This window comes from Scardinius erythrophthalmus (assembly GCF_964197995.2).
Source record: "Scardinius erythrophthalmus genome assembly, chromosome: 15".
Taxonomy (NCBI): Eukaryota; Metazoa; Chordata; class Actinopteri; order Cypriniformes; family Leuciscidae; genus Scardinius; species Scardinius erythrophthalmus.
Window position 1 is genome coordinate 26,586,949 of NC_138235.1, and position 60,948 is coordinate 26,647,896.

Below are 60,948 nucleotides of genomic sequence, written 5' to 3' on the forward strand. Positions count from 1 at the left end.
TCGAGGGTGAGTGAATGACCTAATTTTCATTTTTGGGTGAATTGCCCCTTTAAAACAATTCAAAAGCATTAGAGGTGTAATTGATTAAAAACACTGTCCAGCACTGACAGCATTTAATTCACTTTTTCTAAATCAATATCAAAATGAATCATTAACAAAATTATTAATAATGATTAAATTCATATAATTGTATTAGGGAAAGTGTATAACTAGCATAGTTGAGTAAACTAGGCTAACTGTTTTACAACTAACAGTCTGTCAGTTAATAAGCGACATGTAAAATAATAAAATAAATAATACAACAGATAATTTATCTATACATATGTGACCCTGGATCACAAAACCAGTCTTATGTTGCGCGGGTATATTTGTGGCAATAGCCAAAAAAACATTGTATGGGTCAAAATTATAGATTTTTCTTTTATGCCAAAAATCATTAGGATATTAAGTAAAGATCATGTTCCATGAAGATATTTTGTAAATTTCCCACCTTAAATATATAAAACATTTATTTTTGTGAATGGATGCAGCACTATCGCCAATAGAAATGAACAACTTTAAAGGCGATTTTCTCAATATTTCGATTTTTCTGTACCCTCAGATTCCAGATTTTCAAATAGTTGTATCTCGCCAAATATTGTCCTATCCTAACAAACCATACATCAATGGAAAGATTATGTATTCAGCTTTCAGATGATGTATAAATCTCAATTTAAAAAAAATACACATAAGACTGGTTTTGTGGTCCAGGGCCACATATTTACTCAAAATTCGAAATGTCCTTTTTTTTAAAAAAAAATTGAATATGTAATTTACACCTGTGGCCTGCCACGTTAATAAAGTCTGAGTGACACACAAATGCCAGTTAATGAATACATAAACCAACCTTAATCCACATCAGCACATTCTGCAGATGTAAAACTTTTGGTTTGTTCACCAAGAGGCTTTTGCCCATGTGAGGTAATGATCTAATGTAGTTATCTACACCTTCCTGCTCTGATCATTGAGGTGCATGTGAGAAAGGGCCATAACTTTACAGATTATTCTTTATAGAGGCCATGCCTTAGTTAACAGAAACACGGAGATGTACGCTGTGATAAGGAATTTAATGGTGACTCAGATAAGATTTGTTCATTGTGAGTCATTCCTGTACTCTGATTGTCATTACTCGGGTTAATAGCCTGAGAAGTGAAGTCATCTTGTATACAGAAATAAGGAAGACTAATAAGTATTTCTGATCCATAGGCTAAAAACATGCAGTTCTTGTTCAAATTTGTTACATTTATTTTGAGATGTAAGCTTAACATCATGTCAGAGCTTTAGGTAAAGCATCAAAGCAAGCAACCACTGCACAGCCTTGTCAAATTTGCTAACATACATTTCTTCTTATGAATTTATATGTAATTATTTTAGATTCTTTAATATCTTTATGAATATGCAAGTGGCTAATGTCCCTGAAATATATTCAAACTAGTTGTAAGTTTAGGTGTTTTCCAGCCTGTTTAAAACCAGCTCAGCGTATTTAGTGGGTCAGGTGGGATGTGCTATTTTCTGATAATAAACAATGTCAGGGCTGTTTTAGCAAGCTCAGCATAAAACACATAACCCCACATTCTCACTAAATTTCATGCAGTGGAGTAATTTAATTTAAATATAAAAAAAAACACAAAACACTACTGTGCCACACTATTTAGAGTAATGACGAATCTTAAACAAACTTGCATTCATTTACACCCAAAAATATATAGAATTATTAGTATTTTTTTTTACCTCATTGGCATTTTTTTTGTTTTAAGAATAAACCTCATAAAACTTTTATCTATTCTTAAAACCAGAACTCCTGTTTTCCAATAGAGTGGAAAAAAGTTAACTCTGACAGTATGTTCGCTATAGCTTTTCTCCAGGCAGGTGGACATGAGGTCTGAACTGAAGAACGATGACCCATGGCTTGTCATGTAGCTTTCTACGCTACACATGCCTCTGTTTGCATTGGCCCTGATACTTATGTACTTGAAGTTGGTATTTGCGCAACTGTAACATCAAACTTTCCTGTTTGAGTAACAAATAGTTTTATCCTCTCTAAGAAGGGTTAGGACAACATAGACTGCAACATAGATGATCACCTCAGTTTTTTCCTTATCTCATGGTGATTTGGTCACTGTTGTGTCAGAATCTTTGCAGAATAATGCAGAATAAAACTTTTAAATAAAGTTTACGTCTAGAATGACAATGTGTGGAGACGATATCTTGTGTCACCAAACCTTAAAAAAAGATTGAAATTTGAAAAGGAAAATAATAAAATAATATGTAATGTAAAATGGGACAATAAACCTGTTTATTGGTTAACTGGGAGTTACCTTACCACATACACTCTCAGAAAAAAAGGTACAAAAGCTGTCACTGGGATAGTACCCTTCAAAAGGGTTCTAATATGTACCATTTCTAATATGTATCTAATATGTTCCAATATGTACACGTTTGGTATCAATATGTACCTTTGAGGGACTTATATGCACTCTTTGGGTACAAAGGTGTACCTTTTGAAAAGGTACCGCCACAGTGACAGCTTTTGTACCTTTTTTTCTGAGAGTGTACCCTCAAAAATGATTTGATATTAAATAGGACAATACATGCAATTGTACTGTAAGCATGAATTGCCATATAATTTACAGTCAAAATAAATACATGAATAAATAAAAATATATTTATTATCTAACTATTGACTAGATATTTTAACATTTAGTAGGTATATTAATAATAATAAAAGGTGATTATAAGTGATAATACAATGATTGTGGGTGAGTTTATTTATTTGTGAATGTACAATAAATAGCCACCAAAATGCATGAAACTGTAATGCATTAAACATTAATATCACCACATTTTTGTTTAACCATTTCTTCTGGCAACCACAGCTGCCATTGTTTTACTGCAAATTTACCAAGTTATTTTTCACAATACCAAATGCTAGTTTGCATAGTTTGATGCAACTGGAACTGAGTTGTGCATCACGTGCACATTTAGAATGTTCAACAGAACAATGAGCTCTTTTACATAAAGGCCGCAATTTTTACTCGGTGCGAGTTATAGCTGTTGTTTATTGTGCTAGAATTAACAGAGATTTAGCAAACACGTAATTTGCTCGTTGAAATGTGGACCATTACTCTCAATCTTATACATTTGAGTTGAATGTGAGTGATCTTTTCGTACTGTCTAAAATGTGTCAAGAACTATAGAAAGTAAAGTGCTGAGACTGGCTATTTTGTCTAGTAATGAATTTGAGACAACTGAGACAAAAAATAAGACAGTAAAACCCCCTGTTTGTCTCCGTCTCTGAAAAAAAACAACAACTCTGATTTAGCACTTCAATCATTAACACAAGGGCCATCCCACTACAGAGCGGGGCCGTGCTCTGGGAGGAGGCCCGGACTGTCAATCACAGCAAGCCTCATCTTTGCCCTTGAGGACATGGCCCCTGTCACTCAGAGGTGTCTACCCCTCCGAGAGGAGGGGCTTGGCCTATGAGGGGGTGTCCAAATGCTGTAGAGAGGACAAGTCTTTCCCCCAGCATCAGGTAGTTGAGAATGCGTTTGTCCAAACCACTAGTAGACATGGAGATGGCAGACTATAGCGAGGCCTTGGATCCAGCCTACACCACCCTGGAGTTTGAGAACATGCAAGTGCTTGCGATGAGCACAGGTGAGTCATCTGCTCAGACCCTGCAGTGAACTTTGAGACCTTTAGTGACTTAGACTACTTTATAGTATATGGTCAAGCGTGGGAGGCAGATGTTTAACAGGGTTGATAGGGTTATAGTTAAGTGCCAATTGGTAAGTTTGTAACCTTTTGCACAGAACACCCAATACTGATTATAAAAGCCCATTCGAAATGCATTTTTCAGGAGAAGATACGAAGCACAACATGCTCTGTCCTGCAGACATGGTACTCTATAAGGAGAAGAGGTTCATTCATCTCCTCTTGCTTGTTCTCATACAGTTGGCTTGGGATAAAATGACTTGTTTGGATAGTATTTCAAGAAGAAGTTTGACACCAGGATGAATGATTACTGAGCAAAGGGGGTGTCATGTAAATGTTTTGCAGCGAAGTCTCCCATGTCTAGGTTTTGTGCAACAAATTGATATTCAACCACTGTCAACATGACCTGACAAAGTAATCTAATATCTATGGTAAAGTTATATCTAAAGTTTTAATGAAGTAGTAAGTGTCTAATTTATAAAATGTTTACATTTTGAGTAGGTAGGATATTTTTTGACTGTTACATTGGCATTTATTGTTGAGGTTATTTATTCAATAGAGTATATCAAATTATTTGAATTATTATTAAAATGTTTTTTAAAATAATGAAATATAGCCATTTTTTCCATCACACATTATACATTTTTTATTGTAACATTTTTAATCCCATTTATTTTTAAGCAGTTCACAAATTTTGTTTTCCATTTAGATAATCATCACATAATCACTCACACTGATGAGTCATTTAACCACATTTTGCCTTTGATCACTGCTGGGGTTTTAATGTAATTATCTCTGATTACCTCTAACCTAAAAATGAACACTTAACAACTCACACATCTTTTACATCAATCATTTTCTTCATAATCATTTTTTAAGCTATATTTTTCGCCTTTTATAGGATAGTGTAAATGAGACAGTAATGGGGAGAAGAGAGAGGGGAATATATATATAAAATGTGTTTTCTAGAATTTCTGTTCAATTGACATTTTCTGTTGAATTTGTTGTAGGTCATCAAGAACACTAATAAGAGTTTATATAATATAACATGATCTTGTTGTAGCTTTTGTACAGGTTTAGTCCTAATCACTTCTGGATTACTTAGCAAACAGTCCTTTCCAGCACATGTTCTTGATGATGATTCACTGCCTATTGGTTTAACTGTAAAAATGTCTTTTTGGGAGTGCTTTTCACCCCATGACCTTTTCCCTATTTACTTTAACTTTGATTGGTCTGGAATCAGGAGTCTGACTGGTTCAATCTGTAACCCAGATATTTAAGCCCCATTCAGAAAAAGAAATATTTCATATATTTTATTTATTTTGAGTCTGGGGTTTTCAGCAGCTCTGCTTTCTCACACTGTTTTTGTTGCATGATTTGAAAAAAAAAAAAAAAAGCATACTTGTGACACTAAATTCAATATCCCCTATGATTTCAGACTCCTCACCAGCTGAGAGTGCCAGCATGAATGCTGCCAACCACTTAGGGGTGGGCACCCTATGTGCCATCTGTGGGGACCGGGCCACAGGAAAGCACTACGGAGCCTCCAGCTGTGACGGATGCAAGGGTTTTTTCAGACGCAGTGTACGCAAAAACCACATGTACTCCTGCAGGTTAGAAAAAAACAACCTCCTTGACTAAATTTTGCATATATAATTTTCCATCCAATGTGTCAAATGACTTTTTATGCTTCTGTACAGGTTCAACAGACAGTGCATAGTGGACAAAGACAAGAGAAATCAGTGCCGGTACTGCAGACTAAAGAAATGTTTTCGAGCTGGGATGAAGAAGGAAGGTACTTGCTCATGCTGTGAGATTACATTCACATAATGCTACCAAAGAAATAAAAAAACAGATTAAACGTGACTGCCCTGTTTGTAAGGTTAGGGAATGAGGTGGCGCAAATGGGAGATGTTGCAACAGCAGGGAGAGAGTTAGCGAGAGACATTTTGTTAATGTTCACTCAAAAATGCACTGAGGTCTATGTCTGGTTTATGCTGAACAAACAGTTTAGAGCCATCATAACCGCACACTGATAAAAAAGCGCAACCTTGAGGACTCCCCCCTCTCACAAAGTCAGCTAATATCCCTCATCTCTGCTATCTCGATTGGTTGTCGGAACTGGGTGGCATTCACTGCAACTGATAACCAAAGAGTATGTTTCAGTGGTTTACCAAGAGCTGTTTTTGTCTGTATAACATCCATATTGGTAAAATAAACCTTCTCTGTGTTTTTTTTTTTTTTAATGAATGCAACTTTAATTTGCTGATTGAAAGTGTTCCTTTCAGCTGTGCAGAATGAAAGAGACAGGATTAGCACCAGAAGATCCAGCTATGAAGACAGCAGCTTACCCTCCATAAACGCACTCATTCAGGCCGATGTCCTTTCTAGACAGGTACGTAGTGTAATTCAAATTGAAATACTCTATTAGCAAATGTTGAGAAATATTAAAGGTTAATTGTGTAAAATATGTTCTCTTAACCCAGTTTAATATGCAGAGACTAGGAATGAGACATCTGCAGGTTGATTCTTCTGAAAAGTGTAAATCAGCCCAATTGCTATGCTAAACCCCCCCACCCCCCCAGAATCACGGCCAAAACCCTGATAAAAATTGGATTCTGGCGGGTAAAAATCACATTCCAAAGGGTAAAAATAAAAAAACAACCAGCAGCAACAGTGTAAAAGTGTCCCAATTTCGTGGGAAAACCACGCATTTGGCATCACTGACTGTGCGGCACAACATTGCTCTATTTGTTTGAGCATCCCAATCAGAACCGCATAGCAACACTGGCTCAACCAATGGTATAAGTTTGGGGACTATCTGACCAATAGTAGACCAGGGGATTGTTTAGGAAACCTGTTCAGAAACAGTCAATATTACTGGGTGTTGCTATTATATATTTTGTATTTATAATGGGATTTATATTTAAAACATAATTATACATATAAATGATTACTATATGTAGTATTGTATTTAATAAACATAAATAATAATTGTATAAATTAATAATTAAAAACTATTATGTAGATCTCATCACCAGGTCCTATCATGAACGGTGACATCAGAACGAAGAAGGTAGCCACTATAACTGATGTGTGCGAGTCAATGAAACAGCAGCTGCTGGTGCTGGTGGAATGGGCCAAATACATCCCTGCATTCTGTGACCTCCCCCTGGATGATCAGGTAGGATAGACACCTCTTATTTAGCTAAAAATATGCTCCCACGATATATATTTCATGGATAATGGTGTGAATTGATTCAAATTTTTGTCTTAGTTGGAAAAAAAGTTCAGAGATCTTTATTGTTGGTGGTTAATGTATTCAGATGGCTCAGGTTAGAATATGATGAGCTGGTTTGAAAGTTACATCTCTTCTTGAGACATTTAGAATCATTAACATGCTGAGCACTGAGGCATGGTAAAGGATCAGTGTTTTAGCTGTGGGTGAGACCGTCTCAAACTGCATCTTCTCACACTAACACGCACGTGAAAACACACATGTATTTATGGTCACGAAGACCTTATTTTACCCCAGATGCGTTAAATCTCAAGTGAAAATAATGTTATTATGGTCATAAAAAGGACTCTAACCAAACAAATGCATGTTCATTTGTCTCAGGTGGCTTTACTGCGAGCTCACGCTGGTGAGCATCTCTTACTAGGAGCTGCCAAACGCTCCATGCTGTATAAGGATATTTTACTATTAGGTAAGTAAAAAAGCAAAACACAATTGTAGTGTGGATATGACTGCTGTCTTCTGGAGGGCAGAATTTTACCTCGCAAGTTTCCTTGTTTCTCGCAGGTAATGATTATATAGTTCCTCGAAACTGCCCAGAATTGGAGGTGAGCCGTGTGGCTATAAGGATCCTTGACGAATTAGTCCTTCCCTTCCAAGATCTCCAGATCGATGACAATGAATATGCCTGCTTGAAGGCCATTGTATTTTTTGATCCAGGTATACAACAAATTGTCCTAAAAAGAGACAAAGCACAACAGATTGTCAAGTGAGTTTTCAAACACATCTAATGTGATGGTCTCTCTCTAATCATGTAGATGCCAAAGGTTTAAGCGACCCAAGCAAGATCAAACGTATGCGATATCAAGTGCAAGTTAGTTTGGAGGACTACATCAATGATCGTCAGTATGACTCACGGGGACGGTTCGGCGAGCTGCTTCTCCTGTTGCCGACGCTACAGAGTATCACCTGGCAAATGATCGAGCAAATCCAGTTTGTTAAATTGTTTGGGATGGCGAAGATAGACAACCTGCTACAAGAGATGCTTCTAGGAGGTAACTGATCTCTGTTAATGAAAAGAAAGAAGTTGTAGAAGTGAAAATTCATGGTTATCGGACAACTGTGGCACTGCACTTTTGTTCTGTAAATGACCTTTAACTTTGCACTATCTGGGATGCCTCATGAAACATCTGGGAACAACAAGAACAGCTTGTTATAATCTTGAAAACTGAGATAAAAAAAGGCAGCATATACATACTGGATTCTTAACATGTAGACCTTTTGACTGAAAAAACAAGTTCTTTGATTCAGACTTGAAAATTATCTTCCCAATCCGAGATTTAATGACCCTCTTTTCCTGTCAGGTTCAGCTAATGAAGCTCCTCATTCCCATCACTCTTTACACCCACATCTGGTGCAGGAGCACCTCAGTAGCAATGTCATAGTTACCACCAACATGGCCACTTCGATTCACAATGGCCAGATGTGTAAGTAACTGTATCTTCTTGAAGTGAATTAATGAACATTTGTTATGAATAAAGATCTAACAGAGAATACAGGTCCTTAAAATGTGAGAATCAGGTATGGACAAACAGGCTTGTTGGAGTAATCCCTGCCAGAATCGTAGAAACTAATCTGGCTTATTTTGTCAAAGAAGGCTACTGTAATTCTTTCCAACCCTAATGCCTTCAGAAATTTCATAAGCGTGCTTATTTCGTGTCAACCAGTGGTTTCTTTTTTTCACATGTTATCATGCTGTGCAAATTATGTCTATTTAAGGTTCCATAATACCCCCATACGGACCCCTGAGCTAATGTATCCTCTTGCTCTTTTTCCAAACAGCCACTCCGGAAACTCCAATCCCATCTCCCCCCACAGCCTCAGGTTCTGATCTCTACAAAATGGCACCTGGGGTTATAGCCACAGTTCCCAAGCAGCCAAGCTCTATCCCTCAATCTACCATCACTAAACAAGAGGCCATCTGAGTGCTCTAGAGAAACAAAGCTTTTTTTTAAAAAAAAAAACATGGTACTTTTAGTAGGCTGTACTAAGCGTGACAATTCATTCTCATAAACATTTGGACACAGTAAAACTGATTTATATTCACAAGCTGTTAAATTTAAGGTTTTTAGTAAAGACACTGAAATGTTTCAGATTTTCCCATTTTAAGAACTTTAAACCAAAATAATTGAGTTTGACGGTGTGCAACAATCACACTTTAAATGTATGTGTTAATCCCATCTCATCTGTTTGCTGTATGTATGTTTAAAACAAACTAGTGGTGCATATTTATACAACCCAAGGGGTCACAACAACATTCGAAGAGTCAGAAAGGACCATATAATACAAAGGCTATGCAAGTTTTCTTCTCCTTTCAATGAGTTTGAGTTCCATAAATGTTACAGCAGGCCTAAATGTGATCAGAGTTTGTTTTATTGTACAGTATTTTAACATCTTGCTACAAATGACTGGCTCTTATAGTACTTTTACAGTAGCCTGATAGAATACATAACATATTGTGCCTTGGAAATATTGTTATTTACCAAAATGCTGGTAATTATTTTATGTATGCTAAGAGTATGTGCATTTCATATTTTTCTGTATGTGCCATACTTAAATTGTAAATATAATGATTTCCTTTTTTCATAAATGGATTTAGTCTATTCTAAGTCATGATTTTAGGATTTTAAAAAAACAAAAACATTTTTGTCTCCTGAACAACCCCTTAACTGTGACTAGTTAGTGATGTGTATGTACTGTATGCATACAGTACATTTCAGGAGAAAATGTCACACTCATTTGTTGTTTTAAAAATTGGTCATTTACTGCCAATTTACAATTACTGCCTTCAGTGAGAAGGGTAATTACAAACTTTTAATGTGAACAGATAATAAATGTCAAGGCTATATTTTTACATAAAAGTGTGCTGCTGTTCATTTTTGCTCTTATCTTTAGGTCACAGAAGCTGCTATAATAACGTACATGGATAAACAGCATACCATAATTTCAGAGGGTGGTCTGAAAAAACATTTCAATAAGCTTTTTTATTCGCAAGACATATTTTGATATAGCCTTCTGGAAAAAACAACTTAAACCATTCTAAAATGGTTTGCTTGCCTGGATTTATAGACCAGCTGGTTGACCAGCAAAATCAGTAGACTTGTTTAAGGTTTTTTTTTTTTTTTTCAGCAGGCAGTTGAATTGTGATCATGCATGTCCATCTCTTTCCAAATGACAAACCATATTTAATAGCAAAAGATTTCCAGAGGAACTTTTAAGGCTCATAATCATCTCCAGCTGTAAAACCTGCTTCAAAACAAGATGATAAAAGTGAGTGTACGTGGCAGAGCATGGTCAAGGATTTTTAGTGCTGGGGGTGTGTGCTGCTCAACACTGATAAAAGACAATAAAACAATTCATAAAGCAGACGCCTTTACTGATAATTTCTCTTAAGAAATCTCTGTCAGGGAAAGATATAACCAGATGTGCCAATTACTGAATGGACCACGTTAATCACATCTATAATTCAATAAACCTGGTATCAAGTAGTGTTTAAGATATAATTCAAAAATCTTTTTCGTAACTGTTTCAAACACCAAGGCTACTAAAATGTGACAGATTGTAACAAAATGTAGCCTACTGTATATGAAAGATATAAAAAGTACATGTTTTATAACAAAGAGCAAGTCATAATTGCAATTATGCCACCTAACTAGGAAAGAGTGAATTGTTGTCAATTTAGCTTTTTGCAAAAAACGCGCCCGAACGCCGAAAAACTCGCTCTGTCTGCTGTCATTGGCCAAAAAAATCCATAGTCCCGCCCCCAGTCTCACGCCATTGGGTGAGCCGGTGTAGTGACGTCTCCTCAAACTAGAACAAACCGAGCAATGCTTTGATAGCGATAGAGTCACATTGTTTACATGTTGGGTTGACTCAGACTGCTGATTTCTTACCTATAATCTGAATATTAAACTGATATATCTCAATGTTTTACATCGAATAAATGACACACTTCGGCTTTAATGGGGAAAGGGCGTCGTGCATCACATGATAGAGCGTGACCAATGGTAGAACGGCTTTTTCCTCTACACGGAACTGAATGCGGATATATTTGGCAGGTTGGTAATGTTCACTGTTTTGATTTCTGTTCTGTTTGTGAAGAGCATCACCTCTTCAACGCTTAAAAACATGAAACTATCACGTCAAATTTCCCCTTTCAGAATTTTAAAGTATTATTCCTGGCTTTCATATATTTAATTGCAGTGCTTCATGAGCGTTAGAAAGAATCTCATTGTGTTTAGCTATGGGTCTGTTATTTATTTATTTTTCTTGTGCATATGATAGTACAGTTATGTTTAAACATATAAATCCAACTACAGCTGTTTCTCATAAAAGGACTTGCTATGTATTGGAAATAATACCATGATTACTTTTTTAATGGTCACCCAAAAAAGAAAGATTGATCTTTACACTAGATGTATATATTATATTATATTGAAATATAATAGGGAATAGAAAATAGTTCTTAAATAGCTTTACATCTAATGTAGTTTCAAATACAATGCAATACAAATATAGAATACATTTGGTGAAGGATAAGATAAACGTCCGCCTCATACAAACCTGAATTTGCACTACTTCTAAAGAATGACCCATATATAGTGCTTGATTGTATTTTCTAAATGAAAACTTATCCATAAACTGCTCTATGTCTGTCATTTACATGTGTCCATATTTAATAGTCCATGGCAGACCAAAATGGTCACATTGATCTCGGCCCTCCAAGGGAAACGGTGGCAGGTGTAGGCTTCCCAGCTCCTCCTCCACCCATCTATGCCTGCACCCTTACTCCTGAGCTGGTGGCCAAGGCTCGGGAAGAGCTCCAGGAGAAGCCTGAATGGAGGCTCCGGGATGTCCAGGCATTGCGAGATATGGTACTAAAAGACCACCCTAATCTGAGGACACGGTTAGACGATGCATTTCTGCTGCGCTTCCTCAGGGCCAGAAAGTTTGATTATGACCGGGCCCTTCAGCTTCTCATGAATTATCATGCCAACCGGAAAGCCTGGCCTGAGGTGTTTCAGGACCTGAAGCCCTCTACAGTCAAGCACGTCCTAGATCTGGGTTTTCTCACTGTCCTTCCCAGACCAGACCCTCATGGACGCTACATACTGTGTTTACGGCCAGGTAATAATTTAACTGATGAAGGCTTCTGCTTATACAGCCATGGCCAAAAGTATTATGTGACTAAGTTTGTGTTTGCTGCTTCAGTATTTGTTTGTTGATTCTTTTTTCACATGTTTCTGTGGTATACTAGCCTGGCTAACGTCAGACCTCGTCTCATTGAGACGTGCTCTGGGAACCACATGTTAATTTTCTCGTATTTGAGGCGTGGTTTACGAATGCCCAGAGCCGTTTATTGGGCGCTACGAATGTCTATCAAATGCGCCTGTACGTAGCTCATAGCCAATCGTTTCAATTATACCAGATGACGTATGTAGAGCGACAGAAATTCGACGAGGAAGAAGACGAAATAAACTTGCATTCTAAACTACTTAGAACACTATCTAAGGCTGCATCGAAAGGTAACTTCGCGTCTGATGCCATGTTGGATCCATAGATATAAACAAACTGCTTCGGTGTGTCGCATTGACGTCGTCATCGTCTTGCTGCTCCCTCCCCGTTCTGTGATTGGTTCCCTTTTTGAGGGGAAACTCTGGTCCATAGTGTCCAGGCTGCCTAGCAGCGTGAAAATCGCGCTGCGCAAGGCAGCATGTGGATACCCAGGCTAGTGGTATACTGGAAAACAATTATAAGTATTTCATAAGTTTTAAAGACTTTTATTTGCAAAAACATTCAATATATGCAAAGAGTCAATATTTACAGTGCTGACCCTTCTTCATAATCTCTGCAATTTGCTAGGGCATGCTGGATATCAGCTTCTGGTCCAAATCCTAACTGATGGCGATGCATTCTTGCCTTATTAGTGCTCAGAGTTGATCCAATTTGTGGACTTCTGCTTGTCCACTTGCCTTTTGAGGATTGACCACAGGTTCTCTATGGGATCCAGGGAGTTGCCTGGCCACGGATCCAAAATTTCAATGCAATGATCTTCAAGTCACTTCATTATTACTCTTGCCTCATGACATGGTGCTCCATCATGCTGGAAAATGCACAGATCATCACCAAATTGCTCCTGGATCGCTGGGAGAAGTTGCTCTTGCAGTAAGTTTTTATACCATTCTGTATTCATGGTTGTGTTTTGGGGCAGAATTTTGAGAAAGCCCTCTCCCTTGTTTGAAATGATACCCCACTCATGGATGGTCTCAGGATGCTTCACTGTTGGCACGACACAGAACTCATGGTAGCGTTCACCTTTTCTTCTCCGGACAATCGATTTTCTAGATGTCCCAAATAGTCAGAAGGGGACTTCATCAGAGAGGATAACTTTGCACCAGTCTTCTTCTGTCCAATCCTTATACTTCCTCTAGAATTTCAGTCTGTCCTTGATCTTTTTCATGAAGAGAAGTGGCTTCTTTGCTGCCCTTCATGACACCAGGCTGTTGTCCAAAAGTCTTCGCCTCACTGTGTTTGCAGATTTACTCACACCACCTGCTGCCAATATTGAGCAGCTCAATACTAATGGTAACATGATTCCGTAGCTGATTCCTCAGTAAGAGACAGTCCTGGCGCTTGTTGGGTCACTCTGGGACGTCCTGAAGCTGCCTTCAGTGCACTTGAACCTCTCTCCTTGAAGTTCTTGATCTGGTAAATGGTTCTTTCAGGTGCAATATTCTTTGCAGCAATTTCCTTGCATGTGAGGCCATTTTGATGCAAAGTGATGATGGCTGCGCATCAGTCTGCTCTTAAATCCAATCAGAATGACACTGAATTGTACTCATTCACACTTTCTCATGTGCTGATGATATGATTAGTGAAATGATGTTAGCTGGTCATTTTGTGCCAGGGCCAAAAAAAACAGTGAAATTTGGGTTTCTTTTTGGCCAAAGAAGCTTTTTGCAGTTTAAAATGCCTCTGATCACTCTGCTCAATAATCTAGAAACAGTGTGAATCAACACCACAACAACTGAGGCAGCAAACTTTGCTAAACACAAAATGTATGTAAAAAATCAATGTTTTTGGCCATGGCTGTAGTTTTAACAATATAGACAATATATAAGACCATTTTTATTTTTATAGAATATTGCAATGTTTATTATACTTTGTCTTGACTACATAAGTTGTGTGGCCGATACAAAATTCACAATCTGTTTTTAAATATTTTGTCATTTGCCAAAATAGTTTAGATGGACATTAAGCTTTAATTTTGTGCACACCTTGCATTAATACTGTAACTGATATGTTTTATCTTAAATGTTAAGGGATGTTTAATTTTTGTCTTTTCTCTCATTTCCTCTCTGATTTGTGCACCAGTGCTAGATCACAACAATCCATTGATCCAATCAGAAGTCCTGCCCTACTTTTTTTCTTGTTCGAGAAGCCGTTTGTCTAGGATATTTGTTACAATAGAGAGGAAAAGGCTATTACAATGTTCCTTTGATGCTGACTTTGATAAATATGTTGCTGTTAGCAAAAAAAAAAAAGCATTTTTTGTCTTTCACTTTCCTAGGTAAATGGAAGCCTAATGATTACCCATTTGTGGACAACATTCGAGCTATTTATTTGACATTAGAGAAGCTGATTCAGCCTGAGGAAACCCAAGTGAATGGTATTGTTATCCTGGTGGATTATGGGGGAGTTGGCCTCTCTCAAGCCTCTAATCCAGGTCCACTTTTGGCAAAGAAAGTTGTTGGTATCCTTCAAGTAAGACATTGCAAAAGTGATTCATTACGATGAAGTCATTGATTTCGGCATGAGCACTGATCGGCACCTTTTGTGTTTCAGGATGGCTTCCCAATCAGAATAAAGGCTGTAAACATTATAAATGAGCCACGCATCTTCAAGGGTATTTTTGCGATAATTAAGCCATTTCTTAAAGAGAAAATGGCAGAGAGGGTAAGTAACTAGCTACTTATCCTGGTATTTACACACATACATGTCTAGCATAATAATACTAGAAACAAGGGCCTCTCTTTCTCCAACAGTATGTCCTGCATGGCTCAGACTTGGCCTCTCTCCATCGAGTCATTCCTCAATCTGTGCTGCCTCAGGAATATGGAGGAGTAGCTGGAAGACTTGACATGTCTGCCTGGTCCAGAATGCTACTGGAGGCTGAGGAAGAGTTTGTGGTGGAGTTCTGTCAGCCGGATCCTCTGGAGGGAGTCATTCTGCCAGACTCCATGCTGTTTGAGGGAGAGCAAGCTGGCGCACATGGAGAGGACACCTTCAGACATCTGCGTTCCCAGCTTTATTATTGTTACTGACCTCCTGGCAATGTGCAACTGGTTCTTTTGAAACATTTGTTTAGCCATGACCAACTATGTATTCACAGTGTGATGAGGTCACCGCATCAGTCTGACCGTTTAAAAGATCTGGTACAGACAGCCACTTAGATGCTGGATATAGACTCATTGCTTTGGTTTAACCTGGTAACCCTGCATTTTAAAAACTTGATTCAAACATCCAAACAATATCCTTTTGAGAAGGAGCCCTAGGTTTTAATATATAATCAGTCTCTGTATATGTTTTCAGTTATACAGTGAGCACTGAAATGTCTAAAATAGTTGTTTTCAGCCCTATATCATTTCATGTTACATCTCAAATTTTATATTACATCTCAAATAATGCTTGCCTTAATTTACGGTGAAGGGAATATTATTTATATTTATTTAGATTATTTAGTACATTGGAGATAATCGCCCATGTCAATTAAATACAATGAAAAAACAATTTTAAATTTAAAAACCTCTGTACAGAGAATTATTTTATCCTATACTACAGAGAATAAAATAATTATCATGCTTCTTTTTGATTTGTGGATTGAACAGCTCTAAATTTGTTTCTTTTACTTTTCGCAAGTGTGCATCATTGAATTTACTGAATTGACTTTCTGTACAAAATACCTTTGTCCATATAAGTTACATGATAAGCTTTATTAATAAGACATCAGATAGTTGTATGTTTACAACATATTAAGCTGATGTGAGGTTGCTTAGTATACTTCTTTACATCCTGACTACATACCATTTTTAAAGTTGAGTGGCCAATATAAAATTCGCAATGTATGGTTGTATATTGTTATTTGCCAAAATAGTTTAAATGGACATTAATCTTTAATGTTGTGTACCTTGTATGGATATCTGAATAGAAAATGTAATTTATTTTTTTGTCTTACTGAGCACATTAATGCCTAAGTTTCAAGCCTTATGTTTGATGCCAGTATTGTAGCCATATCTTATTATCTAAACACTTTATTATTTATGTTTGTGGAAACAGCCAATAAACATGATAATTTTCGGAGTTTAAGAGTTCATTCTGTTATTTTCGGTTGTCTGGCGAAGTGCTGTGTAGCATGGAGTTTGACAGAAGATGGAGCCATACACCGTTTGACAGAAACTTTTTCCACTGGCACACTTCCCTTTTTCCCCAATAGCTGGCTAGTGGAATATATATTTGTCTTCAGATGCCCAGTAATACTATAAAACCATAATAAGAGTTATTACAGTAAAAACACCCTACAATAACATCTTCTTAAAAGTATATAGCTTTCAGAAGACATTAGCTTAACTTGTTTATTTCGCTGACAGTGGTGGCTGTACGTTACAATCACTGGGGTATGGTATTTTGGCGGAAACTGTGGTTACCATGGTAATTTTGTAAGGGTATTCAACACTCGTAGTCACCTGCTCCAAGCTTGGAAACTTGCTCCTTTTCATAAATCTCTCCAAACATTTTCAAAATGCAAATTATTGAAAGTCACTGTTCAGCGCACAATTTGACCAAGCAAGCAGTTCCGCGTGAAGTCGTGAACAAGAGAAATGCTGTTGGTAAGATAGCACAGGGAGTGTGATTGGCTGTGGGATCCACTCCATTTTGGAAACAGCTGTTTAAAGCCCTATCCCTCTTGCTCCTCATTGTGTTCAATAGACTGTCAGAGGAGCGTTGGATTTGACTTGGAATCGCGGAATAGATCAATAGAAATCCGTTGAATCTGTGTGGAATGAGGGAAGAGTGTTTGGAAAAGAAGGGGAATCCCGACAAAGAGTGAATGTCGTAGTACCAAGTGGAAGAAAGTGAAGCGGATCAAGGTTAGTGCAGCCGACATAGTTTCTGTAGTGAAACAACAGGCGTTGCAATGTAACAAAACGCATTGACGCATTACTTTCTTGATGGATTATGCTAAACATATGTATAAAGATTGTTGTTAAATTGCCGTTTTGCTGTCATTTGTGACGCCTATTGTAGCCTATAGACTTTCAAGTATGGAGGTGTCGTAATGTAAGGACTTATTTTGCTTAGCCTAAATCTAACATTCATAAGTCGACAAAATATTTAAAAGAAATTGAAAAGCTCCTTCGTCCAAATGTATAGTTAATATTGGTTTTATAAAATTGTCTGGGTTCTTTTTTTTCTTTACTTGGCCATTGTTTTCCAGTAGCGTTTCTCAAGTGTTCTTGACAAAATTTGCCAATATATATTCAGTGACCTTAAAGGGACAGTTCACCTTAAAATTAAAATTTACGAAATTAGATTTTTGGCAGTTTTTAAAGGATTGACAACCTCACTCTTCCAGTGACTTTTCCACATAGTGAAAGGCAGTCTGTCTGACAACAGGAAGATTAGTGAGTGATGACAGAATTTATATTTGTAACTCCTTATGCAAAACCAGTTACTTTTTTTTTTTTTTTTAAGCAAAAGCCGTTATATACTATAATACTTGCAAGAAGAGGAAGTATTATCATGACTCATAGGAGGAACACATGCATATATATTAAAGGTTAGTTCAGGGGTGTGCTATCCTGCTCCTGGAGGGCCACCACTGTCATGCAAAGTTTAGCTCTAACCCCAATTAAACACACCTGAACCAGCTAATCAAGGTCTCACTAGGCATACTAGAAACTTTCAGCCAGGTGTGTTGAGGTAAGTTGGGTCTAAACACTCTGTTCAACTCTTATTGTTTCGAGAGAGACTTTCGTTCTTCTTCAGAACTCAAATGAATCTATTTTTATTATTCTCTCATTATTTTATCTGTACATTGAAAGTCCAACCAACGAAAATGTTCATGTTCATCAAGCAAGTGTGTTTGAGCTTCCTTTTGCCATATTTGATGTATATTTGTGTGCATTAATCACTGTTTACATGAGAATAATAGCCTTTATATAAAGCATTCATGCTTTTTCAGAAGGATTAAACCGCTTGATTCATATGGGTTTCTTTTACAGTGTCTATACAAATTGTGCTTGTGTGCAAAAGTATTGAGGGAATATTAAAAATATCTTTTGTTTTGAAGATGAATAAAAGTCTTCTGAATGGTTTGAAACTGAAAATCCAAATTTTTGGGTGAGCTATCCCTTTAAGAGCACTTTGCATGAGTTCAGCAGTAATGTAGTAACAACAAAGAGATCAGCCATACCATTTCAGCGGTTCAATCATATATGGACATTTTTATTATGATGGAGTGCTCTGGCAGCACACTCGTGAAGATGTGCCAAAGACATTATACAAATCGAATGTGATCTATTTTAGTGTGTGTGTGCATGCGGATTACCTGTTTACTTTGATCTGTGTATTTATTATGCAAGATGGTCAGTTTTTAGCTCTTTCAGTTGTGAGGAATCAGTTGTTTAGGTCAGTACATTCATGAGATCCCTTGCCAGAACAGGAGGAGGGTCCCTTGAACTCAAAGACATCTTGGACTTGATTCACTGAGAAGTTTTGATGAATCACACACATCAACAATGAATGAACAATCTGAAGTGGAACAGTCAGTTCATTGTCATCAGCCTTTTAATTTTTCATAGTCATGTGAGCTGTGTAAATGTATCCGGTGGACAATTCGTCTGAAACTAATTCTGTAGAGTGAATGTTAATATTTGATGCTGCAATGGACTTTATGCTGTATTGAACAGATTGATTGGTGCTGTAATGAACTTTATGATATGTAACTTCAACTGTCAGTGTGTCCTATACAACCAAGAAATCATTGGTGTCTTTTGCTCTCATGAGCTTGGTTGTCCTACTTTCTATCTATGGCCCAACAACTTCACTATAGCAACTGCTTTTTTGGACCTCTGAGTCAAAAGATGTTATTCAAGCAAGTCATCATCCACTTGGCTTCTTCAGCCAGAGTAGGCTGATGAAATGGCAGGTAGTGGTACTCAAAGATGTGTTGTGACTATTATCATTTATCATTGTGATGTAACAGAAGCATTATCCTCTGCTGGCAGCAATCGGTTTGGTAAGTGCTCTCTGGCTCTTTGCTTTAAGTGAAAAGTTAATTTACATGACACGTCCAGGTCAGGCTATGGCAAGAGTTTCGCATCAGTACTTGAGCCATTATCATGCCACGGTATCCGTCGATGGCTTTTGTGGTTGTATTTGTTTCAATTTGTTTTCCTCTCTATATTTATTAATGTTTTTCTAGTTGGCCTAGTGAATTGGCTACTTAACTGTCTCGCATTTTGTTGATGCATGAATTTAAATATATAAACTACTCCGCTTAAAGCAGAGGCTATAGTAGTATATACTCAGAGTAGCTTTGAATTGAAACCGATGTAAACTTTTAAGCTTGACAATCCTATTTGTTACCCTGAAATAATTTGGTGTGCACAAGTGCTTTGATTGAATTGTAGTAGCCTACTACAATGTCTTGAGGGCCTCATCAACAAGGCTGTTGATATTATAACATTATTGCTGGGAGGCAATTCTCCACTCAATTATAGTCTGCTGGGAGAGCTGTTCCGATTATAATTTTAATTGCACATGAAACTTATAGAATCAACACAATGAATTTATACAACTTAAAATATGTATTTCAGGAATTGACACAGCTGTCGCTGAATGAATCAGGGTTGACGCTTTCTCATTTGAAACTTAGTTTTTTTCACTCACAGTCCATCCACAGTGCTCTTGATACATCACATGAAATAATTTAGTATTTATATATTAAAGGTTTTATTAATTTGTACATCAATTTGTACTGAAAAATACATCAATATGTTTCTAAATGTGCGAATTGTTTTTCATTGCGATTTCAAAATAAAATTAAACCCTCGCTGTAGCATTTTTATTGTAAAAAAGTGGCCAAAAATTAAAGATTAAGTGGACCTTTGAATAAAATGTTGTTTGGCCGCTATTAAATTAGGATTTGATCTGCTATAGCAGATCAGTGTAACAACAACAATCACCAGGCCTTTGGCACCTCTACAGGTATTTGCTAAATACATAATGTAAGTTTATTATGTATATTTTATGTATTACATATGTATTTTAAGTGTTGTTCAATAAAACCATATAATTTATTTACAATTTATACAATTTATTATTATTGTCTCATTGTATGTATTTTAAGTAATTTTAAAGGCTATTGTTCGCTTATTTTTATTACATAAAAATCTGATTACCCGATTAATCGTCAAAATAATCGACCGCTTACTTGATTACCAAAATAATCGTTAGTGACAGCACTCACTTTTTAAAATAATTTTTTTAAATAATTAAATTAAAATTTATTTATTTCAGTTTGAGTTTATTAACCATAATTTTAATGCTTTATTTTAGTTATTTGCCAAAGTAACATTTTTTTATCTTTTATCTGATATTGATAGAAACTGTGTCTATTCCTCGTTTAGTGAGATCAAATCATAAATCTACTGCAGGATCTAGAAAAAATCGAATTGTTATTAAACCAGAAAATGTTGCTATTGGTAATAAAAAACAATTTTTAAAGCTAGGTCTTCTAAACATTAGATCATTCACACCTAAGGCAGTTATTGTAAATGAAATAGTCACAGATAATAGCTTCGATGTACTTTGCCTTACTGAAACCTGGCTTAAACCAAATGATTATTTTGGTTTAAATGAGTCTACTCCAGCAGGATACTCCTATAAGCACGAGCCCCGTCTGAATGGTCGTGGCGGCGGTGTTGCAACAATCTATAGAGATTTTCTCAATGTTACTCAGAAAACGGGTTATAAGTTTATTTCATTTGAAGTACTTGTACTAAATGTTACGCTCTTAGATGTTCGAAAAACATCCCTATTATCTCTAGCCTTGGCTACCGTATATAGACCGCCTGGGCCTTACGCTGATTTCCTAAAAGAGTTTGCAGATTTTCTCTCAGACCTATTAGTTAACTTCGATAAAGCATTAATTGTTGGAGACTTTAATATCCATGTAGATAATCAAAATGATGCGTTAGGGGCTGCGTTTACAGATTTATTAAACTCCTTTGGGGTCAAGCAAAACATTACCGGACCGACTCATCGATTTAATCATACACTCGATTTAATTATATCACATGGAACCGATCCAACCGATATAGATATCATTCCACAAAGTGACGATGTCACTGACCATTACATGGTAACTTGCATATTACGTACTCCTGTAATATATCATGCTGCGCCGCGTTATCGATTAGGCAGAACAATCCTTCCATCCACCATAGATAATTTTTCAAACACCTTATCGGATCTGTCTCAGCTGCTCAGTGAACCCAAACAAACAGATGAACTTGAGGAATTAACTAGCACTATGAGCACCATTCTCTCTGGATCATTGGATATTGTTGCGCCCATTAGATTAAAAAAGGTCAGAGAGAAAAGTAAAGCACCATGGTACAACAATACTACGCGTGTTCTAAAGAGAGAAACCCGTAATTTAGAGCGTAAATGGAAACAAACCAACTTAGAGGTCTTTAGAATCGCATGGAAAGACAGTATGTCACGTTATAAAAAGGCCCTAAAAGCGGCCAGGGCTGAGCATCTACGCAAACTAATAGAAAACAACCATAACAATCCTAAGTTCTTATTTAACACCGTGGCGAGACTAACAAATAAACAGATGTCTCCTGAACAAAGTATTCCATTACAGTTTAGTAGTAATGATTTCATGAAGTTCTTCACTGAGAAAATAGAAAACATCAGAACCACAATTGTAAACGTTCAATCCTCAATCGCGCCTTATAATTCAGCCTCAATTATCACGCCGCAAGAACAATTACAGTGCTTCACAACTATAGAACAAAAAGAGTTAAATAAACTTTTTACTTCATCTAAAACAACAACATGTTTATTAGATCCCATACCAACTAAACTATTGAAAGAAGTGTTACCTGTAGTGGAAGAGCCTCTCCTCAATATTATTAACTCGTCTTTATCTTTAGGTTATGTTCCAAAAACATTTAAACTGGCAGTTATAAAACCTCTCATTAAGAAACCACAATTAGATCCGAATAATCTAGTAAATTATAGACCCATTTCAAATCTACCTTTTATGTCTAAAATACTAGAAAAAGTTGTGTCCGCTCAACTGGGCTCTTTCTTACAAGAAAATGACACCTATGAAAAGTTTCAGTCTGGATTCAGGCCGCATCATAGCACTGAAACTGCGCTCGTTAAAATCACAAATGATTTACTTTTAGCTTCTGACCAAGGCTGTATCTCAATATTAGTTTTACTTGATCTTAGTGCTGCGTTCGATACTATAGATCATACAATACTCTTAGATCGACTACAAAATTATACTGGTGTTCAAGGACAAGCATTAAGCTGGTTTAGATCGTATTTATCTGACCGCTACCATTTTGTTTATTTAAATGGAGAAAAATCTATCATAACTCCAGTAAACTATGGAGTGCCGCAGGGATCTGTGTTAGGCCCTCTATTATTCTCAATATATATGCTACCACTTGGAAATATTATAAGGAAACATGGAATTAGTTTCCATTGTTATGCTGATGACACTCAAATCTATATTTCATCACGGCCAGATGAAAACGCTAAATTATCCAAATTGACAGAGTGTGTTAAAGATATAAAAGATTGGATGACGCATAATTTTCTTTTATTAAATCCAGACAAGACAGAGGTACTACTTATCGGTTCAAAAAACCACCCACAAAACCTCTCACAATACAACTTTAACATAGTAGGATGTCCTGTTACTTCATCCTCTACAGTAAAAGACCTGGGTGTTATATTAGACTGCAACCTGTCTTTTGAAAATCATATTTCATATGTTACAAGAACAGCCTTTTTCCACCTTAGAAACATTGCTAAGCTACGTAATATGCTATCAGTTTCTGACGCAGAAAAGTTAGTTCATGCATTCATGACCTCGAGACTAGATTACTGTAATGCGTTATTAGCCGGTTGTCCTGCATCCTCAATAAACAAGCTACAGTTAGTCCAAAATGCCGCCGCTAGAGTTCTAACTAGATCAAGAAAATATGATCATATAACACCGATTTTATCATCCCTACATTGGTTACCTATAAAGTCCCGTATTAATTACAAGGTATTGCTACTGACTTATAAAGCCCTAAACGGCTTAGCTCCAGTCTATTTAACGGATCTTCTATCGCCCTATAATCCATCGCGCTCTTTAAGGTCACTAAATTCGAGGCTTTTGGTCATACCTAGGATATCTAGGTCCATCAAAGGAGGGAGAGCATTTTCACATTTAGCACCAAAACTCTGGAATAGTCTTCCGGATACTGTTCGTTGCTCAGACTCGCTCTCCCAGTTTAAAACTAGATTAAAGACGCATCTTTTCAGCCAGGCATTCATATAATACTTTTAATTCTACAGTTACATCCGACCTCTAGTTCATAAACGCCAGAGGAGAACTGGCCCCCGACTGAGCCCGGGTTCTCCCAAGGTTTTTTTTTCTCCATTAGGTCACCTGATGGAGTTTTTCGGTTCCTTGCCACTGTTGCCTTTGGCTTGCTCAGTTGGGGATATTTGGGGATATTTAATTTAATTAATCAATCAACGATACTATTGATCAGCATTACCGAACGTAGACGTTCCACTAGAAACAAACATTGATGTATTGTTCTAATTTATTACTGTGAAGCTGCTTTGATACAACCTGTGTTGTGAAAAGCGCTATATAAATAAACTTGACTTGACTTGACTTGACTATTAAGTATGGGAATTTGCATTTCACTTGGCTCAAACTGCATAGGAAGGAATATCGTTTTAATCAGGTTATGGTAATCAGGTTAAAGTGTTAACACGCTTGCATCATTGAAGTATAATCAAATTACGAAATTAATCTGAATGTTCATGTGCAAGTAAACATGGTCAGTGTGCTTTCAGTGCACTTATGTGGGCTATGGCCAAAGCCGTTGGTCAGATTCATTCAAGCTGTCATTCAACATTTGAAAGCATCTCTCAGGATATGTTTTGCTTGTCTTCCTCTCTTCACAACTCAGAGCAAATCAAATCACTTTACGCCCACATCCTCCCTGATCTGTGGGAGAGAGGCGTGCTGCAGCTGTGTGGGATCCGTTCGCTGCGGAGAGAGAGAGAGTGAGAGAGACGGGAAGGAGAAAGACAGAGGCAGACAGAAAGAGAGAGAATGAGAGGAGGCTCCCTCATAAACCCTAGGATCAGAGGACACCGCTTTCTGTTTCTCGTGTGGACTAAAATAAAACTGCCTTTATTCAGGTCCTTGGAGAGCTTTGTAGCACCATGTCATTAGCGTTCAGAGTGCGTTTGGTAAGTAATTGAAGCTGTGTGCTGTGACTAAGTTTGGATAATGGTTGTTAGCTTGAAGTATTTGTAATTGGAAGTGAGAAGGGGTTAAAGACAGGGCAGCAAAAAGAGGAAACGTACAGTGACAGGTGGTCTTTAAGACTTAACAGCTGTTCAGCTTCGTTTGCTTGTCCAGGTCAGGACATTTCTTTTTAATTGCTGTCTGGGTTTGGAGGCTGTGAGCACTGACTGGAAGATCTCCCTTGCATGTCATAAAAGTATCATAGAATAATATGCATTTCTGCTAGAGATGTTTTAACAAAAGGATGTTCAGTGTTTCTTGTGCATACTTGTTTAAGTTTATCTGCTACTATTTATATTTTGTTTTGTTGGGCCTGCAAATACAGTTTTGCAATTTACCGGTACCTGGTTTAAAGGGTGTTTTCTGGGTCTATTTATGTTGTTCGGGCTGCCAATGAGGACAAAATCTACACAAACCTGATAACTTACAAAACTGTTAAGTTATGCATATAGTTCTCATTCATAGATACTTCTGATGTTGTTCCAAAAAGAAGCATTTTTGTCCATGCTATTAAAGTCAATTGGGTCCAGGACAGAATTTTCATTTTTGGGTCAACCTTCCCATTAAGCTTAATAAATATGTCTGTATTCTGTTCTTGTCTGTCTGCACACCAGATGCTCAGTGTTTCTGGTTCTGTGTATCCTCCACGCTCTCTCTCTCGCGGTAAGACCTCGGGTGCAGGAGAAGGACATAAACGACAAGGACAGACGTCCCACCTGCTTCCTGTTATAAGGCCATGTGTTGTTTAATGCAAGAGCAGAACTGGATGTGTGTACAGAGGTCCTGTCAAAGAGACAATATCCTGCCCTTTAGAGGGAAATTTCAGCCAAAAATGAACGTTCTGTCATTATTTATTCGCCCTCATGTCATTCCACTCCAGAATTTGTTTTTCCCAATTATATGTATATATTATGTGTCATAGAATATTTTCACTACAATAAAAATTCATGCTGATAATCTTGAGAACCACTTCTGCAACTTGCAAATTAAATGTGACCGTCATGACGTCATACTCACCTTTAATTTATTTCAGAGCTACAGTGGAAGTGAAGATTTTCAGTGACTTATATTTCAGTCTGTTCCTCAAACTAGGCATCCATTGGCTTCAGAAGACTTTTTATGGTGCTTTTATAGGTTTTTTGTTGTTTTTGAGTTTGGTCAGTATATGGAAAACCTATATGAAAATTCTTTAATTTTGTCTTAATTATTATGAGAATTTTATTGTAAAAAAAATGTCATATGGGTTTGAAACGACATATGGATGAGTAAATAATGACAGAACATTATTTCTGTGTGAATTGTTCTTTTCCACAACTTAGTTATTGTTAAATATGATGATTTGTTGTTTCTTTACAGTTTGTCCCTATGCTGCTCTTTGTAATAGCAGGGTGCAGATGGTGGTGAGCATATTTCAGTGTGTGGCATTTGGTTTGGATAGGTACTGTAATTTGTGTGCAAACCATTCATTTTCAAAACAGCGTGATTATTTTCAGAAGGCGTATGACCTTTTGACTGTTTGTAGGAAAAGTTTTCATGTGCATATGTGTTGTAAACCTCCAATCATCAAATGTTCTGTGACCATTTCACAGTCATTACTCTTGTACAGGTTTTTTTCTACTTTCCCATAACAGTAGCGCAGGAACAGTAACTCCGTTGTAACACTTACTGTAAATCTTATTTTTGCAATCTGAAAATGCGTGTATATTCAAATCACGATTCGTCAGGAGATGCATGAAAACCAATGTTGTTTTGCATCACTGCATCACTGTTGTTTTGATCATCAAGAGATCAAAAATCTCTTGATTATTAGTAAATAAATCACTTAAATTTCAGTATTTTCATTGCACAAAGCTATTGAATTAGATTTAAATATAGAATTAAATAGCACATGACCCCCCCCCCCCACACACACACACACACACACACACACAATTTGTGGAGCCTGACGTTCCCTAAAGTTCAATAAAGTAAAGTTCTCCATTTGTGTTCCATGGAAGAAAGAGATTGAAATGACATGAACATGAGTAAATAATGAAAGAATTCTTGGGATTTAAGATTGTAATCCTTCTCCAACATTTCCAATCAAATAAACTCCCACTGTTTTCATCTGAACAGAACCACACCTGTTCATGACTCAGCAAAGATTCCTCCCTTCAGTCACTGTTGTCACAGTCTGATGTGTGATTCATAGGGAAAGCCGCATAAAAACAATAAGTGGTCGTTATGCCTCCAAACAAACAGCGGATTGATTGTCATCTGATACTATTTGGGTCAGAAGGAGATTTGAACTCTCTCTCTTAACAAACCGTTTTCTCACTGCTCATTTTCTGGCTGGGAGATTGACTGACGGCTGGCCGCAAACTGCATCATGTGCGTGTGCATATCATCATAACGGTGGAAAACATATGCCATCTTTCATTGACACATGAGTTTTACTTCCTTTAAAGTGGTCTAAAAGGAAACCCTTGAGCAGACAGGAAAATCATTGCTTAATGGAGACCTTTTCCTTTCTGCCCTCAGAACTTTCAAGTAACTCTTCTACTGTGGTTTCATTATGGAAAATGATGACTTTTTAACCTGCATTGTCAGATGAGTTTGAGTTGTTACTTTTTATTCCTGCTTGTTATAGACATTAATTGAATATGAAGTAGGTAGGAAGACAAACGCCACAAGCTTTTTATCCTTTATCTTCATGAAGCCTGCATGCGTCAACTGCCGTGGTTGGTGTGTTTCTTTCAAATAATAAGGCAAATACATCCAGGCGTCCACCTGTGCTAGGCAAATAATGTTGTGACCGTGTTGGATGTGGGTGCTGTGCAATTATTAAAGAAGGATTTGTGTCTTTGTGTGTCGGCTCTAAAGTTCAGCTGTCTCAAACTGCTGTAACATTTGACTCGGCCTCTCTGCAGTATCCTCATTATGATTTAATATTTGCTCTGATATCAAAAGGGCTGATAGGCCACACAGGGAAATGAAGCCCATCAACTCCTGCATTAGTAAAGAGGCGATGGTTTCACACCTTCATCTCCCCGAGCCTTTTTAAATGCTAACACTTTGTTTTATGAAAAAACACCAAATACTCGCTCTGTTAAAGGGCCTTGTGAGCTAAAAGCCTCCCGACATCAGTGCGAGGAAAATGGCTTTAATCTCGATACGGCTATCGCTTCCAAATCTTCAGTTAATTGCTTCTTAGTGGCTTTGAAAATCTCTCGCTTGTAAAGTAGCAGCCCTTCGCTCAGCACCCCAGGGAGCTGAAAGGGTCTCGATGACATGAGGAAAAACTTCCTGACCGCTAACTTTCTGCATTAGCTTTGCAATTCTTGTCTTGATCCTCTATAAAATCCTCATGGATGGAGTGGCGGCGGTCCTGAGGCATTAGAGGAAGACGAATGAGAGTGAGTCACGTGTGGGTGACACCACCGTCTCATCCACAAGTATGACTGTGACTGCAGGCCTGGCAGCCTCTTTTCTCTCTCTCTACAGTATTCATGCCACCTCCATGGCCAATATGCACATTACACATTTAAGAGCTATCTAGTTTTACATGCAATCTGTCAGCGTTTGGCATTAAAGGAGTAGTTCACTTTAAAATGAAAATTGTCATCATATACTCACCCTCATGTTGTTCCAAACCTGTATGAATTTCTTTCTTCTGCTGAACAGAAAGGAAGATATTTAGAAGAATATCAGTAACCAGGCAGTTTCTGGGTCCCATTGACTTCCATAATAGGAAAAAAATATACTATGGAAGTCAATGGGACCCAGAAACTGCCTGGTTACTGATATTCTTCTAAATATCTTCCTTTCTGTTCAGCAGAAGAAAGAAATTCATACAGGTTTGAAACAACATGAGAGTGAGTATATGATGACAGAATTTTCATTTTAAAGTGAACTATTCCTTTAATTAGGCACTTATAGGAATTTAGACATCTGATATATGTAAACAGAATTTAAGGAAGACCCATATACAGTATCTATTATATTTGCATTAAATGGGTACTTGCCATGGTGTATACTTTTTTTTTTTTTCTTACATTTTGATTTTGCTAGACAGCAAAGAACAGTTTAAAAAAAGTTATGTATATGAAATTTATCGAAATCAATAATGTGTAAATTAAGTTTAAATATTTAGGTCATTATCTCATTGGGTATACTAAAATGGGAACAAAATGTAGCCTACATATTGTCCTAAAAATATATTAGTCACTAGTTTGAGTCTTGAGGATCGACTTACAAAATCCATTTCAAAATGATCTGTCTCTTGTGGATCCTTGAAAATGTTGCTAATCAAGACCCCAACAGGAAGTAAATTAGACATTTTGAAGGGTTGTGAGTTGGGAAAGGGGAGTTTACCTCCTACTGTTTTTCAGTTTTATGATTTTAATGTGGAACTACTTTCATGTTCATGTTTAGTTGAGTCATGCGGTGTGATGCCACCACAAAATAGAGATATTTTCAACTTTAATAAGTTAAATGTTTACATTTGCATATGCGATTCAAACTGTTAAGACTGAGTCAAAATAACTTGTCCTGTGGTGTGACATATGCTAAACCAAAGAATTTATATACAGAAGACGGTGCACTCGTATTACTAAAGGGATAAAGTGCAATGCGCAATATGGCGGAATAAGTCCCACCTTCTAAAGAAAAAAGCCAATCGCCGATGGGTAAAGTAATCGCGTCCCAGCAGCTGCCGTTAGAAGCTCCGGTTTCTATAGAAACAGTCTGAGACGCATTAGCTTGGTAGCTTGAAAAATTAAACATAAATTGTCACGATTTGAGCGTTTAGAAACACAATTTATGAGACAGTTGTTGTCAGATTTCATTGGTGATTTCAAATATGAAATTTAATCGTAAGCTTGGCGAACAGTTTGAGAATTTGATGTTTCCACATTTAAAGAGATAGGAACTGCACTTGTATGCCCGAGAGGAGTTTCAAAGATGTCCACCGAGTGAAATGACTTGTCTTAAAGGGAGTTTGGCTAAACTGAAACTATACATGACATTTTTCCTAATTGTATTACAATTATAGTGTGTCAATTTCATGAGTTTATCTTATTTGAGAGAATAAGTCTGAATATTTGGCAGACAGTATTTTTATATTTATATTTTTAAGCTAAAATGATATGCTATTTTACTTTTTATTTTTGCTGTTTGTTTGCTTGATGACTTCTGTAATTCATAAGCATTATTTTGCTTAGAGTTGTTTGACAATTTGAATGTAATTAACTTTTTTTGTAAAATGTGATCAAAGATCCCTTACATTTTAGGGGCAGTGAGCATGTGTAATGCACCAGCAAAGTTCTCTTGCGGTGTTCTCATAACCTTTTCCTGGAGATGCTGAACATGTGCCGGGAAATATTACAGTATGCTGATAAGAGGCTGTGAAAGTGCAGCTGAAGTGCTTGGGGACCGTAAAGTTGGCATTTAAAAAGTCATGATTATAGCACAAAATGCTTGGTTGGTGGAAGAAGGTGACCGTTCCTGGTCCTGAGTAATATTACCAGCATGGAAATTCAGGCAATGGCTCTTTCGATGTTGCTTGAGAAAAATAGTTGTGGACACACAAAGCCAGGCCCTTCAAAAGGAGGAAGGATACATAGGAGGACAGCAAACGAACTTTGAATTGTGAGGTTTTTTTTATTATTGTTTTTGAAACCAATGCCAAAAAAAAAAAAAAAAAAACAATGACTGTGCAATGGTGGCTATAGGGTGTGTTTTTCCCCTTCTTGGACTGAGCAGTCACTTACGTCATATGAACGCAAAGTGTGTGTTCGTTCAGTTGAGCTGTGGCTCATCATAAAAAGGGGAGTGCTGGAGCTGGTGCACTTATCTCAAGAGCAGCTAAATGTGCTTGCTGCTTTAGACAGGCTGGAGTCTATTCAACTTGATTAGATGCAGCTCTGTGGTGTCCAGAAACGCTTCCCTGATAAAGACAAAATATGGGACATTTTTCAAGCTCACTTTATTCCTTGGAAGATATTATATAAACATTCTCTTGCCCAAAACTGGAGCTTTAAACATATTATCAGCAGAGCAGACTCCATCTTAAATTCCTTTGTAAAAGGGCTGAAATTCTTGTAGTCAGCAGAGTGTCTGTCTAATGGAAATAAGACAAGAAGGTTGTCATTTCTATGTATAAGCTTGTCCCATGTGGGTGTTTCTACTTGGGCATTTTTTTCCCATAATACGGTACTCCAAAAAATGCTTGCAGCTACAGTATATGTCAGTCTGGTTGCCATATTTCTATCACAGATTGAGTGTGTGTCTTCTGGTGGTTTGTGATTTGAACAGGGTGCAAAAAAATGGCTTGTGAAATGTATAACTTAAATAATTTTGTTTGATAATTGGTTTGTTCAGTTGTGTTTGTTTAATTGTTCATTTATTTGTGCTTTCGTTTGTTTATTTGTTCATTCAGTAATATATTATACTATAGGTCATCTATTAATTTGTTGGTTTATTATTTTGTTATTTTTTTTTAGTTTGTTCAATCATTGGTTTATTCAGTCAGTTATTTATTTATTTATTTATTTATTTATTTATTTATTTATTTATTTTGTGCTTTTATTTGTTCATTGGTTTTTGTTGCGATCCCAAAGGATCACCACATAAGGAGAGAATGAGTGCAACATGTCAAAAGCGTCTGAACTGTTATTTGACAAACTTACTTAAAATTGATCATTATTAAACCCTACTCGAGCCAAAAGGTACGGACACAAAGACTATTCATTCGTTCATTAATTTGTTCATCCAAAATCAAAATGTAGGGTTCAACACTCTTAATCACAATGAAAATGTGTTGAGTCATTTGTTCATTTATTCATTTGTTTGTTTATCCATAACCAAAAAATGTGATTGTGATTTATGTCTATTTTACTGACCTGTACGATAGACAGGTGGTACGGAAAGCTAAATCTGTCAGTTAATGCCCATCCCCTTTACTCTGAGTTTGAGAACCCTACCCTCCAGCTTTGCGATTTAGATTTCCTCTAGTTAAGAGCAATAGATACTAATTTATTCCCACAGCCATTTCCCTTCTAAACTTTGGCAATGGAGGTGGTTAGTAGGGTCAGGAGTTTACTCACGGTCAGTGTATTGTCTTTACATTTTATGTTTATTAATGGTTGTCTGTCTGTATGCCTTGCTGTAAAACTAATTGCCCCCTGGGGGACATAAATAAAGTTGAAGTTGGAAGTTATTGGCAGATTCAGCTGTATTTTTTTAAAATGCAGGTTTATTCCCTCAGGAAATGTTAATTTAATTAATTAAATTCACTGTTTGTAAGGGCATGCTACTGCCACCACCAGATATGACGTTTAGGCTATTACTCGGAGGTACAGAGGTCCCCTGTAGAATTGTAGCAGTAGACTTGTATCCTCCGCTGGGTGCTCTGGCCTTTGTTGATAATATCAGTAAGAGCTCCCGTTACACTCTGTTCAGAATATCCCCCATTCATTAGGTTGACAGCAGCAAGGATGTAGGACTAGAAATGAAACCTATTTGATTTGCAGGTGTGCTGATTTACACTGTATTCATGGCTCCAATAATGGGCTCCCACTGCTGTACTGTGCCGTTATATGATTCGAACATTACGGTGACACAGAGAACAAAGAAACTTTTCCATCCGTGATTGACATGCTCATGTTACAGCAGGTTTAATGAGATTAGTTTGCGGCCTTTCAGTCCAGAGGTGATCTTGGTAGAGATCAAGTGTCTAGAGTGAACTTGAGTGAAGGTCACATTTACATTACATGGGTCAAGTAACCCAATGCCAACATTTTTTTTTTATTATTATTATTATTATATATTCCCTCCCATGTGGCACAGATCAGATATGACCCACGAATGTGTAAGCAGGAAAAAAGCACATGGATTCCGATATTCTCAGATCGGTTTAGGCCTCATTCATAAGTGGAAATAAATCGAATGAATGAATCGGATGCGTGCTTTTGCATCTGCCATGTAAGTGGACAGATCGAATATTCCCGTCAATTAAAGTCGTACGTCATTGAAAAAGTGTGTTTATCATTTTGTCTGCTTCCATTGCAAATCGCGATGTTTTTACTTCCTTTCCGGCCTAAACTTTTCCAGATCAGTACCTCTACCTTGGGTTGTTTTGCTAAGTGTATAGTGTAAATGCAGATATCGGATATGGGTTACTTTTAAAAGAAGCTGGTCGTCAAAAAAATCGGATATAGTTAACTAATTGGTATTGGGCATGAAGACCTGCAGTGTAAATGAGAAGTCTCTTGCATTTACGATTCATCTCCTGCCTTTTGAGGAGTACGTTTTTTGTCTCAAGGGTCCCATCTTCCTTGTTCAGTTCCGGCCTACACGGAAGAGGCTCTTTTATTGACTGAATAAAGTCAACAGTCTGCTGAGAGTGGCCGCATGCACTTTCAAGCCAGGGACTGATGGACGAAGTCAAGCAGTTATGAGCAAAAAGTATTTAAACCATCCATGTAATTGCTTAGGCATATATTGACACACCCTGTGACCGGTTTGATGGACTAGAGAGCACTGGAGACTTGCTAAGTATTCCTGTTGGTTTACACTTGAAAGCCACATGAATATGGGAGATGGACATATTTGTCCATAAAATGTATTTGCTTGTGGTCCGGTGTAATGATATTAACCTCAGAGTCATTTTATTTCCCCTTGAGAGTGCATTCCTGAGTCTTTGTCTGAACACTTTGCTTTTCATGGAAGTGTCGTTCCCTCCTGAGGTTTGTGAATTGTGCTATTTGTGGTCTAGAACGTCTTTCCATCACAGCCGTAATGTTGATAATTAAGACAGATCATTTTGCCAAAGGGCCATTTATGGAGTTTCTAGGAACCCAGCGGTGTGACGCAGGCTTCATTAACTGAGGAAAGTGACATCATTTCTGAAAGACCAGTGAACTTTAGAGAATTGCTGTCAGTGGTGAAATGTACATATTTTCACTGAAGTTCACATTTGTTACTCTTTCAAGTATTATTTGATACTTTTCTTCTCTCTCTGAGCATTATAATTACACAGGCTGCATTTTTTACTGTACCTTTAAGACTTGTAGGCTATATGTAAATTATGTTGTAATTGGACTTGTCCACATACAGGACTAGTGCATAGAAGTATGAAAAATGTGCTCCTAATGTCAGTCGACCAGTGATTGACTCTGATTTTGAGTGAAGATCTAGTTGGCAAACTGAGTGGCTGGATTTCATTCTCATGATCCTAATATCTCATGATTTGTCCAAATATGGAAATGAGCAATGAGTTTATGTACCCAGTGGGCTGTGCAGACTGTTTTAGACACTGGACATATCCAAACATCTAGTGAGAGCGAAAGCGTGACTCTCTCTTTCACTGCTTTTCTGTTGTTGTTGATGATGATGATGATGATGTTTTATTTAATTTAAATAAAGGTTAAACATGAATTTGTCATTTGTTTAGGCCTGCTGGCGACGCAAAACTCATGTAAATGATAAACATGTCAGTGCTCAAGTTGGTGTTTTGTAAGCCTGTCATTCTTGATCCCACAAGGACTGCAGGCTAAGGGTGAGCTGAGCCGTTTTCCCTCTGGTGTGTGAGGTGTTTTTGTGATATTCAGGGATTTGTGCACACACCTGCATCGTTTGTCCTCTGACGCTGCCTAGCCGCAGTTGACTCCCGTTTCCTCCCTCTTGTCCATCTGCAAATGAAAGATTTGGTTCAGTAAGCTGGGTCACATGCAAGAGAAAAGATATCAAATTACCTTTAGTGAGCCTTAGTGTCACTTTATTGTAATGAAATTTGGGAGAGTAAATGGAAAGTAACTGAACACTGTACATTTGAGACAAGCAAAGCAACAGCCCCCTGTTGCTAGATAAACTCACTAAATATAGAAACTTTTACATAAGGATTTCCAGGCTGGAACACTATATATTGGGCACTTGGTATCAGATAGATTCTAACTATACTATGAAAAATAATTATAACTAAATGAAAAAATAAATGTAGCCTATATATCTATACACCATTCAAACACTTTTTTTTAACACAAAACACTGTAAAAACAGTAATTCTTGTAATATATTATATTATTACGATTTAAAGTAACTGTTTCCTATATATTTTCAGTCTTCAGTGTCACATGATCCGCTTCAGAAATGCAGATTTAGTGCTTAAAAACATTTCTTATCAATGTTGAAAACAGTTACGTTGCTTCATATTTTTGTGGAAACCTTGATACTTTTTTTCCTATAGGCCTACTTTTGCAATTCAGTTTGGTGTCCCAGTAGCACAGCAATTTTACACTGTTGTCAGACATCAGCTTGGGGTGTTACATCAACTTTTTGTGAAAATACATTATTATGTGCACTTTTCAATAGAGCACAGCTTGTTTTGTTGGGGAAGATTTTCTTTAAAAGCCTCATGCACTTCGTGTGACACTTTCTTTAGTTTGTCTCTTCACTGGGGAGTCGGGCTCTCTGCAGGCCACTGTTCCAAATTCTTCTTCAGCTGCTGTGACCCCAGCCTGACCTTTGCTGACCTGGGTCACACCAATAAAAATCTGCCTGCATTACCTAGGACATGTGAGTTCTTGTAATTATAGATGCTGCATAAACAGGTTGATATTTGGAGAACACGCCAGCAAAGTTTGCATGAAAGTGAAATTGGCTCACACTTCTCAAGGTCCTGGCCGAAATTGAGGTTGGGTGTATCAGGTAACTGACATGCTGGTGCTGGCAGACATTATGTGAGATGACTCAGCCTCCTAAAACACACATTGGCCAGTGTTGAATGTGCACCGACTGTGATATGGTGGCAAACAGTTCAGGAAAACACTGCAGATCCTCTTCATTGTGATGCTAAATTATGTAAACCATAACCATGTGGAGCTTCCTTGAACATTGCTGAGTTCCTTAGGGTAGTAGAGTTTATGCTAAATAATACATGGCTACTTTAAATGACCATCAATAGATAGTGTGGTTACATCATATAGCAGGGGCTGACTGAACTGAACCAGCTGAACTTTGACCCCTTTGTTCCACAAAACTGGTGTCCAAAAGTTAACTTCTGTTCTGTTGCAACACATTCTGACATGGGCATCCTTTGCTCTTTGTAGAAATCTCTGTTCAGCTCCCCATATTTTGGGATATAATCATCACTTTTCAAGTTAAAGTCCCTCCCACTTTTCAGACTGTTCCTACACCCCTGATTTGCTCAGCACTACTGGAGCATTTGAGAATAATAGATAGGAAGAGAGAACTATAAAAAGAAAGAAAAAAGAGGAGGGTTGAAGGATGAAGAGAAATACAGGGATGGAGAGAGGTGGTTCAAGGGAAGGAGGGATGAGCAGTGAAGACCAGCACAAAGATTTCTACCCTGTAATTTTCTCTGCCTGCTGCTCCCTCACACGTCACACCTCCCCCTCTGCTTCCAACACATAGCATCGCATATTTGTTGTCTTTCCCTCGCCCTCTCACACTCCTCTGGAATATTCCTTCTTCTGTTGTCCCATCTCTTCAGACTGACCAGCTGTACAAATTCAGAGTGGCATTTAGAGTCATAAATTGCATAAAGTCAACAGTAGTATTTGTAGCCCAATGTGACTCATCTTTGAGTGAAACAGGATATGCGATAAGATGAAAATCAAGGACGGAAATTGATTTTATCCATAATGAATTGATTGGGTCTTGAAAAGTTGTCTCTAAATGGCAAGTGGTTGGTGATCTCAGCCAAAAAAGGAAAGACATTTCAGAGATGAAATGAATTGATGTGATTTGATGAAAGACTGTTTTTGAGTAGCACCTCAAGAAGTAACGTGAGTGTTACTTTTGAGACGTTATCAGCAGGATTGTTTTTTTTTTATTTCATGTTGACTGAATAGCTAATGTGTTTTTGGATGCATTCTCCGGGAGGATTCCTCTCTCAGCATAATGCCCACCCATGACTCTCCTTCTGAAAGCTTTTTGATGAGCTCCAAAAAGTGTCTAATCGATCGCTTTGGGTTTTATCTCTTGTTTGCGTGCCAATAAGGCTCCATTTGCAAGCTTGCACTGATACTCGCAAGAAACCCGGAGTGTAAACAAGCATGAAAAGAATGACGAATGCGTCCAGGGTTGGATGAATGCTTTTAGCTCTCTTATATAATTAGGCCGTGAAATGAGTTCAGTGGCTGAATCTATTAACTTTAGCGTTGAAATAGAGCCCCTGAAGTAATAATTACTCCAATTCATCAGATGGAGTGTTCTGTCATGGGCATTACTGAACTGAGAGATTCACAGCTTTTCTCTGTCAGGATTTCTTTTCAGAGCTCATTAAATGGAGTTCTTCAAAAGAGTTTTTTTTTTTTTTTTTTGGACCGTAAATATTGTACTTTTTTGTCTCTCTTTTGTTTCTTTTAGGTGTAATGAGAGGGCAGTTTGTGAGCAGATGATGGACGTTGAGGCGTCATATTCGGAGTTCATAAACTGTGATCGTACAGGTCGCAGGAACGCAGTGCCAGACATTAAAGGAGAGACAGCAGTGGTGGGGACCAGTGAACTAACCAAAGACATGGCTCAGATGGACCTGAAAGCTGCAGGTACGTCACACACAGAGCTTTACAGTTCATCTTGCCAGTATTGACATTTCTCCTTCTCCTTTAGAGTTCTCCTCCTCCTCCTCCTCCTTACTTTTTCACAATCATCTTCTTAGTCTCTTCCTTCTTTTCCATCCTCTTTTTCCTTCCCTTTCCTCCCTCTTTTCCCTTTTTCCTTGTTGTCGTCATCTTCTCCTCCTCTTCCTCCTCCTCCAACAACTCTGTATCCTCCTTCCTCTTCTTTTTCTTTTCCACAATTCTCAATTTCAAACTTTTTTTGTTAGAATGAAATCTTATCATCTGTACATATCATCTGTCTTGCATTTATTTGCATGAAGAGTTGTCATTGGTCCTCTTTATTGTATCAATAGGCCTATGTCACACTTCCTGCTTCCGGAACGCGTGGAGTAGGGATTCAGAACTTCCGGTCAACAGTAATTCTCAATAAGGATTTAGATTATCAGCCATAATGTCTAAACCATCCGAGGTAGACTGACCACGAGCTATGAGGTTGTGAAACGAAGGTTTTTGCTCCTGTAGAAGCTATAAGTTCGTATGAAATCAACCTTGTTTTAAGAAAAACATGTTTTATCCACGATCTTATGAAAAAAAACTACACTACCCACAATCCTAAGCGTAGCAGCAACGTCTGCTGATTGGTCCAACTCGCTGTTACCATAGAAACGTTTACCTTACTGGCGAACGGCCCGCCGCTGTTGTTGTAGTGTACCGGGTTGCTCTGCGTCAGGATGTAGACAGCCATAACTCAGCTTTCACGCTTTTCCACTTGAGAGTTTTCATTTACCATCCAAACCACATCGTCATATGTGACTTCAGGCAGGTTGCGGAGAGATTTGGTCCAGCGGTATCTATCGGACTCCGCCATTGTAAAAAGCTAACCGGAAGAGCCGTATCCCTAAAAGACGTACTTCCGGTCTTCATTTTTTTCGTGACATAGGCCTATTCGATTATGTATACAGTTTTATACTGAAATGTGTCATGTTATGAAAACAAGAAAATAAGTGTAAGTGAAAACTATAAAGTGGATATGATGCTATGAAAGCTAAACCATACTTAAAACTTTTAACACGGTACTTTTTAAAAATATATTCTGACAGTAATTCGTATTAGTAATTCTGCTCAACCAGTGCTGCTCATGTGATAAAAGAACTGATAATGTCTCTTGACTGCCAGTGGTCTATTCGGTCATGTTTATTATGCAACACTGCATCCATACGACCCCTGTAATGACTTGCTTTGTGAATTCGATAAGACTGTGATACATGAACACATTACAAGTGTAGTTTACAAAAGAGGATGTGAACCAAAGACTTTCACCGGCCTTTTCTTTCAAAATGTCCCTTACTTTATCCAGGACACGACTCTGTGAGGTCACGGTGCCCAGATTAAACACAAATAGGTTTGGTGAGGTTGAATGGAGGCTGTCACCATTGACAAAGATTTATTATCTGCCCTCTCAACAATAACCGCTTCCTTGACCGTTTCCTATTCGCATGGGAACTTTTCAACTCTTTCCTACTGAAATAAGAGCCGCATCTGTCTCTATTTGACCCAGTTTCCTTAGTTCACATTCTTGGCAACATTTTATCTCTGAAATAACCTGAGTCTTTCCCATGACCACGAGGACCCTGTCAAGAATGTGTAGCTGGGGATGTGCACATGTAATGTTGTGGGAGTACGTTTTGTCATATCTGTGTCTTGTAGAGGTAGATGCTTCTGGATCTCCAGCCCCTGATGCAGAGGCCTCCGGGAGCCAGGACAATCAGGGGAAAGAGGGACCGTCATAAATATCAAGAATGACCCGGAGGAGAGAGAAAAGCTGAGGAGTTCTCTCCTTTTCTCATCAAAATTCTCCTCATCAGGCAACAGTGAAGAGTTCCTCTCATAGACTGCCATTAAGGTGGACGTCCACCCGTTGCATGCTGTTGAGTGCCTAAGAGACAGATGGAGAAGACACTGCCTTTGCAAACACCACTAAATGGGACGAATCTGTTAAGGACTGTATTCATTCACAGCACTGAGTGAGGGAAAGTTGTTGTTTTTCTCACAGAGGTTGAACAGAAGCACAGGCTTTTTGATATTTTTCCAACCTAAACTTAAACTAAATAGTTCAATCTCTTGTTGAGCTACTGTATACTATAAAGTACCAAATGTAGCCTTTTTGTTACTGCCTGACATGGATGGCTCGATTTTAATTCTCTTTTTTTAAAACAATGACCACTACAGTTGAAGGAGGTCTGATTATTGAACAGAATTCTCAAATATTGCCTGAGGTCTGAAGAGATTTGTTTCTATACTTCATTACATACTGTAACACAAATGTAACATAATTAACCATATTTATGTAGTATCTTAAGTTTACTGCTTTCTGCTCCTGGCACTGTTTTGTGGTTTTTGTCAAACTCTCAAGAAACACTTGTTGAAACACTTTGCATTTATATAGTGACTATAAATGGAAGTACCTCAAAATAAACAGGAATGACATTATTTCGCTTTCAGTGTCTTAATTCACAGTAAACATTGTCACTATGTATGAAAGTTATGATATGTAATGGATTATCATTATACTAAGCAAATAAATAAATATGTGGACATAAATTTTACTTTTCAAAAATAATAAAGAAAAATAGTAGGCTAAAATAAGGGGCAATTCATTTGGCATGACAGAGAAAATACGGAAATGAGACCCCGGAAAGCCCCGATTGACCAATTAATACCCTCTTAATGACAACATTACACAATTTTTGTCATACCAAAGTCAAGAATCACACACGCATTAAAATGCAAAATTATTTGTATTTATAGTTTATACAGTGAAAGCTCTCAGTCCCTCCCTTCCCAAAGTATTCATATAGTCCTTGTTTTCCTATGCAGTTCATATTATACAACAGAAAATGTAAAACCTGACACAAATATTTGTCACTAAGCTGATAAACTCCAAACCTGAGTTATATGAATCGTCTTTTGGTAAATGCCCTCTGGTGTTAGAACAAAGCAACGACGAAATTTAAAAAGGTTTTGCACAGCATTTCATCATCAGACCCAGTCACATCTAATAATAACTATAATATTAATAGTCATTTAATTATGTTACCCAAAGGTTTGTATAATGCATAGGCTATACAATATACATAAGATAAGCACCATACATAAGATCATGTTCTGGTTTAATGTTTTGGATTTATACATTCTTACCACTGTAAAAAAAAAAAGCTGAGGTACTAAATTAATTTGATTCACATAGCACCTTTCATACATTGTACAGTTTAACATGTTTTTCTTTTCTTTATGGTCATATTCTGTGCTTGTACTGCGAATAGCATAAAGTATAGTGGTTTATACTAAGTAAATATGAAATAAGACTAATATTTAATGTTTAGGCTACAGATATTACAAAACCTGAGGAAAAAATGTCCATGTAGATGAAAATCATTTGGTCAACCAGTATGCTAACACACAGACAAATGTAACATTTATTTTGATGAATGGCACGTCTTAAGTTTCTTAAGTCATTGACGGAGGGTTGTATTTATGGTCTTTATTATTTTTGTGTAAATATTAAATTGAGAAATATGTATGAGTTCTCCAGGTTTCAAGGAATCAGAACCCACATTCACTTGTGAAAAGGCAAATACCCTGAAAGGCTCGGTTCGCTGCATACTTGTTTACAACAGTGCTGCGCTCAAAAGCTGGTGCTTTCCACCATGCCATAGGCCTCATAGAGTTGGTTAAGAAGCTCCTTTTTCTCATTTGCAGGAAGGAAGCAGGAATTAGCTGCATTTATATTCTGTGGGAAGGGAAGCAGACAGGATAATTAAAATCATTTTCTCCATGATATTTGTATCTTGGACTCCATTAGAGAGTGTTTTTGGCAAATTGTATCTCACCAGTCTCTTGAATTCTTCTTCAGTGAAGCCCATGTATTCCTGCACCACCTGGTAGTCTGAGTTCAAGGTGGAGTCAAAGATGGTAGGATCATCTGTGTTTAAGGAGTAGTTGGCTTTGTCCTCCTTGAATCTGAAACACAAAAGGGCTTTCCTTTCACACTTCCAACTAGTTAACCCTGGGTCATTCTAAACCCCGGGTAAACAGAATCCTAGGTTACTTTAGGGCTTTTCACTCTGCGCTGAACCCGGGTTATCGTCGCTTTTAACCCCATAAGGAATGTTTCACACTTGTAATTTAGAATGGAGTGGATGAATTTTGGAGTGTTAGAATGTTATGGCGAGTTGCTTAGCTACAGACAGCCAATCATGTTGCTTGTATCCACTGGCTTTGGACAGTCACAGACATGTATATTTTTCAGTGTTTGAGGGGACAAATGTCAGGTATGCTTATGCATTCTGTCCTTTTTAGTGTCGCATCTTATGACATCACATCCTGTTTTTGGTTCGCTTAGATTTCTTTAGTCCGTGTTGCGTTCATATTTCAGTCGAACCGCACCGGAGTTCATTTGGAAGCGGACTGAGAGTGAGACTCATCTTTCCAGCGCTATCTGTCCAATCGAACCAAAGCTGGCAAGTGTGAACACACCCTAAATTACAAGTGTGAAACGTTCCTTTACCCGGGGTTAAAAGCGGGGCTTAGAACGAAGATTACCTGTGGTTAAGCACAGTGCGAAAAGCTCTAACATGAATTGCCCAATTTACTTCTGAAATGTGCCATATTTCTGTGTTAAAAATGCACAGCGGTAGGTCTATTTTATTTGATCCTTCGGGAATGGATTAGATAAAAAAAGTGGACGTTATACGCAACAGAAATTAAGTCAGACCGAATGGGAGTTTGCTAAAACAGTTTTAAAATAGCTATTTGTTGACATCATCAAATGTCCCAAATGGCCTGACTAATGGAAAAGTGGAATAACATGCACCAATAAATCATTCACAATAAGACCAGGAACATGAATAAAAAAATGAAATGATGTAAATTAAACCTATTCTCACTTGATGAGAGGATGTTTAGTGAAGTCTGGGTCACAGGCTCCAGTCAGTCTGCTAGAGACAGGGCACGTCTAAAACAAGAACACACACATAAACGCCATCAAGATCACAGTGACGTTGAACATTGTGTGTATGTCGTTAACCTCCTTTAAACATCTCATAAATATTCTGGTAGCAAAAATGTAAATATTAGTACACTGACAGACTGTACAGCCACATGTATAAACACAGATGTTAACTAAATTGTCCACTGGAGGGCGGTATGGGTTTACATTTCAGGAAATATTCCACTTGGTGTTTCTCAGTTTCTGTCCAGAGCCCCATCATGCAACTTTCATGTCTCACTAATCTGACACACCTGATTCAGGCCATGGAGCACACAGCTAATTACCCAACGAGATGTTACATAACGAAGATATCAGGGTAAGTGGCCATAACTTATGCAATAATATCTGGTTATCTGTGTCAAATATTTTCAAAGATAACAAACATCAAAATGTGCAATATACTAGCAAGTGTGAGTTTTTGTATGTATGTGTATACAGTAGTTAACATTTGAAGTGGATCAAAAAAGTTGTTATATATGTGTGTATATATATATATGTGCATATATATGTGTGTGTGTGTATATATATATATATATATATATATATATATATATATATATATATATATATATATGTATGTATATGTATGTGTGTGTGTGTGTGTGTGTATATATGTATATATGTATATATATGTGTATGTGTATATATATGTATGTATATATATATGTATGTATGTATACATACATACACTCACCTAAAGGATTATTAGGAACACCATACTAATACTGTGTTTGACCCCCTTTCGCCTTCAGAACTGCCTTAATTCTACGTGGCATTGATTCAACAATGCTGAAAGCATTCTTTAGAAATGTTGGCCCATATTGATAGGATAGCATCTTGCAGTTGATGGAGATTTGTGGGATGCACATCCAGGGCACGAAGCTCCCGTTCCACCACATCCCAAAGATGCTCTATTGGGTTGAGATCTGGTGACTGTGGGGGCCATTTTAGTACAGTGAACTCAGTGTCATGTTCAAGAAACCAGTTTGAAATGATTCGAGCTTTGTGACATGGTGCATTATCCTGCTGGAAATAGCCATCAGAGGATGGGTACATGGTGGTCATAAAGGGATGGACATGGTCAGAAACAATGCTCAAGTAGGCCGTGGCATTTAAACGATGCCCAATTGGCACTAAGGGGCCTAAAGTGTGCCAAGAAAACATCCTCCACACCATTACACCACCACCACCAGCCTGCACAGTGGTAACAAGGCATGATGGATCCATGTTCTCATTCTGTTTACGCCAAATTCTGACTCTACCATCTGAATGTCTCAACAGAAATCGAGACTCATCAGACCAGGCAACATTTTTCCAGTCTTCAACTGTCCAGTTTTGGTGAGCTTGTGCAAATTGTAGCCTCTTTTTCCTATTTGTAGTGGAGATGAGTGGTACCCGGTGGGGTCTTCTGCTGTTGTAGCCCATCCGCCTCAAGGTTGTGCGTGTTGTGGCTTCACAAATGCTTTGCTGCATACCTCGGTTGTAACGAGTGGTTATTTCAGTCAAAGTTGCTCTTCTATCAGCTTGAATCAGTCGGCCCATTCTCCTCTGACCTCTAGCATCAACAAGGCATTTTCGCCCATAGGACTGCCGCATATTGGATGTTTTTCCCTTTTCACACAATTCTTTGTAAACCCTAGAAATGGTTGTGCGTGAAATCCCAGTAACTGAGGAGATTGTGAAATACTCAGACCGTCCCGTCTGGCACCAACCACCATGCCACGCTCAAAACTGCTTAAATCACCTTTCTTTCCCATTCTGACATTCAGTTTGGAGTTCAGGAGATTGTCTTGACCAGGACCACACCCCTAAATGCATTGAAGCAACTGCCATGTGATTGGTTGATTAGATAATTGCATTAATGAGAAATTGAACAGGTGTTCCTAATAATCCTTTAGGTGAGTGTATACACATATAAACATACATATACACATACATACATATACACATACATACATACATACATATACACATATAAACATACATATACACATACATACATATATATATGTGTGTGTGTGTGTGTGTGTGTGTGTGTGTGTGTGTGTGTGTGTGTGTGTGTGTGTGTGTATGTATGTGTGTGTATATGTATATGTATAAAAAGCTGAATTTTCAGCATCATTACTCCAGTCTTCAGTGTCACATGATCCTTCAGAAATCAGTGATAGGGTTGGGAGCAGGCTTCACTCTATGTTTTTTAAGATTTTCAGAGTGCTGGCCTTATATAACACATATGAAACAAAGTTTATGAGTACCGTATTATATTGCAGTATAGTGACACCATTGGTCCCGGTATCACTTTAATATTATTAATTGATGATGATGACGATGATGGGTGTGTCAATGACAATGGGTGTGGGTATTTAAGATTGGTCACAAGCTTTCCTGATTGCACACTGAAGAAGGCACACGCCGAAACGCGTTTGTGCAAAATAAACGTTTTATATGCATAGTGCGGCCTTCAGAAATCAGTCTAATGTTCTGATTTGGTGCTCATTTTGGTAAATCGAATGTTCAAAAGAACAGCATTTATTTAAAATAGAAATCTTTTGTGACGACATAAATGTCTGTACTGTCACTTTTGATCAATTTAATGCATTTTTTTATATATATATATAGTGAAATTAGTTCTGAGAAAAGCTTTATCGTCATTGTTTGCAAATTCTGATGTTTGCAAATGCAAATGATTGTATATGAGCACTTTGACCAAGACTGGAGTCCAGTGGAACATGCAAATCTATATGACACATTGTAAAGTCATGCACATTAATGGCATTTTTATCAGACTAATGATGTAAAAATATGTGGGTGTGTATCTTAGTGATTTCTGCATCTGTCAGAAAGCTGCCATCTACTCTTACCTCAAAATGCATGTTTTGTTGGAGCAGTTGTTGGTACAGCGCTGGATCTTTAGGCGCGTTGTATCCATGTCCAATGCGTTCTGCTTTCAGAACTTCCACAGCCTGCAAAGGGAACATACATTATGGGAAGGGTTGGCAAAAATATGCAGATACAAGGGCGTTTTTTGTTTTTTTTTGTGGTGTGACATTTTGAAAAATGAGCTGAGCAGTTGTGGCGTTTCCTAAAATATCTGCCATATGATTTAGTACTCAGGAAGGAAATGTACTTCACAGACAGAATTTCCTCACAGAATCACTCTAAAGCTGATAGTTAAGAACAGACTCCGCATTGTTACACAATTTTCCATCTGCACAACAGAAAGCAGATGGACAAGCACTGTTGCCGTGCAAAGCACATTTTGTGTGGTTAGCGTGTTCTTGCTGAATTCGATATTGTAAATGCTGAGAAAAAGAGGAAACATGTACCTCCTTCACCACACTGGCAGGGCCCACTTCTCCCGCATGCACTGTTCTGTGCACCTCGCCTCTGACTGCTTCCTGTCAAAAACAAAACTCTGTAAACTCACAGCTAGAACACTGCCTGCTTTTCTGCAGATGTAGTATCCAAACACAGCACTGCAGCATCTGTAGCATGTGATGTGAAAGATATGGCTTTCAAACACGTGATTGTAATCTTCAGTTAGATCATGGGATGACAAAAAAAAGCGTGTTTTGTTTCCTGAACATCTCAGCTGCAGCTCTTAGCACGCTAATGGTACAAACAGATGTCTCTGTCTGTTATCTAAATTATGGATAATAAGTTCCAAATCAACAAAGTTCAATTAAATCTCTTTAAGTTTTAAATACATCAACTAATCAAATAGTTTTAAGTTTTAAATACATCAACTAATCAAATAGTTTTTTACTATGATGTTAGACTTGTACATGTAAAGTCCTTCAAATATCCAAAAGTATTATTTTTTATTATTTTTTCAGGGAAGTCAAGGAAAAGAAGACCTTGACAAAACTATTTGTTAAGACATACAATTATCATCTATGTTCTTTCAAATTCATTGAATCCTGTGCAGGCAAATTTTTTTAACAGGCGTAATAAAGATGAGTTTGTCTCTAGATTATCTACTGAGAAAAATGCAGCAGTGACATTTTTTATGGTTTTTCATGCTGGAAACCGTTTGCAAATGCAGCTTATATGAAGTATGCAAATGTTCTTACCTCAAATGCTCTCCTGTGTCCTGTGTTCTCACAACTTAGGGATTCATCTCCTGCTAGGTCTATTGCCACAACTCCATCTTTACAGTACTTCTTACAAAGCTCGACCACTTCCATAGACCAGTCTGCAATGACAATAAGCAATAGATTATAAAGGTCATTGATTTGGGTGCATACATACTGCCTGGCCAAAAAAAAAAGTCCTGGCAAGTTTTTTAATGGCAGTGAATGGTCGTTTCTGTTTTGACTCTTAAGTATTTGTCTATTTAAATCTTAAAGGGATAGTGCTCTGGGGGGTTAATAAAGGCCTTCTGAAGCGAAGCGATGAGTTTGTGTAAGAAAAATCGCTTCAGAAGGCCTTTATTAACCCCCCGGAGCACTTTTATGATGGATAGATGCACTTTGATGGACTTCAAAACAGAAACGGTCATTCACTGCCATTATAAAGCTTGGAAGAGCCAGGACATTTTTTAATATAACTATGATTGTCTTCATCTGAAAGAAGAATGTCATATACACCTAGAGGGTGAGGGTGAGTAAACCATGGGGTAATTTTCATTTTTGGGTGAACTATCCCTTTAAGATTTCAAGAGTCTATGACTGGATCATTATTTATGTGATTATTATGTTTCTAGCATGTTATATATTTGGCAACAGTTCATCTAACCCTAATTGATGGAGTGAGTTGCTTTTCATTTCTTATTAAAGATCAGTTCATACCGCACAGACAAACACCAACAAAAAAGTTGGCAGTTGGATTTAGAACTTTATGAAAAATAACTGTCATGTACACACTGCCCCAACAAACACAGACAAGCGCTGACTGAACATGTTCAGTCGGGTGAAAATCTTTTAATCTTAAACTTTCGAAGTGGTGACTATTACTTCCTTTTATACTACCGTTTAAAAGTCTGGAGTGAGTTAGTACGATTTTTTTAAAATAAATTAATACTTTTATTCAGGAATGATGCATTAAATTGATCAAAAGTGACGGTAAAGACATTTATAATGTTCCTAAAAAATAAGTTTCAAATAAATGCTGTTCTTCTTAACTTTCCATCAAAGGATCCTGAAAAAAAACATGTTTTACACAAAATTATATAGCAATAAATGTTTCTTAAGCACCATGTCAGCATATTAAGGCCTGTTCACACCAAGAACAATAACTACAAAAATAACTATAACACTATCTATATTAGCATTCACATCAGCGAACAATATCGTTCTGTTTATTATAGGTGTGCACTGCAGTTTTGTCGTCTGTCGCTTTAAATACTCGAGCTCTAAAAGGAGAAGGGATACTGATTGGATGTCAATGTTTTTATTGTTCATCAACTAGAAATTTTTATTTCTGAAAGTGACTCCAACGAAGTTGTTTCTCTGTGCTGTTATTGTTGTGGTGTGGACTCTACTATTCTTTTGTCTTTAGAAAGATTTTTTTTAATATGTCTTTATCGTTATCGTTATAGTCCTTGGCGTGAACGGGCTTTTAGAATGATTTCTAAAGGATTATGTGGCACCGAAGACTAGAGTAAAGGCTACTGACAAATCAGCTTTGCCATCACAGGAGGAAATTACATTTTAAAATATTACTGTTTTTAGTTTTGATCAAATAGATGCAGCCTTGGTGAGCAAAAAATACTTCTTTCAAAAGAAAAATTTAAAGATCATACCAACCCCAAACATTTGAAAGGTAGTGTACATGACAAATCTGTTGTTTTTACTTGAATAGTGTATGTATTTACAAAACACATTGCACATGAATCACCAAGGCTTCCAAATTTACAACAGCATTTCCAAACAGCCCATCTGAATTTAAGATGGGAACAAAAAATCTGAGCCAATCCGGCTGTGGATTAATGGGCTTTAAATGAAGGATGACAGTAAGGCGTATCCTCTCAAACACACAGCACACTGGGTGGGGGTGGTTGAGGGGGAGAGGTGAGAGTGCATTACTTGGCATATGACGCATGCAGCACAGAATGGACCTGACTTTAGTTTTGAAGGCCTTCTCTCCCTCCTTAAATCCCTGGTTCACCAGGTCCACCACATCATCTGGAGTGATGTCTCCTCTGGGAGGAAGAGAGAGAGCAAAGCCAAGAACAGTGTTATTGTGCAAGAGAAAATGCAAACCAATGTGATTATTGTAACATATAAGGACAATAAACAATGCACACAATAAAACGGCAGATTTGGTACACGTACGGTTCTTGGTCCCATTGTATAGGATCCACTCCCTTGTTGGCCAGTAGATGAGGGCTGTATCTGGCTTCAACATAAATCACTCCCTCGTTGGCCTTTGTCTCTACAAACTCATACGCTATTCTCTTGATGGCCTCTCTGTCCCCACTGCAGATGGAACATGCAACAGATAAGACACCATGACAAACAAACAAACCCACTACCCGAATGCGTCTTGTGACCTACAGAGTCACTCCATACCTCTGAGGAATGTCAAGGATGTTAGAAATTGCTGAACGAACAAATTGGCATATACGTATATCCAGGGCTTGACATTAACACCCGCCAAATGCGGGTAGAGTTCAGCAGTGGCGTGTAACTAGCCACTTTGGCGGGTTGAATTCTATTTATAATATATACATTTTTTAATTAAAATTCTAGCTGACTAGCTGAAACATTCTAAGAATGAACACGCTTACATACTGTTTCCAATGACTGTAGCAGAATTTAAACACCGACTGTGTACAGCGACTAAACGCAACTGTCTCTGACTCAGCGCGTTTGGGCAAGATCACTCGTAAGTATCAAGTTACATTCATAATCAGCCTTACAGTCCTTAAGTGTGTCCCCGGCTTAAGTTTATTATTTCAGATGCCTTATTAAAAAGACAACTGCAATGTAGTGTTGTCAAAAATAATGATTTTCTGATATATATTAACACTAAAAAATCATAAACCCTTTTAATACTCATTTTCTGCAGAATAGATATATGGATTAAAACATGTTGTGTTTTAATTTGAAGTAAACAGTTGAGAAAGAAAACGCATGTGTAACCCGTGTGTCAGGGCTTAAAGTGACAGCAGCCTAATATACCTGCTGCCAAATTATGTGATAATATTAAAGATATCTATATGGCAGTTTTTCCCACCGACCAACCGCCACATTCTGCTTGTACAACGTCAACAGATGACAAGCAGCATAATAACGGAACAAAATAATTTAAAACAAGAGCCAGAGAAAATGTCACATTGTATCGACATTTTAATATAGATTCAACACAGACACAAAATATGTGTGAAATTAGATATTAGTAACACTTTCGTGGTTAACTGCAGGCACTGCAGCCGCGGCGCTACCATTGGGCCCGGGTGGGCCTGGGCCCACCCATTTTAGGTCCGGGCCCATCCATTTTCTACTGTGGTTTTGTACGTTTCTTTTTTCGGATCTATTTGCGATCCATTCCATTCTAAACAAACAACGCAGTTTACATGCTTCGTCCTTGTTACATTTTTCATTAAGATAATAATTAATAACGCATAATTATCAGTGAACTTGATAAATGTTGCAGATATGTTTTACTATGCATGCAAACAAATGCCTTTCAACTTATACGTGCAAAATTCAGAATAAAATGAATGTGCAGCAATTTGTACAAATAGAGAGTCTGTAGGCCTACTATATGTGTTGTAGCCTTTAAATAAGCTCATTTAGTTTCATATTTGTTAAAATATTATAATGTTATTTTTTCATCTATGTTGATTATGAAAAGTGAACCGCACGAGTAAGATAGGATGCGCAATATATCGAGAGATGTGGGTCAGACATGATTTTGACCACTTTTTGTTTTGTAGAAAGCCTTTTTTTAAGTGAATTTCGTTTTGTATAAATTGTATCTTAATTTTAATATTTTTTTTATCAACCTTGCCTGGATTTAATAAATAAGAAGCAAATAAAGCAGACAATAAAATCATGGAGGCGCCCGCGCGGTCACTTGCATTGCTCGAGAACAGGAGCGCATCTCATCCTAACGTAACGAAACTCAACGTATGCCTCACAGACATGAAATATCTTAAGAAAGCTTGAAATGTCTTTTTAACAATTTAAAACGAAAAGAAATAGGCTACTCTCTGATTATGTAATCCATGATGTGCATTTCTCTATCTCTAGGCGCGTTCACTATACGGAGATGGCGATCGTCAACTTAATCTTTACAGCTGTTGTTGCTGTTAATAAACTAAAAATAATAGGCCTATAATTTTATTAAACCATAAATTAAATTAAATTGTAATTGTATTAAAAAAGCAGCAAAAAAAAAAAAATCCGGTTTAAGTTTGTTTTTGTTTTTTTAAACCTATGCTAATTACGCATTAAATTCTAGTGAGTCGCTGTCCTCAGTGCCGCAGAAAAGCGCTGAAACTGAGATGAAGGGGATTTTTTTTTTTGGCTTATTTTAACTGGCCCATCCAGTTTTCTGGAGGCCCACCTACAATCAAAATCCTGGCGCCGCTAGTGGTTCCAGGAGGCGATTTTTTTTTTCCCAGGATGGTAGGGGAAGACTCATGAATATTCATTAGGGAAGTCATCCCTGATTGGTCTGATGACCTACCCCTAACCCCGCCCCTAAACTTACCCGTCACTGGGGTTAAGACCAATCAGGGATGACTTCCCTAATGAATATTCATGAGTCTTCCCCTACCATCCTGGGGGGGAAAAATTCGCCTCCGGGAGGGCTCGCACTAACGTGCTTTCGTCATCAGACGTATCCTTATCTTGTGCAGCGATTGGTGGAAACAAATATACCTCTATTAATAATCTTTAAGCTGAATTGACATCCAGTAATTTCCTCAGTGCATAACTTACATTCCACGGACATATTCTCCATCTGTAAATATTAGAAAGTCAAGCAAATCTTTCCATTTTGCTGTCATGAGTGGACGAGCCTTCTGAAAGCTAAACTTCCGTGAACGAGCGAGGCCGCATGCATGCACAATAGAATAGGAGCGCAATAATTCTGACTAAAATATACATTAACACTAAATTATAAATATATTTTGCTATAATATTTGTTGTTGAATATTTGTTGTTGTTGGTGAACATAAATGTGCTAAAGGAATGTATTTTTATGATATCAGTTTTTTTTTTTTTCATTTTAAGTTTAGTAAATTGAACTAGTTCTTTAAAAAGCATTATTTTGTTTTTAGATTGTAATGTCGCAATGTTAGAATGTAATGTGATTTGACCCCTTTTTTGGATAGACTGCAAGGTAGATAGACAGCAAGGTTACATTAGCTGTGTTTGCTTTCATAGCCTTCAATATGAACATTGTTTGTAGCACAATATTGATCAGGATATGAAATAAAACAATGTTTTATTAAATAGCCTACAGATTTTTTTTAAATCAAACAGAAAAAAATGTAAATAATGAGATTATACCATACATCGCCATTTAGCCCAAAAATTCAGATTTCTTTGGCAATTGGCTATTGCCCAACCTTACCTTATGGCATGCTTTAAATGCTGACTTTTCCATTTTTAGCTAAGCAGTAGACTAATGATACATTATCATCACTACATCCAGTCCTGCATTAAAAATTCAGTTTGTTTTCGCCCCCCAAATTTGTTTAGCATCAACTGCCACTGGTCCGTATCATAACAAGCAAAGTGTCTCAACTGAAAAAAATCTCTCAAGCGCCCATAGGCATTTTCAGCAGAGCGCGTATCATTTTCAGCTGGCTAAAAACGCTTTGGTGGTCACACGGCCTTAGAATCGCTTATGCTGTCTGTTTTCTCATTTGTAAGTTGCTTCTGATAAAAGCATCTGCTAAATGAATAACTATAAAGGTAATGAAATCATTGGAAAAACACACATGAAATAATCTCTGGTTATTTTGCTTATGAACTCAGTGTTGTGAATATGTGTAATTTGACTGATTTTCCTTCTTTATCAATGAACAAATATAACACATGCTTTAAAGAGACATTCTGTTAGAAATGGCTGAATTGACTGAATATTGTTTCTTAATTGCATAACCATGTTCCAATGTTCACTTGTTCCAAGAACATCCACAACTGCAAGATAGCAAAGGCCATAATAATTTTTACAACTCAGTAACACTAACGCTATGATACTTATTTTAATCAGCTCACTGGCACGGATGTTTTTTCCTTCTCTTAGTCACATTACGCTCCAAAGTACTAAATAAAAGTGCCATTTGATTGGAGCAACAAAGCATGTTTCCGGTTTACACCACATGACATGAATTGAGCCTGTTTAAAGCACAGGACAATTAAGAGTCTAGTGGGTGCCAAAAACAGCCAGTGAGTTCCCTGTGTTGTTGTGGGGGACGCGCATGCTGTAAACAAGGCCGTTTTAAAGCTTCCAAGGACTAGAGGTTCCTTTTCAATGAAGCTTGTCAGCTGCCGGCCTACAAAACTGCTGGTGGCTCTGCTTTTCATGTCTTCATGTCAAAGCATTTATCTCTCATGTTCATGAATCTGAGTGGAAACAAGTAGAAAATGTCACATTATCTGACTCTTGTTGAGAGGATTGTGTGCAAGGACAAAAGAAAAGCCTATGCCGAGGTTAAATGTCTGTTGCTATAGCGACACGTGGTGAAGCTGTGACATGAGCTGCATGTAAAGATGTACGTTGGACCTCAGAAATGATACTATGGCCTTGAGGGTGTATCCACCACCAGGCTCACTCACTCACTTATTAACTACTTGAGCGATGCTTCAGATATGTGTGAAAAATTGAGTTAACATCCATGGAATTCATTATTGACTTCCCTGTGCTGAGGGACTCAACAGTATATGTGACCCTTGAATCATTTGATGCGTGAGGAACCACATTTTTTACTGATCTAAAGAGAGTAATGTAATATACTATGAAATCCCATTACATGCAAGATCTTTAGGCAAATCCACAACACACATTATTTGAAATCAGCAGATATTTTCTCAACACAACTACTTACGCAATGACAGGCATGTAGTGTTTGAACTTATCAAGGAATTCTTCGAATTTTTTGACCGGCTCGTGAACTTTGCACAGGTCTCTCATTTCATCCTCACTGCTCACAGGTAGAGTGATTCCCCGCCGTCTGAGACACAGTTACAACAGAGGGCACTGGTTAGAGCTTTGAAAGTTTTAATGGAAAGACCACAGAATTACTGTACCATAATATCCATTTACCCAAGAACATATAGTGCTTTTGGTTAATTATAAAAATTCATTTGAAGCTTATCCGATAGCCCAGGCCAGGGTTTTTTCCCACTTGAAAACCACTCGATCCCCGCCAGAATATTTTTTATTTCATGAATAAATAGGATAAGTTAGTATCACAAGCTGTTTCTTTGCATTTATTTTGGATTTATTGTCAGTACAGGGCTTGCAGTTCACATGGTTATAGGGTACTTTGTACTGTGTGTGGATGACAGTGTTCGTCCGCCACCACTGAAGACCAAGGAAAAACCCTGTAGGCATTCACAAATCTTTCATTCTTGACTAAAAACACACTAAAGTAGGTTACAACTTCATAGTTCACAGCGACCATGGGCTGACAGGCTTCAAAAATAAGTCTAGACAATCATTGTAAGTAGTTCATATTTGATTTGAGAGATTTGCAGTTAATAATGACTTAAATGTGGAATTCTTCCTTTTGGCTACAGAAGGCTTGAAATATGAATGGTTCTTAGTGTATTTATCATATGAAATAGGAATGCATGTCACTTACTTTGCTACATCTATAATGGTCTTAATTCGAATAGCACCATCAAGATGCACGTGTAGCTCAACCTGCAAAGATAAAGGAGCAGCAATAAAATACATCTGTTTCAATTGACTTTTTTCACACCACTGAACAAGAAGTCACAGTGAATTATAGAGACACTTGTTAATACCACAGAGCAGAAGCACGTTTGTCAAAACCGAGCTCAGCTTTCAGCCTGTCGTATTCAAATAGTTAGCGGAGTTTCCTTCTCACGCGGCTGTGAAATGTTCCTCGTGAAGAACATCTAGAATGCGGAATGCACGACTGGGTGAAATGAGTTCAATGGAAATGCTGGGGATGCCAGGGACGGCTGTGGGAGAAGTGAATGTAATGGCTTCAATCTGCTGAGATGTACTGAGAGCATGGGGGAGATGTCCTGACAGATGAACAAATTAAACTGTGACCCCACTCACCAGCAGCTGTGAAATAAACAGCAAGGAAGATAGAGGCAAACCATAAAGAAAAAACAAAGTTTTGTCTATTGAAAAACCCTCCACGTGGCATCAACTGCTCTCATAGTGTCACGAGACACTATGACTACTAATGATCCCTTTAATAAACACACAGAACAATCTAGAAATGTTTACACAAGAACAGATGAAAACAAACGGCTTAAATATATAGGCCTAGATGACTAACAAGACAAGGAACATGTGAGAACTAATCAGAAACACTAGGGGCTTTCGCACCGGAGGAACATTTTCATAGTTCCTAGAACTATTGGCAGAAGTATCAGTTTTTTGGCATGCAGGAACTATGAATGATTTTAGTTCTAGGAACTCCTTTTGGAGAAACTAATTTAGCTCCTACTGCAGAGTAGGGTCTAAACCAGCACTATAGGAGGAACTACCAGTAACATTAGTATATGCTGATTGGCTGAACGCACGCGAAACACCAGCACCCACCATTTTTTAACACAGATTATAGCCTATATACTTACTCCAGAAACTAACTCAAATATAATAACACAAATATACTTTATGTATTTAATCTCACTTTATTAACCAATGTCTTTGCTGATGACATTCATTGATGAATTTCACCATACCGATAAGAAGAAATTACTTTAAATAAACATCACATTTGTGTTTCTTTCCTTTTTTTAATTGCTGAAGTAAGAGTGTTAAACTTTCTTCTCATGCGTCTTATTCTTCTGCGATCCAGAATGGCAGCACAACTGAAAGGTTTGTTTGAGCTCCGCCCTCTACTGTACAGACGTGAATTTGCAAGCCTGAGGCTTATTTATTTCAGTTTTGGTGTGAAAGGGCCTTTACATTTGCAAAAGATAGAACTTTTGTGTCTGAGCCCATCCCTGGTGAGAAGTAACGCAAAAGTAACGTAAAAGCGGGGATGCCGCTGGCAAAACCAGCAATGCAAGTCTGAGTGGTGGTGCCCCGACAAATCTCGCGAGAATCACGACTTGCTTTACGGCAAGACGTCACATCCATCAACAACATATGAAGCAGCCTCTATGGAAGACACTAGCACGCATTTCAGATGTGAATCATGGCAGAGTCGACGAAGAAAACGAAGAAAGCGCGGTCGGAAGACTGCAGAGACGGCTTTGCGTGAGTGGTATTTACGACAGTAACGTTAAATACAAGTACTCCACGGCGACTCTAGGGGTCGCTGTTTGAAAAAAACGGAAACTGCATAGTGTGCCTTTAAAAAGTAACTTTCCCCAACACTGAAACTAAATCATAAAGAATTCACAACATTGTATTACAATAGTTTACTAATTACAATGTTATTTGCTTAGATTTGTTTTGTGTTTTAACACCATTAGTGTGTAATCAGAGACCAATTTTGGGGAAGTGGTGAGTTTAGGAAATGATTAAGAGAGAAAAGGGGTGATAGGATAATTGTGCACATGTGCAAACAGCTGCGCCACATCTTTGACCAAACTGCTCTACAAAAACCTAAGTAATGGCTGTTAAGTGGATCATATTTTCTCAATGCAATAATATACAAAAGATGAGGCCACTTTCAAACAGAACAGACCCTCATGAGCATGATAGGAACCAGATATTGAAAGACATCAACACTGATTATGCAGTGTGATCTCCAGGGACCAGCCAGACAGAGGGAAGCACGCAGAGTATTAAGACCCTTCCCCCACTCAAGGAGGAAAAGGTGGTGTGCAACTGCATGTAGCATTTGCATTTTACATGAAATGATATCAACACCTTCAGCGCAGCTCAAAGACGGAAAAACACATGCTTTGTTACTTGAGATGCCTGATAAATCTACACAATCTCAAAGCAAACTGGCCTTGATACAAAGAAATAAAACTATTCTTTACATTCTTTTTCAGTCCAAAAGTACAGTGTCAACTGCTCACTCAGCCTAAAGTGAAGCTTTAGAGTCTATAATGTTAGAAAAGACGAACAGCACCCTCGAACAATATTAAATTAAAACATTCCAGGATAATGTGATTCATTTTCAGGTTTATTAAAATCATTTTCTGCAAGACACTGTGTGCCTTTGGCAGAGCTAAGCAAGGATGATGTCACCTCTAGTGCTTTCACTTCATTGGTCTCCAGCTCAGTTACACGGATCAGGTTAACAGAGCACGAGGCCCAATGGGACCACAGAGAGTCAATAATATTATTCAAAACCTCACTAGGCTGAATTCAGTTTAATTCATAAAATGAACAATTTGCTGAATATAAAAGCTCCCAAAAGTGTGCATTTATGCTGCAAAGCATTCTACAATATAATGAATAGTTTCTCACATGCTCTACCACAGTTATTTTGTGAGCCATGTTGCTGTGCTCAAATATCAAAAGTAAGACGTTTGTTATCAAAATACTGTCTTGTTGTTAAGGCGTTCTTGTGTATAGATGAGTAATTCAGTGTTGTTCTTACAATGTTGCTAATATGTCACTCAGACTGGATAAAGCATTATTGTTCGTTGGCAATTAAAACAATCGAGGTGTGTGACCTTTCAGTGTTTCACTGTATAATCATGTACACACTCTTGGGTAGTTGATAAATGATGCCTGAATTACTGCCTGTCAAGTGCCACTTAATCTGTTGAATTTCTCATAATGCAAGTATTATGAAGGGTGAGGTTTAGTCAAGGAATGGTCAGTTGTTTACCACCTACAATGATTGCAGCTCTTTGTTAGTTCTTTTACAAATTACAATCTAATTGCCCTCTTGAATGTAAATTAAACACCTTTTGAATATGTGTTTACAATGAGGCATCCCAAAAGAATGCTGTGCATTACCAGGGCAGATTCTCACACCATGCTGCTGACAAAGGTGTAGGCTAAAACCTAATTAATGTGCAATTCTCAAATAAACTTTAAGATATGTGCAATGCATTCAAAATTATTTAATGGATAGTGCACAATCACAAAAAAAGTGGCAAGGGTATTGCATAAGAATAGGCTTGAATTCTACTTTCAGTAATGCAGCTGTCAGTCATCCACCTGTACATTGTCACTGTAATACAAGAACAGTACAGAGAACTTATCAGTTAGCTCTTACACATACGTTATTGACATTATTTGCTTATCGGCAAGCTTTTGGTATCAGTTCTCCAGGCTGGCTTCTGCTTGCTGAGTCAGTGCAATAACTCCAAAGGGCAGTTACAATGCTCTGTGTGTATCTCCCTGGAAGGCCTAGAAGTGTGAACATTATCCTGGAGCATTCTCTCCTTCATCACTGCTGTGTTACTGTATGTGGCCAATGCATTATGTGCTTAACACACATCACTGTTAGAATATTGCTGCACCAACTTGCATCACTATCTCCTATTCTTAAAAACATATCTCTAACTATTTGTGTGAATGTTTTTTCTCCTTTTTTACTTAAAATAAATTATATTTTAACACTTAAAATACATTTACCATTAAGTCTCTACATTTTATTAGCCTATTAAGCATCAGATTTAAGATGACTTTAGGTGTTGTTAGGGTATCAGGCATTTTAATGTGTGGTGATGGCTTTATGGGACACATTTTTTTTAAAACAGCATTCCACCCTAAATGCATATGGCTATATTAAGAACAACAACAGTAATGACACTCACCTTAGGTTTGTCAAATGCTTGTTTCCCTTTCTTTTCAGCCATTGTCTTGACTCGAAGAGTAAGTTTGTCGTGATATAACTTGAACACACACACCGGAACCTGTCAGCTCAAGCAGTGAAGTTCAGCTTGCCCATGCACGTTACTATTATACACGCGCGGACAAAGAACACGCCTTATTATAAACAGATAATGAAAGCAACGAACCCGCCTCTACATTGGCGTACAATAATCCAACTAAACACGCTTAACTGGTTACAACAATAACCGAGCAACCCAAACTGACAAGCGCACCCGAAGCCTTGCGAAGAGATTAAACCGAAATCCTATTAGAAGCTTTTAAGAAACACAGTAATAGCACATCTGATACAGACGCGACGCGACACACTAGAATGCTGAAGCAAGCGTCGGAAGCGTTCTATTTGCGTCGCGTTGCGCTTTGATGTGGGTTTGGTAAAGGTTTACCAAACTAACGGTTTGCTTAATTATATTTTATGTCAGTAGGCATCTTTACACATCCGAGTTAAGCTATGTGACATAAGAAAGAGTCAGTTTCACAACTTAGTCTACTGTGTTGCATAAAGACTGACTAGAATAGGAAGTTAGGCTGATAGCTTGTTTAACCCAGCATACATTCTTAATGCATTAATTTAAATAGCCTACCCAGATAGCACACGTACATCACGGAGACGTCTATTTGATGTGCGTGTTTACATCCAGAAGATGTATTTTTTAGAGTGTTTGCTCATCTGCAATGCGTCTATAGGACGTTTCCTATCAGATGTCAAATAGACGTTAAGGAAATGTCTTTAAGATGTAATGATTTAGAATGTATGTTAAACTGACATCTTAAAGATGTCTATCAGATGTTAGTAAACAGCAGATGCTTTCCAGATGAAGTGATCTTTAACAGACATCTTGCAGACGTATGTGTGATATCTGGGCTACTAAAGAATACCAATCGAGAATCCATAAAAAAATTATAGGTAGCCTATAACAGGCCTACCCAGTTGTATTCAAGATCGAACCGTTCTTTCCGATTAATCTGTTGTTCACAAACTCGGTCACGAATCGGACTGAATCGACGGTCACCGAGCAGAAACATCTCTTTCGGGCATGTCCGATTAGCAATTTCCTAAAAACATATGAGCTGAATAGCCAACATTTCGAGTCAACCTTGACAGGTGGACTGAAAAATAAAAACAAGAACAGTATTGTTACAAATAAAAGTTATCCCAGAAATTTGCTGACGACTCGATTGTATGGCAGTTTAGTGAAAAATATTCGGAAAAGGTCTCGAAATAAACTTAAATGCAACAAACTAAACTTGGTTGCCCAAGTCTAACAAACTAAATTGCCCAGCCCTATCGTAATATATCAGAAAAAAACTGTAAGTAGGCCTGATAAGTAAAAAAAAAAAAAATATATATATATATATATATATATATATATATATATATATTTTTTTTTTTTTTTTTTTTTTTTTTTTACTTATCAGGCCTACTAATTTTATTATTATTTTTTTTTTTTTACTTATCAGGCCTACTAATTTTTTATTTATTTTTTTTTTTTTAACTTAGGCCTACTTACAGTCTTTTCTGATGGCTTAAGCACATTTTTTGTAACTATTGGCTATTTTTGCAAAACTCACACAAATAAGAAAACCTTTCACCAAATCAGCAAAACATTGTAGTTCTCTTGCAAAAGCTAATAAACCTTGCTTAACTCTTCAAACCTTCGTAAAAATGGTATTTTCGTATCAAACAGAACAAGCCATCACATTAATAAGCACACAATGCGCCAACTACACACTGATGGTATGAATAAAAAACACATCTAGCTTTTGCTTCCTCTGTGCACAAGGTAGGCTATGTCAGTTTGAGGTCATACTTTTGTCATAGTTCTGTAAACATACAGGGATCCAAACTTCAAGTATTGTTGTTTATTTACACACATCAAAACAAACACAAGTGTCAAAACACAAAATAGTAATTTCGTGTCGTCTCTCTGGGTCCGGCCACAAAATTTCATCTACATCACATGCAATGTCCTCTAGTCCAAGGCACCGGGGAAAATATCTTCTGGAATGCCATATCCAGGCCTGACATGATGCCTGCTCAATATCCCCACATGCCTCCTCCATTGCCTGTAAAAGGGTCATAAACCTTCCAACGCCAGGCAGAGAAGAACTCTTCAATTGGATTCAAGAATGGAGAGTATGGGGGAGGTTGAGTACAGTGAAGAGTGGGTGATCTGTAAACCAGTTGCGGACCAAAGCAGCCCTATGGAAACTAACATTGTCCCATATGATGACATATCTGGTCTGCTCTGGTCTCTGATCATTAGTGAGCATGTCATGTAAGGTGTCCTGGAATGTAATAATGTGTGCAGTGTTATGGGCCTAGGGTTGCATGATGGTGAACAACACCATTTTGACTTATAGCTGCACACATAGTTCTGTTACCACCACGTTGTCCTGTGACATTGATTATGGAACGGTGTCCAATAATGTTCCTGCCACGTCTCCTTGTTTTAGTGAGGTTAAAACCTGCCTCATCCACAAAAATCAGCTCATGACCCATGGCAACTGCCTCTAGCTCCATCACTCTCTGGACAGCAGGCCCATGCTGTATTTTTACATGTATGGTATTGTTGTTGCTACAAAACTAAGTGCAAAGTGACTGTACTAACCGATTCTCACTTCGAAATGTCCTTATGAAGTTAGGCTGAACCTGTTGTCCAGCTTCCCTCAGGGTCATTACATGGTCCACTGATTACATGGTCCACTATTGTAGCTCTGATGTCATCAGTAATTCTAT

The 60,948-nt window shown here is 37.6% G+C and overlaps 4 protein-coding genes across 5 annotated transcripts; 3 read left to right on the top strand and 1 right to left on the bottom strand.

The window, feature by feature from the left end:
• The first annotated feature begins 3,566 nt into the window (after window positions 1–3,566).
• Window positions 3,567–9,907, top strand: hnf4a (hepatocyte nuclear factor 4, alpha). The gene is made up of 10 exons (XM_081387507.1): window positions 3,567–3,699; window positions 5,195–5,369; window positions 5,457–5,551; window positions 6,045–6,151; window positions 6,785–6,940; window positions 7,376–7,463; window positions 7,559–7,711; window positions 7,810–8,046; window positions 8,356–8,478; window positions 8,834–9,907. Exons 1-10 carry the CDS (start codon window positions 3,585–3,587, stop codon window positions 8,974–8,976), a joined length of 1,392 nt encoding a protein of 463 aa, XP_081243633.1. The 5' UTR covers window positions 3,567–3,584; the 3' UTR covers window positions 8,977–9,907.
• Window positions 9,908–10,788: 881 nt separating this feature from the next.
• Window positions 10,789–16,411, top strand: ttpal (tocopherol (alpha) transfer protein-like). Its single transcript, XM_081387546.1, has 5 exons — window positions 10,789–11,109; window positions 11,734–12,178; window positions 14,622–14,815; window positions 14,897–15,007; window positions 15,097–16,411. The coding sequence occupies exons 1-5, from the start codon at window positions 11,056–11,058 to the stop codon at window positions 15,373–15,375; spliced, it is 1,083 nt and encodes a 360-aa protein (XP_081243672.1). The 5' UTR covers window positions 10,789–11,055; the 3' UTR covers window positions 15,376–16,411.
• Window positions 16,412–16,713: 302 nt separating this feature from the next.
• On the top strand, window positions 16,714–39,730 carry pkig (protein kinase (cAMP-dependent, catalytic) inhibitor gamma). Of its 2 annotated transcripts, none has more exons than XM_081387557.1 (4): window positions 16,714–16,938; window positions 17,039–17,199; window positions 37,047–37,225; window positions 38,948–39,730. In XM_081387557.1, the coding sequence occupies exons 3-4, from the start codon at window positions 37,075–37,077 to the stop codon at window positions 39,028–39,030; spliced, it is 234 nt and encodes a 77-aa protein (XP_081243683.1). In that variant the 5' UTR covers window positions 16,714–16,938; window positions 17,039–17,199; window positions 37,047–37,074; the 3' UTR covers window positions 39,031–39,730. The 2 variants fall into 2 exon arrangements, with proteins under 2 accessions (XP_081243683.1, XP_081243682.1); XM_081387556.1 differs by lacking the exon at window positions 16,714–16,938 and adding an exon at window positions 24,334–24,619 and having other exon boundaries at window positions 16,953–17,199.
• Window positions 39,665–58,503, bottom strand: ada (adenosine deaminase). Its single transcript, XM_081387536.1, has 11 exons — window positions 58,133–58,503; window positions 54,058–54,119; window positions 53,299–53,424; window positions 48,566–48,709; window positions 48,317–48,432; window positions 46,364–46,485; window positions 45,617–45,688; window positions 45,152–45,253; window positions 42,187–42,254; window positions 41,131–41,260; window positions 39,665–41,030 (listed from the first exon to the last, which is right to left on the bottom strand). Exons 1-11 carry the CDS (start codon window positions 58,172–58,174, stop codon window positions 40,926–40,928), a joined length of 1,089 nt encoding a protein of 362 aa, XP_081243662.1. The 5' UTR covers window positions 58,175–58,503; the 3' UTR covers window positions 39,665–40,925.
• Between the last annotated feature and the right edge of the window lie 2,445 nt (window positions 58,504–60,948).

Bases quoted from the DNA above. Each gene is read 5' to 3' on its own strand.
- ada (XM_081387536.1), bottom strand. From the start codon at position 58,174: ATGGCTGAAAAGAAAGGGAAACAAGCATTTGACAAACCTAAG. The intron at 48,710-53,298 runs GTAAGTAGTTGT...TTCCATCTGCAG, and splicing joins CACTACATGCCTGTCATTGC to TGGGGACAGAGAGGCCATCA. The intron at 41,031-41,130 runs GTGAGATACAAT...CCCTTCCCACAG, and splicing joins AAGAAGAATTCAAGAGACTG to AATATAAATGCAGCTAATTC.
- pkig (XM_081387557.1), top strand. From the start codon at position 37,075: ATGATGGACGTTGAGGCGTCATATTCGGAGTTCATAAACTGTGATCGT. The intron at 37,226-38,947 runs GTACGTCACACA...TGTGTCTTGTAG, and splicing joins GATGGACCTGAAAGCTGCAG to AGGTAGATGCTTCTGGATCT.
- ttpal (XM_081387546.1), top strand. From the start codon at position 11,056: ATGGTAGAACGGCTTTTTCCTCTACACGGAACTGAATGCGGATATATT. The intron at 14,816-14,896 runs GTAAGACATTGC...TTTGTGTTTCAG, and splicing joins AAGTTGTTGGTATCCTTCAA to GATGGCTTCCCAATCAGAAT. The intron at 15,008-15,096 runs GTAAGTAACTAG...TTTCTCCAACAG, and splicing joins AAGAGAAAATGGCAGAGAGG to TATGTCCTGCATGGCTCAGA.
- hnf4a (XM_081387507.1), top strand. From the start codon at position 3,585: ATGCGTTTGTCCAAACCACTAGTAGACATGGAGATGGCAGACTATAGC. The intron at 5,552-6,044 runs GTACTTGCTCAT...TGTTCCTTTCAG, and splicing joins AGCTGGGATGAAGAAGGAAG to CTGTGCAGAATGAAAGAGAC. The intron at 6,941-7,375 runs GTAGGATAGACA...CATTTGTCTCAG, and splicing joins ACCTCCCCCTGGATGATCAG to GTGGCTTTACTGCGAGCTCA.